The sequence below is a fragment of the Sminthopsis crassicaudata genome, chromosome 2, assembly GCF_048593235.1.
Source record: "Sminthopsis crassicaudata isolate SCR6 chromosome 2, ASM4859323v1, whole genome shotgun sequence".
NCBI classification, from domain to species: Eukaryota; Metazoa; Chordata; class Mammalia; order Dasyuromorphia; family Dasyuridae; genus Sminthopsis; species Sminthopsis crassicaudata.
The window spans coordinates 650,261,399-650,333,487 of record NC_133618.1 but is presented as its reverse complement, the minus strand read 5'-3'; the positions used below and the strand labels follow the sequence as shown (position 1 = coordinate 650,333,487).

The window sequence follows — 72,089 nt, the reverse complement described above, 5'->3', positions numbered from 1 at the left end:
CCCTGCCTTTCCTTCCCCAACACTCGCCCCCACCAAATGAGAACCCCATTTTGGACAACTCCTCCTGGAGTTGGGATATTTTTCTTATGACAAGCAAAATCCATCTCTCTACCATTATTCTAATTTTAACTTTCTTGGTCTAAGCAGAACCAATCTAAGCAATTCCCTTTCTAAAAAATAGTCCTTCAGATGCTTGAAAACAACCCTTCAGTTTTCTCTTCTCCAAACTAAACATTCCTAGTTCCTTCGACAGATAGTATAGCATGGTCTTCAAGTCTCTATTATATACTCTCTCTGGATACATTCCAATTTGTTTCTCTCCTTCCCAAAATACGGTTCCCAGAAATGAACATAATACTCCAGATCTAATCTGACTAGAGGACTCAGAAGTGATTACCTCCCTTGCTTAAGACACTCTATCTCTCAATGCAGTTTAGCATGCCATTAATTTTAGTAGTTGTTGCTCTGTCAAACTCCTGATTCATATTGAGTTTGAAGTTCTCTGAAATCCTAGATTAGAATTCTTTACCTGAAATACTGTCTAGCTGCATCTCCCTGTATCCTCCCCGTTGTACTTATGAAGAGGGGTTTTTTAATCCAAGTGTTAGACTTTGTATTTATTCATATTAAATTTAATTTTCTTATAATCAGTCCATTGTTCTAGCAAGTCAATATCTCTCTGGAGCCTGATTGTCATCCAAAAAACTCACTATCCCAGCAGCCCAGTTAGCAGCTGGAATGAAGGGTATTTTCCTGCCCTCTCAGGCCCAGGCAGGAAGGCCAGATCTTGGCATTGGTTCAGTCCAATCCCATTACAAGCAGACCTGCCTGGCCCATAAAAACCCACTGAGGGCCCCAAGCTGTTTCCTGGCCAGAGGGCACGCAAAGGTGGGGGTGGGCTTCCTGCTCTAAAAGGACTTTCTTTTCCAGGTGATGGAATTTGTCAGTTGCTTGGGAAAGGATGGGAGGAGAGAAATGGAGGTATGGAGCCAGGTAGAGGAAAAAACAGGAGAAAGGAAAGAGAAAACATGGAGAAGGGGAGACAGTAAGGAAAGCAACAGAGCAAAGAGAAAGGAATTGAATGTAGAGGAGGGGAGGAAAGGTTACTCCAGCCAGTTTGGTTTAGTTTTGTTCAGTTTAATTCAGGTTTTTCTTCTAGGGACTCCAGGATGTCTGGAGCTAGGCTCCCCAGGGGTCACCTCTACAGGGCCCTTGGGATAGATAATGACTGTTGGAAGAAGGGAAGGAGCCAGGACTAGAAGAGGCCAGTCTGTAGGGAAAACAGCAGGGAGCTGATACTGTCTCTAAGGCAACTGAGATAGCAGAAGGGAGTTGTAGAAGGCCCATGGAAATGCTGGCAAGAGAATTGAAGGCTTGGGAGCCCAAAGGAGGATTGGTTGATCCAAAAGGTCAAGGTAGGGCCTCAGCTGCCTTTCCTAAACTGTGAAAGCTCAGGACCCTCTGGCTCAGGGAAAATCCCTGGCAGGGTAAAGGGGAATTCCTGGGGGGCCCACTCCAGGTCTGCAAGCTGGTTCTGTAACAGGAGTTCGCTGAATAGAGCAGATTCCTCACCTCTGGACGAGGTGGCCAGCAGCCAGCCCTCCTTCCCCTCCAGTCCCAGGGCCTTTCTTCTTGTGTAAGCAACCCCCGACATCAAGGAATTCTTCAGCTGCCCCCAGCTTCCTCACGGAGCAGCAATCCATCTTTTCTGAATTTCAGCTCCAGATCCCCAGGGAAAGAAATCTTCTCCTGCTTTTTCAAGAAAGCACTGGACCACCCCCAGTGAGTGCCAAAAAATAGCTGCAGGTACACAGTTAGTCCTCCTTTTTTGTCTAACTTGAATCCCTCATGCTGCTGTTCTTTTAACATAAAAGTTTTTTTCTTTTATGACAGATCACATTCTGACTTGTCTTGTAGTCATTTCTAAGTACATCTATCTCTAATCATCTGTGATTCTAAATCCTATCTTCAAAACTCGATTGTAAACTGTTAAGGGCCAGCATCATTCATCTTTATTATCTCCCCCAGTGTCTACCACAGTGCTCCGTGAAGGATTGCTGATGAATGAATGAATGAATGAATGAATGAATGAATGAATGTACACTTGGAAAGCCATCACCTTTAATGCTCTCTAAAGGCTAATGTATTACAAACCTTTTGTGGACAGCAGGAGTTTGTCACAGATTCTGGTCCTAGAAGCTGTTGTCCTCGCCCCAAATCAGAACTCCTCCCATGCAAATAATCATCAAAATCATCCTTCCGAAGGGGCTTCGAATGTGGGCACAAAGCAACTGCAAAGCAAAAGAGTAGTGCCTCTGAAGTAGTTCTGAGTAAGTGGCTTAATCCCTCCATGGGCCAAGTAGCTTTCTAGAATCTAAGTCCAGGGTGTCGGCAAATTATAATGCTGGGCATAGTTGGAAAGACTTGAATTCAAATCCAGTCTCTGGGACCCTACATAAGTCTCTTGAGTGCTATCTGCTTTGGTTTTCTCATCTGTAAAATGGGGATAATAAGAGCAGCTAGGGGGCGCAGTGGATAGAGCACCAGCCCTGAAGTCAGGAGGACCTGAGTTCAAATCTGCCCTCAGACACTTAACACTTCCTAGCTGTGTGACCCTGGGCAAGTCACTTAACCCCAATTGCCTCAGCAAAAAAAAATTAAATTAAATTTAAAAAAAATGAGGATAATAATAGTCCCTATGTCCCGAGGTTGTAATAAGATTTCATTGCACTCTTGAGATGATATTTGTTAAGCACTTTGTAAACCTTAATATAATAGGTTCCCAAACAGTTACCAGTCAGCATTAGTAGAAAAAAAGCCTCTAATCCTCATTAGGGATTCCCTATATATCAGCAAAATTACAGATCTATATAAAAATTAATTTTTAAATTTAATTTTTAATTAATTTAATTTAATTTAAAAATTTTTTTAAATCTGGCATTTCTAGAGTATTTTAAGGTTTGCTAAATGTTTTATACACATCATCTCATTGAAACCTCACAAAAATTATGCAAAAGAAATACTGCTAGTATTATTCTCCCTGCCTTTGACCCAGAGGGAAACAGAAAGGCTAGCCAAAAAATAGCTCAAAGGGCAGAAAGGAAGCTGATGCTGGGCTGTGAAATAAAACTGACTGATTGTGTTCAGTGTTGCTTTCAGAGTCAATACTACTACTACCACGAGTGCTACTACTATTACTACTACTGCTAATATTATTATCACTACTATTTCAATTATTGCTGCTACTACTATTACCATTGCTACTACTATTACTATCAATACTACTACTATTGCTACTACTGTTACAACAACTACTACTGCTACTACATTACAATGAATACTACTATTATTTCTATTATTGCTATTACTATTTCTACTACTACTGTTACCCCTACTACTACTACTACTATCACTGCTCTATGACCATTACAACAATTACTACTATTACTATCACTATTATTCCTACTACCACTACTATTATCACTATCACTACTATTATTGTTATTCCTTCTATTCCCACTACTAGTACTATTACTATCAATTCTACTACTATTGCTATTATTACTATCACTAACTACTAGTAGTATTGCTACAACTACAACTACTACCACTGTTACTACTATTACAATCAATACTATTACTTTTGCCATTATTATTATCACCACTACAACTACTACTATTGCTATCACTATTATTACTACCACTATTACTATTACTATCACTACTGTTATTGCTATTTCTTCTATTACTACTACTACTATTACTATCAATATTACTATTATTGCTATTCCTAGCACTACTAGTACTACTAGTACCATTACCACCACTATTACTACTACTACTACTGTTAGTCTACTATTCTTACTACTACCATCACCACCACTACTACTGTTATGAGTGTTTTTATTATTACCAGGGGCAGCATGAGTTTAGGTGAAAAGAGGGAAGAAGGCTGGAAAAGAGTAGTTGTGCAGTAAGTGATAGAGTTAGTGGTGGTCAAAGGTTTTTTTTGTTGTTTTTTTTCCTCACTGAAAGGCAGGAATGTGGGTAAGTGAATTGAAAGCAGTAACTTGGCCATCTTAACTTAGATTTTCATTCTAAATCAATTTCATGAATAAGCCAATCAGAGAGCATTTTGGGAGCTAATAACTATAGTTTCCTCATAATTTCTATAAGGTTTGGGAGATATGTCTTTCCCCCAGGACACAAAACCCCAGTCAGGGAATAAATAGGAGTTATAAGGAATTTCCTAATCCTAAATCAGGGAGTGGTCTGTGTAGCATCAGACTCCAAAATTCAAAATAACAGAAAAATTTAGCTTGGAATATTGAGGCTGGATTTGTGTGTGTGTGCCTTTACCTAAATCCAGGGACTAAAAAGCCTTTAATCTGACCTTGTTAGGAAGAGGTTTTCTAGTCACTGTCCCTTATCAGATGAGAATGAGCCCAGAGGAAAGCCCTGAAAAGCTTAACCCTAAAGAACAGTAAGTAGCAAAAAAGAAACCCAATAACATTGAAACTGTTGGAAACACCCAGCAGAAACAAAACAGTGCCCAGTGAGAAATAGAAATGGAAAAAACCAGTAGGTGAAGCATGCCCATTGAGATACTTTGTCCAAAGAAGAGCAGGAACACAACAGCCAGCAGCATAACCACTCTGTTGTAGTACATAAGCAGCCCCTGTAGTGTCAAAGGTGGGTAATGTCCTGGTCTTACGTGAATCTTCCACATATACCCTGAAAGTGTTCCCTTACCATTTGTCTTTTTCACATGTGTGTCCTCCCTACTGGAAGTATGGGGAATTGTATTAGAGTATGGTCCCTGAGTACATCAAGAGACTTAAATTGTCACTTTATTTGCTAGACTGCTTGGCCTTTTTTGTTCATCTGTTTTGAACTAGTATAGCCTTTAACAAGTTAGCAAAAGAGTAGTAAAGTTTAACAAGTAGTAAAAGACAATCATGGAGCTTTATGAGCTATAATTTTGAGTAAGTTTGCAAAAATCTTTCATATTATTACACTTGGTCCTCCTAACAAACCCTTAGAAATTAATGTTGTTGTTATCTTCTCTTTAATGATGATAAAAATGAGATTTAAAGAGGATCACACAGCTAATAAGTATTTGAGGAACAAGTCAAACTCAGATCTTCCTGATTTCAGGTCTGGTGTTCTAGTTACTCTGGTACAATGCATCTCAAGTCTAACGTTGATGAGAGCAGTCTGAGCCTTGAAGCCATATGACTGGTAAAAGGTGAAGAGCAGATTTTTTAAATTAATTTTATAATTATAATTTTTTTGACAGTACATATGCATGGGTAATTTTTACAACATTATCCCTTATACTCACTTCTGTTCAAGCAGATTTTTTTAAAGGGATTGGGGAAGGAAAGATGGAGGAGAGAGGTATAAAGGCTTCGTGGAATTCTTAAGCAAACATGGCTCTGGAAGTTCTCTGGAAAGCTGGAGGGAGGGTCAGTATGACAATGAGATCAGCAGAAAGGTCCTTGGGGAGGATAAGGGAAAGCCCCATGATCTGGGATAAAAAGACCATCACTCCAACCATGTCCTTCAAGGAAAACTCTTAGCATGGCAAAGGGGGCTACACTTGGAGCCCCCCAATTTGGTCTTCTTCAGACCCAAGTGCTCCACCCACCAAAACAAGCTTCTGCCCCTCTTTGTCCACAGAAACCACAACATCTGTCTGACTGTTGGTTACAGAGACACGGAGAGACCAGCCAGAGGGAGGCAAGGAAGCAGCAGAACTGCCTTTTCCCTCTCCCATTCTTCACGCCAGCTCCACAGCCCCCACTGCTGGGGCCATAACTTGGATTTATGTTTGTGTTATAAATTAAATGACCCTCCACATATTCTCTTAAATGGGACTGTGGAAGAGATACCCTCCCCCTCCCATTGTTTATCCTGGGTGGGGAGGCTGGGGGGGGTGCTGGGGGGCTCTTGGGGGAGCTCTATCCATCACTAGCCTTTGTATCACAAGACAAGGGAGAGGGCTTTAAAGAGAAGGGGAAAGAGGGGGTCTGAGCGATTTTTTATGGTCATCCCTCGAAAGCCAAAGGAAACAAATGATTCTGGAACTCTGAAACAAGGGGGAAAAACACACATGTACCAAGTCCATCACGTAGAACTCAGCAGATCTACTCCCCCAGCCTTCCTCCCTCTTCCCACCCCCAAATACAAGTGTTGGCTGACTGCAAGGAGCAGCCTTACAAACGAACACAGTCAGCTTTGTTCCCCAGCCCAGTTTCAGACTCCTTTCTTCACCCAGATGAAGTGCTTTTCACTGAAAAATTACAGGCTATATTTCTCCAGTTCTAGAGAGCATCTATCCTACCCACCACCCATCCCAGGGGTACTCTGACTGGCTTTTATCTTCTGCCCATTTACAGATGGAGAAAACGGAGGTAGAGAAATGAATGTCTTACCCTGGGTCACATGGCTAGTTAGTGACAGAACCAGGTCTAAAACCCAGGTCCCTGGAGTCCCAATATCTCCCACCTTTCCTCCTGGGCACAGGTCGTCCATTCATCTTGTCTGAGATGCCCTCCTTTCTCACCTAGCCTCTTCTCAAGCACAGCCCAGGTACCACCTTCTCCATAAATCCTGTCCTGATCTCTGCAATCCTTAGCTTTCTGCCCCTCTTGAAATGACATCTTATTTACTTTATGTGTGTGTGTACATGTTGTATGCTCCATGGCAACATGCAAACTCCTTGACCCCAGGTAGCTTGGTATGCCTAAGGCAAAGCAGAATGCTTTGCATGTAGTAAGCACTTAACAAACACTTGCTTAATTGAATTGAATTATTATCTAGTCCAACTACCTAATTTTACAGATGAGGAAACTGAAGTCTGGAACTTAAAATGGTTTGCCAAAGGTCACGTAGTCAGTCATTTGGTGACAAAGAACAGATTTTTAATTGAAACCTTCAAATTCCTAAGCTCGGTGTAATGCCCACTCTACCACACTTCCTCCTTGTTACACCATGAAAAGCAGTTAGATGAGGGTGGGAGAGCCTTGGGGTCCCTCTCAGCTTCTCCTTTTCCTGATCTGAGCGTGAAATCTGGGTCTCTTTTTTTCCCCTTCTGAGAGGATCCCTGAGACATAGGGGGAGAACTCAGAGGTCCAGTGGGCCAATGGGAAGAATAATCAAGAAAACTCTGCTTCTTTTCTGCTTTCACTGGGCAGAGGCCAATCTGAGGGAATGGCCAGATTTTTAGGGAGGTCAAAAGGTGGATAGTGATACCCTGGCAAGGGTAGGTGATGAAGGAATTGGCATCGGGGTAGTGGAGCACACAGCTGCATGGTTGGGTAAGATAGGCTCTTTGAGAGAAGACATGCCAGTTCTTGCCACTGAGCTGGGCTGCTCCCCAGGATTAGCAGCTGGAGCAGATGCAGCCAGGGTGCCATTCCCAAGCAAGGGCACGGGCTGGGCTCAAGAAACTGCTTAGAGGTGAAGAGGTGGAGGCAGCAACTCAGGTTTCGAGTGGCTGGATTCCAAGTTAGCTCCAGGTATACTTGCACTGGCCCTGTGGGCTTTCATAGGTGTGGCTAAGAGACAGAAGTGCTACGTTTTACTTAGAACAGAGAAATCAAAGTTAGACAGAACTCCAGAGATCATCTAACACAACGTATGAGCAGAAATCCTCTCTTCAACATTCTCCAACAAGTGGTCATCTGGATTTGGCTTGAAGACCTCCAGTGACAAAGATTCGATTCAGTAAAGGACAGTTTTATTGAGCTCCTTCTACCAGATTGCAAGGCACTTGGCTAGGTTGGTGAATACAAAGAAATATAAAGCATGGTCACTGCTCTCAAAAGACTGACAATCTAGCTGGAAAGGCAAGACTTGCACACAGAGCTGGCGTATAATACTACAAACCAGCACATGTCAAAATGACTGGTGCGGTAAAAAAGTACGATCTGAAGTCAGGAGTGGAACAGTCATGGAAGACATTGTGGAAGAGGGAAAACATAACTTGGACCCTGAAGGATGGGAAAGATTCAAATAGATGGAAATGTCAAAGTAGGTATTCCAGCCGAGAGATCACTTCATAAGCAAAGACAAAAGCAGGAATGAGTGTGAGATGAGATGGGAGATGTTGTTCATAAATCTCTCATCAGTCTCCTGGCTCGGCCCTTTGATGTGTTGGCCCATTTAATTACCCCTACTAAAAAAGTCTTACCAGGTCTCTTCTCCCTTTCCCTCCCCATAGGTTACTGAAGGAACTCTGGGAGGATCCTACTCAGGAACAGTTCTCAAGCGCTGCTGTTTCTTTGTTTCTTGTGCCCCACGTTCAGGTGTCATATGTCATGATACCGGAGCTACCTGCCAGAGGGTACTGGAGAGTAGTCCAGAAAGGAGGGTATAGTGCATACCATATAGATTTAGAGGAGAAACACTAGAGATCATCTAGAACAACTTCCCCATCTTACAGATGAAGGGACTGGCCAAGAGGGAAATGCCTTATCCTAGGTCAGACAAAGCAGCAAAGCTATGATTCAAACTCCAAATCTACATATCCCATGTGTGTAGACATGTGAATTATCTCTGAAGACTACATTTTCATGAAGCTTTTTATCTTCAAAACACATGCATAGTCTTCAACATTCACACTTACAAAACTTTGTGTTCCAAATTTTTTTTCTCCCTCTCTTCCCCCCACCCTCTATCCTAGACAGCAAGTAGTCCATTATATGTTAAAATGTGCAATTCTTCTATACATATTTCCACAATTATCATGCTGCGCAAGATAAATCAGATCAGAAAAGGGAAAAAATAAGAAAGCAAATAACAACCAAAAAGTGAAAATACTATGTTGTGATCCATACTCAGTCCCCATAGTTTTCTTTCTGGATGCAAATGGCTCTCTCCATCACAAGATTATTGAAACTGGCCTGAACCACCTCACAATTAAAAAGGGCCTCATCCATCAGGACTGATCATCACAAAATCTTGTTGCTATGTACTGGTTCTACTCATTTCACTCAGCATCAGTTCCTATAAGTCTCTCCAGGCCTCTCTGAAATTATTCTACGGAGCGTTTCTTATATAACAAGAATATTTCATTACATTCATATACCATTAACTTATTCAGCCATTCCCCAGCTGATGGGCGTCCACTCAGTTTCCAGTTCCTTTCCACTACAAAAAGGGCTGCCACAAACATAGTTGCACATGTGGGTCCTTTTCCCTTTTTTAAGATCTCTTTGAGGTACAGACCCAATAGAGACACAGCTAGATTAAGGGTATGCACAGTTTGATAGACTTTTGAGCATAGTTCCATATTGCTCTCCCAAATGTTTGGATCAGTTCATAATTCCATCAACAATGTATTAGTGTCCCAGTTTTCCCACATCCCCTCCAACATTCATTATTATATTTTTCTGTCATCTTAGCCAAGCTGAGAGGTGTGTAGTTGTACCTCAGAGGTGTCCATATTAGCTTTTCTTTGGTCAATAGTCATTTCAAGCATTTTTTCATATGACCAGAAATGGTTTTAATTTCATCTGAAAAAAATTTGTTTGACCATTTGTCAACTGGAGAATGGCTTGCATTCTTATAAATTTGAGTTAGTAATCTATATATTTTAGAAATGAGACCTTTATCAAAATCTTTGGATGTAAACATTTATTCATAGTTTAATGTGAAGATTATATTTTAACAGCTCATTCCTGAAAAAGGACCCTAAGGTCTAGCCCAAGTGAGCATCCATAAGAGTTAAGTCTAATGAGATTAACTGCCCACCTCCAGACAATATCCTATTTTTAATGGATGCTTACATGAGTTACAGCTTGATCATGTTGCTTTGGGGACCTCTTTTGGGAATAAGTTGCTGAAAAGAAACACTCTTCAGAGAGTCTGGAATGAGGCTAATGAACTTTGGAGACTTCAATTGCATTTGGATTGAGAAAGACTATTTAAGTGGCATTTAAGCTAAATCCATGTGCTGTATCAGTTCTGGATATATATATATATATATATATATATATATATATATATATATATATATAATCACCAGATTTGAATGACTTGAAAAGTACAAAATGTAGAAGAGAACAGTATAGAACAGTTAAGCATGGAAGACTAGAGGAAGCTTGCAGCAACTCAGCTGGAGATCTTTCCCATTTTTCTCTGAATTTGTTATAGAATCTAATTGTTTTTATTTAATTATTTGTTTTTGCAGGGAGGAGGAAAGGAGAGCAGAAAAAGGGTGCAAAGTCAGGCTCTTTAGAATGCAGAACTAACCATTAAAGTGGGGGAGCAGGAAATCAAAGCAATGATGATGAGTTCTGAGGATCTGGAGTAAGAGCCACAGAGATAGTTGATCTTCTGAACTCAGGTCCAATTACTATCACCTGGAAAACATGACTAGGTGGCAATCATATGAAATGCTATATATCCATTATTAGGTCCTTAACAAATGTTTGCTGATTGATCCTTTGGTTGATTTGCAGCCAGAAACATACCACCTATCAAGTGTCCCCTCTACTCTCTGCAAAACATGACTGAAAAAATGGATCCAGTCTCTGTCTTGCCCTCAGAAAGCTTATAATTTGATTGGGAATAAAAGCAACAAGAATATAGACAAAAACTTGTCACACAAAAATAATTGTAGCAAAGTCAAATAGACCCATATTGTGTATCCCCAACACCAAGCACAGTGTTAGGCACAATGCTTCTTGATTAATTGACAGGTTCTAGATATATTCCTCTTCTTGATCCTTTCCAGTCAGGTGCTCTCTTTTCCCTAACCAGAGATTCTTGGATATTCAGAAATATGTCAATCAGATTTCTGATACTAGTCAGGGTTTGTTACCACTATTCCCAAAATATTGATCACGTAACTTACAGAATTGTTCAGTAATCAAATTCAACTAACTCATGACAGCTGGTATCTTCAGTGTGAATGTTTATACATTGAAAATTGGCAAATGCTACAAATCAAGGCTTGATTTATTGTTTGATTGTTTAGACTTAAGAGAGTAATAATGGAGAAAATGTTTAAAACACAGATTAAATTGAAAATTGTGCTGTATGTTTTGAGTTTTGATTTAGTTTTAAGGAGTGGGTTTTGAAGAGGATTTGGTTAGTAAAACCTTTATTGGTAAGGACTCTAGAGATGGAATAGATAGATCTGAGTTCAAATGTTTACTGAGACACTTATTGGATATATGAATCTAAAATCCTTACTAGATCTAATCTCAAGCTCTGATCCATGAGGATCAATATTAATACTGGAACCTACAATCAAACCACTACAGCTAGAATACATCTACTGCTCAGCAGCCCTAGAACCCACTCTCCTCACACCCTCACAAGTCGACTCACTTGACTCAAACAATCATTAAGCATTTATTAAGAATTTACACTGGGCTACCTCTGCCCCCACATTCCCTCCTTCCTAACAAGCATCAGTTTTGGATATCCTCATCTAAAACTTCACTCACCACATGGCTTCAAATTGCCTTCATCAATTTTGCTCTTCACTCATACCAATAATCACTAACATCTTGTCTCTGCCTCTGTGCCCTCAGAACTCTAATCACTCAGCCACCACAGTCACTCAAATCCAAACTCAAACTTGACTTTATACTTAGTCACAAAAATCCAGAGCCCAGCTTATTAATACACCTATTCCATCAATTACCAGCATCACAAGGATATCCTAATATTCTCTGAGCCCTTTTCACCTCAACGCATAATTGCCAACACTTCAAAATTAATGAGTAAACAGTGACTATTAAGTCCTGGAAAATTGAGAGGGAAAACAAGACTTAGAGTCCTTAGGCTTGATCTGAGAACTAATTGAAGCAGATGTGGTTTGGTAGAAAGGATCAGTAAGGAAGTTCCAAGTGCCCAATAGACACACAAGAAAAGAGGAAAGTATTATTTGGAGTTTTGATTGGGGGTGGGGGGCTTTTTTGAGAATCATAGAACAATTAAAAAAAAAACAGGTAGCACTAGACCCGGATTCAGGAAAACTTGAATTCTAATCTGGCCTCAGAAACTTAATAGTTTTGTAAGTCCACTTTTTTATTTGCCTCATTTTCTTCATCTGTGCATAGAGAAAAATAATAGCATCTAACTTGAAAGTGTTGTGAGGATCAAATGAAATAATATTTGTGAAGCACTTTACAAAGCTTAAGTATTTTATAAATGCTAGCTATAATTATTATTTATTATTATCATTAAACACAGCTGTTATAAAATACAAAAACTAGGGGCTTTAGAGAACAGCAGCAACATCACTTAGTTATTAAAGTTCTGGAGGCAATATCAAGAAAACCTGGGTCTGAATCCTATTCTGATGCTTAAATCCCTCACCAGTACACTTAACTTCTCAGAACTTTCTTTTTATCTATAAAATCTATAAAATGAGAACTACAGAAACACCTCCCTTTCAATTTGAGAGTGAATATTAAATAAGATGATGTTAGCCATTATTATTAAAGTCAGAAGACAGGAGCTAGAATTTAAGCTTTGCTACTTAGTAGCTGTGTAACTATGGGAAAATTCCTTGACTTCGATGGACCTCAGTTTCCTCATCCATAAAAGAAAGACAAGAATGCTTGGTGCTATCTCCCTCCCAGCATTGTTGCAAGAATCTACTGAGAATGAGAAATAGTGTGTAAAATGTTTTTACAAACCTTAATGCACTACTAAATTATAGCTATTTTCATTAAGATAATGAAAGTGATCTAAGATGCCATCTAGTCTAACAATATCTTTTGTTCCAAATGAAGCAACTGAGGCAAGAAAACTTGCTATCTTCAGTTATGGCTTTTGGAAGAGGCAACTAAAGGCTGACACTCAACTTATTGCCTCAAGATGGGCTGGGAGGGAGGAGACTTGTATCTCCTTCTTTCCATTAGCTAAGAACTATTTCAAGCCTGGACCATGCTGCTGCCAAATTCCACTGCTTTTGATAATTGGGGCCTGGGGCTGAGCCCAGCTCTGGTCCAACACCCCAAAACCACACCAGCTTAAGTAGGGGGGAAAATGGGGATCAGAAATCTTAGGGTCAGCAGCCAGGAGACAGACGGGTTTCTCTCCAGGGCTTTGGGAAACCAGGCCAACATCTGGAGCCAACACCAGCCAAAGCAATCAGGCGGATTACTGTGAGCTGAGGGTTCCGGAGAGAGAATGTTTGGAACAATGGAATGGGGACAATTACATTTATGTGAGAACATGTGGCATGGAAAAATTCAGCTGCTAATGTGCAGGGGCAACTTTATTTATTTATTTAGACTTTCTAACACACCCCTCCGTCTCCAACTGGCCGGCTGAGTTACATCTGTGAGTGCAATTTAGGAACACTCCTCGGGACCCTGCCAAATAAACAGCTGCAGCCCACGCTCCGAGGCCTGTTCACCAAACCCCAGAGCTACCCACAAGTCCAAAGCCACATCCCATCCCTCCCTCAGCGAGGGCCCTGCTGAGCCAGAGGGAGGGGAAACACTCATTAATCACAGGGAGAAAGCTTCCGGGCAGCCCTGAAGACAACCCAAGCTGGCCTTTTCTGGGAGGGAGGTCCCCAGTAGGAACCCGGGGGACAGACACAGCTTACATTCTGACCCAGAGTGTAGTGAACTGGCTGCTAGAGTTTCCTGACCTTAGAGAAATAACCAAAGGCCTAGAAGGCTCCCCCAATGGGGTAGAGATACCCTTTAAGATTCACTGTCTTTCATTCATTTTATAGATGAAGCTATTGGATCACAGAGAATTGAGTATTATAGGTCATGAAACAAATGACTATCAAAGATCAGCCTAGATCCCATGTCTCCTAACTTCTAAGATCAATGATTTCTTTATTTCCCACTGCCAAGGTCAGCTAAGGAAGGTATTTTCCATTAGCAGTGTCACACTCACACAAAAAAATGGAGGCCATTAAACTGTACATAAGAGTCCCTGCAACCACATGTTGACTTTTGATACCTTATATTAACATTATTTATGTTCTGACAGAAAAAAAAAAGAAAATAATAAATATTGATGGGGATGTGGAAAGTTCAAGACACTAAAGCGTGGTTAATGGAAGTATGAACTGGTCCAACCATTCTGAGGAACAATTTGGAGCTGTGCCCACAGGGCTACAAAACTCTGCATATTCTTTTACCCAGAAATGCCACTACCATGTCTATAACCCAAGAAGATCAAAGGAAAAGGACCAACATTTTCTGACAAAAATATTTATAGCAGTTCTTTTTGTAGTGACAAAGAATTAGAAATTGAGGAGATGCCCATCATTTGGGGAATAGCTGAACAAGTTGTCACGGAATACAATTGTGCTATAAGAGATGACAAGAAAAATCATTTCAGAAAATCCTAGAAAGATATATATGAATTGATGTAGAGTGAAATGTGTAGAACCAGGAGATCATTGTATATAATAAAAACAGTATTGTAATGATTAACTACACTGAACAATATGATGATCATGATAAAAAATAATTCTATCCAGCTCAAGAGAAAAAATAGATGAATTCTGAATGTAAATTGAAATATAATTTTTTTACTTTATTTTTCTTGGGTTTTTTGGCAATATGGTTAATGTAGAAATAGGTTTTGCATAATTTCACATGTATAAATTGATATGTTGCTTATCTTCTCAATAGTGGGGATGGGCTGCACAGAATTTAGAATTCAAAAAAATTTTAAAGAACATTAAAAAATAAATAATTTTTAAAAACATTGTGTTCAATTGTATTTTTATTTACTTTGTTAAAAACTTCCTAATTACATTTTAATCTGGTTCAGGCTGCAATAAAGAGTATGGACTGCTTGTTGTTTTCAGCTCTGTTCAAAAATATTGGCTGAATATACTCATGGATTATACCTTAGGTCTCCATCTTCAAAATAAGAAGATTGTTTTAGAGGATTATTGAAATCGAAGAGGAGTGTGATTAGCCAAACTACAGCACAAAACAGCAGAACCAAGGCTCAGACCTTCTAGTCCAGTGCCCTTCCCCATGATTTAGCACAACTCTCTGTCTTTATAGATTTATAGATCTGAGGATGTGCTCAAAAAAGAAAACACTCCAGTCCTAACCCAGGCTAGATTCCCTAGTGGATTGGAGGAGAGACAATTCTATAAGAAAGTACCATAACTGCCCCCCCCAGTTTTCTTGATGTTCACTGACAATGGAGATAACAATTAAAGCTGTCATTTATCTGATGTTTTAAAATTTATAAATTATTTTACTTCCATTATCCTATTTGATCCTCATGAAGTAGGTGTGATTACTTTCTCAGGCTTCATAAAAGGTGCCAAATGTTATCATAAGTCCTCCTTTGCCCTACATATATTATCAATTCAGCTCCTTAAGGGTAACAAAGGGCTCCTATCTTTACTGGCCTCCCCTATGGTGCTTGGCAAATAGTAAGCGATTGATAAATGCTTTTTCATTCATTCATTATACACTATCTTATAACTGGGGAAGCTAAGTTCAACAAAGTTGTAATTCCCCCAAAGTCATATAGCTAGTAACTATGGGTATTTCTCCCCAGATCTTCCTAGTTCCAAATCCTCCAAGCCCAGCAGACCCAAGCTGACATTTGATTAGCATCAAAGGATGATTTGTTGTTTTGCTGTTGTTTAAAGACAATTATCCGCAGGCTTGAATATATTAAATGTGACATTTGAGAATGTGTTTTAAAAAAAAAATAACTTGCCAGACAATTTCTGGCTGGAGGCAGGTATACCACTTGCTATGATTAAAGAAGATATCGTAAGATCCTTGTTTGAGTCCACACATATCTCCTTTGCTTTACTAGATTTTATTTAAAAGAACTGAAATAAAAGACATGCCATCAAAAGAGACAAAAAGCACAAGAGAGGAGAGGAGGTGAAAAGCCTATTTGATTTTTACTTTAGATTAATACCATTGCACATCTAGACTGTCAATTTTAATGAATCTACAAACATTTCCTAAATATCAATGCTGTACAAGCTATGGCTTAGACAAGATGATCTTTAAGGTCTCTTCTAGTTCTGTCTGAGTCCTATCAGTCAATTAATAACTATTTATTTTGCTGTTATTGCTGTTTTGTGAGGCATTTGGGGTTAAGTGATTTGCCCAGGGTCACACAGCTGATCCTTGTGGTAAGTGTCTGAGGCTAGTTTTGAACTCAGACCTTCCTCACTCCAGAGCTGATGCTCTATCCCCTGAGCCATCTAGCTGCCCCTCAATAACCACTTATTAAGCATCTTCCAAGTGCCAGGCACCAGGAATAGTCCTTGTCTTCAAGGGGCTTAGTAAATACTAGGTAATTTTTGTTAGGGAAAGGCCTTGGAAGGTGAGGGGAGCTGGAAACTCTTCATATAGGGGGTGGCCTATGAGCTCAGTAAAGGAACTGAAAGGATATGGAGGGTATTCCTGGAATTCAGGGTTATGATTACATATTGTTCCTAATGCATTGGGGCCTCCTTTGAACTGAGATTGAACATCTCTCATAGTTCAAGCTGAGGTTTCTTTTTAATTGCACTTTGTGAAATGGAGATACTAATACACTGTTGGTGAAATTATCCATTGGTCTCCAGCCATTATGGAAAACAATTTGCAACTATACTACAAAATCACTAAGTCACACATACTTTTTGATAAAATAATATCACTACTATGCTCAAAAAGTTATCAAACTGTGAATACCCTTTGATTGAACAGTGTCTCTACTGCATTATATCCCAAAGAAATACTAAAGAAAGGAAAGGGATCCTATATCCCAAAATGTTTGTGGCAGCCCTTTTTGTAGTGGCTAGAAACTGGAAAATGAATGGATGCCCAGCAGCTAGAGAATTATGATATATGAATTGTTCTATAAGATATTATTGTTCTTTAAGAAATGGTCAGCAGGATGATTTCAGAGAACTCTGGAGAGACTTACAGGAACTGATGCTGAGTGAAGTGAGTAGAACTAGGAGAACATTGTACATGGCAACAAAATTATGTGATGATCAACTGTGATGGACGTGGATCTTTTCAACAGTGAGCTGATTCAGGCCATTTCCAATGGTCTTGTGATAGAGAGAACCATCTTCCCCCAGAGAAAGGACTGTGGGTATTGAGTGTGAATCACAATATAGTATATTTCCTAATTGTAAAAATAAGAAAGGAAAAATATCCCCTTCTATAGGTCACTACAAGAGGAAGAGCTAAAGGTACCTTAACCAAAAACACAGAGTCTATGTTGGGGAACAGAATTCTCCCTAAAGGGAAAGGTCTAGTTTAGGAAATAAATGATTACACAGAAAGATATGAAGTTCCTAGGAGAAGAACTAGTTCCAATTCAATATCTACCAGTTTTTAAAATAATTTGTCTCCCTCAGTTTCCATTGGTCATCTGCTTATTGAGGAGGCCCTTGTGCTTTTTTATCTGGGAGGCCAGATCAGCCTTCTCATTTTCTCAGTTTTCCTAGCTATGCTTCTCAGGGCCACACAGACATCATCCTGAGCAGACCCAACTGTATTATAGACAAAGCAGTACATTTGGAATCAGCATCTGATTTCAGATTTTCTCTCTGCTACTGCTTGGTCATTAGTTAACCAAATTATGGCCAAATCTTGATCCCCACTTAGTTTTTTTTTCTTCCTGAAGAATATGTGACCTTTTTTCATCTCTACTTTCTGAGAGAAAAGACAATTTAAGAGACATTTCAGCATGTCTTCTTTCCTTCCTCCTCCATACCACTGGCTAATTAATTTTCCTATCAATGCTATCAATGAGTGACTACTACTCTGATCAAAAACTGTAATAGGACCACCTGCCTCCCTAGTGAATAAAGTGAATAAAATGAGATACATATTAAAGTGTTTTAAGAATGGCCCATTCGGGGCTGCATAAAATCACAAATTCATAGGATGTTAGATCTGTAAAGCACTTTGGAGACCAACTAATCCAAGTCCCTCCTTTTCTAAATGAAGAATTGGCGGTACAGAAAAGGATAGTAACTTATCCAAGTTCACAGACCTGTTTGAGAGAACAGCCAGGACTAAAATTCAGATGTCCTGACTGACTCCTAATTCCTACTAGGACCTGGTACCACCATCTCATTTATATAGATTAAGAGATATACGGTAAATCCCTTCCCAAGATAGACCAAGAGGAGCAGATCCAGACAGAAGCTGGATCTCCTGACCCCCAGGCAGGGCACTTCCCACTCACGACAATGTAGACACAAACTGGGCATGGAGTAGAGGCCCTCCAGAGTCATCTGCCCTCAAAGAGAAGGAGAGAACATGGCTACAAAAAGCTGGTATAGTGTGAAGTCATCCACTAGGAATCAAAGAAACTTTTAAAATTCCAGTTGTGACACACATCAGCTGTGTTCTGGTCACTTCTTTCCCGCAATAGTTTCATCTGTAAAGTGGGGATAATTATACTTTGATCACCCACAGCTTCACAGAGACTTTATGAAAAAAAAAAAAAGTGCAAAAGTGCTCAGATAAATACATGGAGTTAAGAGTCAAAAGCTTAAAATTGTACTAAGAGTTTTGGGATACCCTGTTCTATTATAATAATAATAGTAATAATAATACATTAATTAATGCTTATATGGTTCTTTAAGATTCACAAAGCACTTCACATGTTATCTCATTGCTCATTTGCAAAGGGGCCAAAAGAACCAGAGCCTCCAGTTCCCGGACCCCTCTCACACCCCCATTTCCCCTCTCAAGCCCTCACTGTCCATGCTATTCAGATATGAAACTGCAACCGCCATCCCCATCAGAGCCCTTAGCAAATTCCAACACCCCCACTCAGCAGCCCTCCTGAGCAACAATACACTCCAGAGAGCCAAGCCAGACCAAGCCTTGAAATAATTCTAAGCCACTTATTGGATGGGCTTGGGGGAGTGTTTAGGAAGTGAAGGGAACACATCCTGAATGGTTCCCCAGCCCTGCTGCCACAGCTGGAGAGGATTGTTCCTCCCTCGGGGATCAGAAATGATGATTGTTCCATCGTGAATCTGGCTTCATTCATCCAGTTATGCAAATTAGCCTATGAGCTCATGGCCAAAGCCTTAAAATGCCTGGCTGGGGGCCAGGGCCAAGAACTATTTAATAACACTCCCACCCCCAAACTTGATACCTCTGGACTTGTTCTCATTCCTTCTCCAGGCCTTGGCTCTCCCATTCTGGCCCTTTGCTTGCAGAATTACAGGATCCTAGCACGCTAGACCTGGAAGGGACCTTGGAGATTACCTCCTTCAGCTTCCTCATTTAACAGGTGAAGAAAATGAGCCTCGTGGAAATAGCTGGTGGCTTGCCTAAGTGACACAGTTCTAGGAGGTAAAGAGCCAGCCTGTGAATGCAAGGGTTCTGGCTCTTAGGTTCGCCCACCTTCCCTCTGCATCCTTTCCTCTCCTCCCTTTTCTGTCCATTTGTACTAAAGCATAAATACCTCCCTGAAATACATTCTTCCCTTCTATCTTTTTTGTTTCTTAATCCCCCCCACCTCATCCCACCAAACCCCAATCTCTGTTTCCTGTTAGAAATTTCCCAAGGGACTGAATAGACCTGTAGTTGACTTGATCATCTCTGAATGTACAATTCTATCTTTTCCCTCACTCTGGGATCCAAGGATCAGTGTCATGGGATTGGGGAGTGGGATGTGCTGACAGTCTTGAAGTGGGGTATGGGCGGTGGGAGAAGGGAGAATTTGGCAGCCAGGCTCAATTCTAAACACTAAATGGTCTTGTATCTCATCAGTCTCTCCAAAGCAAGCACCAAGCCCCAGCTGGCTGAGTCTGTGTTCCAAACAATACCAAAAGGAAGAAGGCAAAAATCCATTTTAAACCTTCCACTCTTTCCTAAACATCATTCTTTGTTGTCTGAGGAACATCAAGAAAGACTTTTAGTATTATTACTTTATTAAAGCATTTTATTTTCAAAACATATGCAAAGATAATTTTCAACATTCACCCTTGCAAAACCTTGTGTTCTAAAATTTTTCCCTCTTTTCCCCCCATTCTCTTCCTCAGATGGCAAGTAATTCAATATATGTTAAACACGTGCAATTCTTCTATACATATTTCCACAATTATCATACTGCACAAGAAAAATCAGATCAAAAAAAAGGAAAAAAGTGAGAAAACAAAATGCTAGCAAATAACAACAAAAAAAGTGAAAATATTATGTTGTGATCCACACATTTCCCACAGTCCTCTCTCTGGGTGCAGATGGCTGCCTTCATCATGTTTATCTGAAATGGCCTGAATCACCTCACTTTTGAAAAAGAGTCACAGCCATCAAAATTGATCATCATATAATCTTGTTGTTGTCTGTAATATTCTCTTGGTTCTCTCACTTCACTCAGCATCAGTTCATGTAACTCTCTCCTGGCCTCTCTGAAATCTTCCTGCTGGTTGTTTCTTATAGAACAATAGTATTCCATATTCATATACCATAACTTATTCAGCCATTCTCCAATTGATGGGTATCCATTCAGTTTCCAATTTCTAGAAGCTACAAAAAGGGCCGCCACAAACATTTGTGCACATGTAGGTCCCTTTCCTTCCTTCTCTTTGGGTTGTAAGCCCAGTAGAAACACTGCTGGATCAAAGAGTATGCACAGTTTGATAGCTCTTTGAGTATAGTTCCATATTACTCTCCAGAATGGCTGGATCAGTTCACAACTCCACCAACAATGTATCAGTGTCCCAGTTTTCCCACATCCCCTCCAACATTCAGCTTTATCTTATGCTTTCTCATTTCCTGCTCTCTGGTCTCACCTGAGAGAGGGGAGGGAAAGGAGGGAGAGAAGGAGAGAGGGAGGGGGAGAAATAAATAGATGAGGATGTAGTGAGGTTCAAATGAGACAATGACAATGATTCAAAGCACTTTGAGATCCTTAAAAATTTAAAAACTTTGAGATCCTTAAAAAACTAAATCAGTTAATATTGTTGTTGTTGTCATTGTTGTTGCTATTAACCTACAGTCACCAGAACTCAATTCCAGTGATGACTTCATTCCTAAGGCTTCTATTGTTTTTCTGCTGAGCCCAAGCCATGTCTATAGAATAATACAAGAACCTGCTGGTCAATATTTAACAACTGGCCTTTCTAGAAAAAAAAAGTGTGCATACACACTTTTAAATTTAATTTGCTTTATTAAATTTTCAAATGTAAACCCAACGACAAAAAAATCAATTTCTGATTTTTAAGTTGCTGGTTTCTATGTTGTATGTGCTATGCTGAAATTTTAACTATTGGCTCTTGCTATTTAGAACTATCTTGAGCCTATTGTATATTTTACAAATTTGTTGATATATCATCATTTAGTACATTATTTTTATTCAGCAATCAAAGAACTTGCAAGTTTCATAATATTATTAATAACAGCTATTATCCGTATAGTATTTTGGAATTTACAAAATATTTTATAGATCTCATTTTATCTTTATTTGACTTAAGGTATTTAAACTTAATTTTAATTAAAAAAGTTTTATTTTGATATACAAATTTAAAATATCTTTTTTTGAGATTTGGGTGTGTCTGGGCACAGCTGGCACACACTGGTCCCACATTCATGAACTTAATACTAGTCCACAAATTCCTGTACCCAGGTCCTGAACCTCTCAATTAAAAAAAAAAAAAAAAAAGAAAGAGCAGAGAGGTCAGAGCTCAAACAAAGAGGGTCAGAAAGCCAGCCTGCAAAGGAAAGATTAAAGAGTTGAAAATTACTGAATTCATAGGAGTGTCCAAGCCCATGAAGTTTTCTTAAACATTCCTTGTTAAGAACAGATCAGGGGAAAAAAAGACTGAAATTGTTCCTACATATGGACTTGTCTCCCCTTTGGAATGTAAGCCCATTGAAAGCAAGGATGATTTCATTATGTTTGCATCTCCAGTGCCTTGCACATAGTAGGCACTTAATAAATGTTTGTTGATTGATTGATTAAGGCTAGAGATGAAGCTGACTGGCCTGAGAAGGAAGGTTAAGGCCCTGGAATGAGTTTCTAAAGCTATCCTAAAGCGGTGGTGGTTGTTTTTAATAGTGCAAAAAGCTGATCAGATAATATCTGTAAATGCTTAATTCTATTCGAAGTTCTTTCTAATCAATCGTCCCACAACCCTTTCCCCATTGCAAGGGAGCACAGGCATTATTAATTTCATTTTCCAAAAGAAAATACTAAGGTCCAATTAGTTTAAGTGAAACATATGAGAACTTCCTCTTCTACCGCATCTCCCTGGCTAAAAACAGAGGGATGCCTGAGTTGAGCCCTCCATCGCCTCTTCAGTCACCTGTAGGCCTTCCAGTGGGCCACATCCACAACTGAACTATATATGACTGGAGGCTGGGAGGGAAGAAGAAACACAGTATGAAAGGGAATTTGGTATTTCACATCTTCATACCCCTCCTTTCTGCCTTTGTATACCCTGTCATGTTCCGGTCCCATCTGAGAGATCAGTCAGTCCACAAGCATGTATTAAGCACTTACTGTGTGCCAGGCACTATGCCTGTAAGAAGGCAAAAGCTCAGTCCGTCAAAGAACTCACATTCAGACTGGAAAGACAACAAACACAAAAGTATGCATCCAAGGAATGTCTGTGGGTGAATATGTGTGTCTGTATATGTATATGTCTGTCTGTGTGTCTATGTATGTCTGTCTATATGTCTGTCTGTGTATATATGTATTCATCTGTGTCTGTGCATTTCTGTTTGTCTGTGTGTGTGTCTCTGTGTGTGTGCATTTCTGTGTCTATCTGTGTCTATGTGTCTGTGTGTCTGTCTGTGTCTGTCTGTCTGTGTCTGTGTCGTATATCTGTGTACATTTCTGTATGTCTGTCTGTGTCTGTCTGTCTGTCTGTGTCATGTGTCTGTGTGCATTTCTGTGTGTCTATTTCTGTCTATGTCTGTCTGTCTGTCTGTGTCGTGTATCTGTGTACATTTCTGTGTGTCTGTCTGTCTGTGTCTGTGTCTGTGTGCATTTCTGTGTGTCTGTTTCTGTCTATGTGTCTCTGTGTTTGTGTGTCTGTGTCTGTGTGTCTGACTGTGTGTGTCTGTGTGTCTGCATGTATGTGAGAGCCAGGCAGCGGGCTCTCTTGTGGTATCGGGGACCAGGACGGCATCTCAGCAGAACCTTTTCCTGATTTGTTTCCTCAACCTTCAGGCTCCAGCTCACCTCCTGAATGCCTAGGGATTGGATCTGGGCCAACTCCTTTTAAAACTGAAACTTCAGCTGGCTTTCTCTTCTCCCTTTGCATAAAGAGAGGGAAAACCAGGAGCAATGACCTTGGAAAACCTTCCTCTGTGATGTTTTCCAATAGGCAAAACACGATAAATCACTTTAGCATGGTTTGGTGCACCGCTTTCTCATTTCCTGCTCTCTGGTCTCACCTGAGCATGCAGGTGTTTGTTTGCTCGATTGTTAGTCCTTCTGTTTGTCTAAAGTGGAGCCATGTTCCTTGGTGCAGTGAGATGGCTGGGGAGACAGCTGTGAAGTCCCCCTTGGGCATTGCTCTCTCATGTGCCCCAGATTTGTCCCCACTTCTATCAGCCCGGAGAGGTCCTATGGTGCTGTAAAAAAAGATGACAGACTGAGATGCCAAGTTAAAATTCAGGTGTCCATACTCTGTGACATATGTCACAACCTCTCTGGAGATAATAACACCTCCTTGGGCCTAACTTCCAGGGCTGCTGCTGTGGGGGAAAATGGAGGAGGAAGAGGAAGAAGAGGAAGAAAAAAGAAAGAAGAATACGAAGAAAGAAGAAGAGGAAGATGAGGATGAGGAGAAGAGAACATTAATGTGCAATTCAGAAATCTGCAAAAAGCTTTTGCACAAATGATCTTGTGGAGAAGTTCCTTTGTCGGTGTGCAGACATATAGAGTATCCCTGGAATACTGGAGTTCTAGATAAGCAAGAATCTTAAATCATTCAATCCAATAGTTCCTACCTTTTTTAAGTAGATGACACACTCTTGCATTATTTAAAAAAAACAAAAAACAATTTAACATCCTTATATGATACAGTTGCAATTTTAGTACTCATTGATTGAGGAAAAGACATAATAACAAAAGTCTACTATCATTATTTATTAAATTTATAATAAATCCTACTGTATGTAGATATTTATTTAGTCTCTAGATAAGACACTTGCTTGTTCATGTACTCTGTAATTGTCCCCACAGCCCCTCTATAGGTATCCAATAACATCAACTCATTTTGTAAAGTGACTCACTCAAGGTCACAAGGCTGCTAGTGAAAGAGCCAGGTCTAGGCTGGAGATCTCCGAATTTCCCACCTGGTACTCTCCACGAGATCCCTGTTTTCTTGGGGATAATATTTAATCTGTTTCCGTTTTCGTCTCTCTCCCACACCTGATCGTTTTTGGAATGACAAGACGGCTAGGACACAGGACAAAAGTCTTAGTGATTAGTGCTGGCTCCCCTGTCCCCAGAACCAGGGCTGTTCTGATGGGGAAACATGAAATGACTAAGCAGGACAAAACCACTACCTAGGAGCAGCAAGCAGCCCTCAGAAGGCCAGCAGGTAGGCACCCTCTTGTGCTTACAAAGAGCATCTTGTTGCTCCTGTCTGTCTGTCATCGGGTGTGGTGAGGAGGGTGTTTGGGGGTTGGTAGGGGAGGAGGAACAGAGAGAAAATCTTGTCTTAGCATGACTGGGAAGGGCACACAGACAGGAACAAGTCCCTGCTGCTAATGCTGGTGCAGCTTGAGTCACTGGCCTGGGCCCAGCTGGGGCAAAGGCTCACCAGTCCCTCCTTCCCTTGTCTCTCCAAAATAAGTGAAGATTCAGCACCGATTCTATAAGTTAGGGCAAAAACCTTCCTCACCACACCCCCCAAAAAAGAAATTTTGGTTTGCTCCCAAGATTTCTGGCTCTGCTCATTGTGTGTGTATGTGTGTGTGTTTGTGTGTATGCACATAAGTACATACACATACATGTGCCAATCAAGCCAGGTGTTATGAGGGGGCAGGCAGGGTCATCATCCAAGATGTTATGGCTGCAATCCCAAATATCAAATGGCAATCAAGACCACACTAGTTGTTAATTAAATTAGCTTAAATTCGCATTTTGGAGAGCAGCAAACAACCTGCTCTACAAAGCAATACCTGAGCAAAAAGGAAAATGTCTTGCCCAGGAAATCACTTAGTATAAGGAGCTTTTTGAACTCCTATTCCAATGATAAAGTAGAAATAGTGGTCACTTCCCTCTCTGAACTTCCAGCTTTCTCACCAATTAAAAAGAAAGGGAAAGAAAAACAAGTCAGACTGGATGATCCCTAAGGTCCTCCCCATCTTAAAATCTAATGAATCAAAATGTGGGAAATCTCCTGATCATACAGTTGAACTTCACTTCATTTAATAGAGGAAGAGATGGAAGCCCAATACTGGGCTGTGACTTGCCTAGTCACATAGTTAAATAATGGCAAAAGAAGGATTCAAACCCAGTTTTCTTAATTTCTATACAAGGATCTTTGACCACTTAATTGGTAAACCAATTAATTTCATTTCACTTCAACAAGCATTTAAAAATGCCTACTATGTGCCAGACCATCTAAGCAACTCTTGAAGATAAAATACAAAGATGTATTTTGTCCCCAAGGCATTGGAGTTAAGTAACTTTCCCAGGGCTACACAGCTACTAAGTATTAAGTGTCCAAGGCTAGTTTTAAACTGAGGTCCTTCTGATTACGGGGGTGGTGCTCTATCCACTGCACCATCTAACTGCCCCTCAAAGATGACTCTTACTTTAATAAAGGAGTTTTCTCTTCTATACCATTGAAATCTTAGGTCCAAGTCCACACTCACTCTCTTCCAATGGACTAGATACTGTGCTAGGCACTGGAGATACAGCGATAAAAGTGAAAACCTCTGCCTGCCTTTAAGGATCTAATGTTCTACTGACAAAAGCAAAATTTATAGGAGGAAAACATAACATACACATATATGTTTACATAAATATCCACAGAGTATACATACTATAAGAGATATAGGTGTGTAGATATGAGTGTGTGTGTGTGTGTGTGTGTGTGTGTGTAATATATGGGGAGAAAGAGTGAGAGAGAAGAAAGAGAAGAGAAGGAAGAAGTGAGACAGGAAGACAGAAACAAAGAAAGAGACAGAGTAAGAGTAAGAAAGACAGAGAAAGAAACAGACAGAAAGAAGAGAGAGGAAAAGAAAGAGGGAGAGAGGGCAGGAAACAGAGAGGGGGAAAGAAAGACAGACAGACAGAGGCCAAGAGAGAGAAGAAAAAGAAATAGATAGATACATAGAAAGATATATAGATAGATACATATAGATACATACATAGATAGATATATAGATAGATACATAGATATATACATAGATAGATAGATAGATAGATAGATAGATAGATAGATAGATAGATAGACAGATAGACCGACAAATAAATAGGAAAACAGATCAGTTATAGAAAAATAGATAGATGAGAGAGGAGAGAGAGGGAAAGGGAAAGGGAGAGGGAGAAGAAGAGAGAGAGGGAGAGGGAAAGAGAGAGGGAGAGGGAGAGAGAAAGGGAGAGGGAGAGGGAAATTTGAAGGCTCTATGATTGCTTTAGGATTAAGTAGAAAATTCCCAATGTGCTCTATAATTTAAAATCCTAAAGAGTTGCTTTGCTATTGAGATATTAAGTGATTTTCCTAAAGTCACACTGACAATAAGTGTCAGAAATGGACATTGATTCTCGGCCTTCCTGACTCCAAAACCAGCCTTCTATGCATTAGACCATAAAATGCACAAAACTGGTATTTATAAAGCACTTACTATGTGCCAGACACTTACTATGTGCCAGGCTTTATTTTTATTATTTCATCTGACTCTCACAATAACCCTGGGAGGTAAGTGCTATTATTACAGATGAAGAACCTGAGGTAGACTAAAGTTAAATGGCCTGTCAGGTCACACAGTTAGTAAGTGTTTGAGGGGACTTGAATCCAGGACTTCCTGACCTATCTGCTGTTCTCCCTAGCTTTATTGAAGTCAATTCGCGGAGGGATTGTAGAAGGAAAGATCTGGAGGACCGCAAAATTTGAAATGATCATTGAATGATACTAGGTTTCCAAGAGGCCTTGAGATGAGGAAGATGACTGTGCTAATTACCTCATCTCCTTTTGTTTTATTGATATTAGTTTTGTTTGTCCAATTATCTAGTTCCCTCTCTCAGGGTCCCCTCTTTTTTCTGTAAATCTTGGGGTTTAAATAGTCAGATGGTACAGTGAAAAAGGGATTTGACTTAGAGTCAGGAAGCCTTGAGTTTGTCCCACCTTAGACATTTACTGCCTATGTGACCCTATATACTCTCTGTCTCAGTTTCCTTACCTGTAAAATGGAAATTACAAGAGCAATAAAAATCACCTTCTTACCAGGTTGGTTGTGATGATTTAAATATATAATACATACAAAATATTTTGCAAACCTTAAAATGCTATATAAATTCTAGTTATTATAATAAAAACCAACGTATGCTCAGTGATGGATTTTGCCAATTCAAGAGTAGGACAAACATGAAACAGATTCCTCACCTAATGTTATTACTTCCACTAATTTCAATCATTAAAGGACTGACACACTGATCAGTCTCTTCCATTAGAAGAATATCTGTTAGATCTGCTGTGAACAACAACAAGAAAATTCATCACAGAATCCCCAGATTTAAACACCGGGTCATCTTCAACCTCAAGGAGTTTGTATTCTATTGAGGGAGGACAACACATAAAAATGAGTTGAAGGGAGTGAGAGGGAGAGGTGGTCCTACTAGGCAATTCATTCTACTTTTGGATATTATTAATCATAAGGAAGCTTCTCCTTGATATCAAGTGCCCATTGCATAGATGGGGAAAACAATAAGATTGTTCACAAAGTCATAAGCATAATAGATGCAGGTGACAATATGATTGGCTGGAAATTTAGAATTCAGGGCTAGCAACAACAACTCCTTCCATCTTGTCTCCATAGAAAGCTCATTAGTGTGTCTACCTTCGCATAAGAAAATTTCTTATATCAAATTTAAATTGCATAGATGCGAAAACAATATGATTGATTACAAAGTTAGATGTGGGGGACAATGTGATTAGATAGAAATTTGGAATTCTGGGTTAGTAACAAATTATCTATCCATCTTCTCTACGGAAAGCTCACTAATGGAAAACTTCTCCATAGAAAAATATGGTGTCCATGGATGGTATCCACCTCCATGGTGAGTTAATGTCACATTGATAACAGATCAAACTTTCTTGAAGGACAGTGAGGGTTGCAGAGATAACAGACCAAGTCCCTGGTATCCACCTGCATCTTTCAAGGATCATAGATTTCCTTGTCACAAGAAGAGAAAAGTGATTAGCAGGAAAGTGAACTTCTAAACTTAATTCAGAATAATTGACTTAGATAGTTACACAAAATGGTGATGATAACAAAAAGAAATCAATTACAGAATAGAATCAATTTGACTCTCTTGATTTCCACTTCCATATCATATTATCATATATCATATATGATAATAGACTATAATCTTTTTCATGATCAATAACTAACCTGTTAACGAATCTCTTTGAATATTTCTAGACTGGTCCTAGACTGGCCAAAAGAAATACTATTTAGACCAAGCCATTTTCACTTGGTAGGATCTGAAAGAGTTTGTCTTTGAGAATCACTGATGCCTCAGGGAATATTAGTGAAGATATCATAGCAGTTCACATGTATCTCTGTGTTCTAGGGTTTGCAAGGTACTTTTCTCACAACAATTCTGTGAGACAGAGGTTGTGGGTAGTATGAGTAGCACTATCTCGGGGAACAAGAGCTAACCTGGAAGCCGACATGGAGGAAACAACATGAAGCCACTGGATACTCCAAATGGGAGTAAATTTGCAGGAAGATTCCCTAAGTAGGAATCAGACTTCTGAGAAGGGAAGAAGAGCATAGCCAAAGCCCTAGCAGCTTTATAGCTTTGCTTCCAGCAAAACCTGGCCACTCAGTTTTGGTTTCCATGACATGAGCATCCTGGCAGAGATAAATGGATGTAAAAGATTTATTTATGGATAATAATGAGGTACATCAGAGTCTCAATATAAATTTCTAATGGTCAAACCAATGCTAGATAGTTTGATATTTCCCTAAAATTTTAGGAACCTAGTTATCTACATTTAAATTTCCAAGAAGTTGTTTGTTCTTTAATAAAAAGAGATCCTACAAAATATGATAGGTAGTTTCTCCCCATAACCCTCAGCTCACATAGCTCTTGATGGTGAAAGTCACCATTTGTATCCAGGCATGATGGAATGTCTTAGCATGGGACTCCAAAGTAACCATACAGTGCTAGACCAAAAAGGGACTGACAACTAGCCAAGATGGTCCCCAAATGTATAGCATTTTACAAGTCTTACTACATTTTCGATTGATAGCCTAGAACTTTGTCAGAACTGCCCTGGGTTCTGCAAGAGATACAAAGCTCTATAGGGTATAGCTGGAAAGAGCTTACAATCAAATTAAGAAGACAATGCTCAATGCATGAAATAACATAAATAAAAGAGTAGATAATGAAAAGTATGATTTTTAAATCTTAAAAATTATGTATTTATCAGTGCCTGGAGTCAATATTGTGAGTCAATATTGTTGTTTACATTTCTTCCAAAACTTAGCCCTTTTTAAAGCTTCTGTATTTCTGTCAAAGGCATCATCTTTATCCCATTTCCCCAGATTCATGATCTTTTTATTATTATCATCTCCTTAATCTTTGTCTCCCCAATATCTAATCAGTAGCCAAATCTTACTATTCTAATTCCACAATACTTGTTATGTGACAATCCAGATGTTTTGTCCACATTACTGAAGTGATCTCCGAGCTGGTGGTCCTTCCTCAGGTCTCTCCCCATTCCAGGCCATCTTTCACATAGCTGCCAGCTAGAGATTTCCAATGACTCTTTGTCGCCTCTAGGATAAAATATAAATTATTTTTAGTTTTTAAAGCCCTACACAGTCTGACGCCAACCTGTCTTCCCAGCCTTGGTGGACATTGTTCTAGGAGCCAGCCAATCTGTTCTTATCTCTGTTCCTTACACCCCAAATTCATTCCTTTGCAATGGATCTTCCTAAGCCTCCCAGAACCCTTCTCCTCCTTCAAGATGCAACTCAGGCACTACCTCTCAGAAGCTTTAACTGATCTCCTCAATAGCTAATACCCTCCCTCCCAAACTACCTGGTAATTAGCTCTTCCATCATTTTGTAGTCATCTTCTACTCTTTGTAACCCCAGGATTTCTTGGCAGAAATACTGGAATGTTCATTTTACAGATGAGGAAATTGAGGAAATAGGGTTAAGTGACTTGCCCAGAATCACACAGCTAGGAAGTGTCTGAGCCTAAATATGAACTTAGAAAGTCAGGCCTGCCACAGAAATCTATGTACCACCTACCTACCCTGTATTTTACTACCTTTTATATATATATATATATATATATATATATATATATATATATATATATATATATATATATATATATATATATATATATATATATATATATATATATATATACTTATTCTGTATATTATATATGTGTGTATAAGTCATTTCCCCCATTGGAATGTGAGTGCTTCAAAAGTAGTTATTATTTACTGTATCTGTAGCCCCAGAATTTAGCATGACTTAGCACACAGCAAGTGCTTAATAAATGCTTGTTGATATCTTCATTGTGAAAAGTAATTAGCAAATAAGAACCTTTATAATCAAAGTGACCAAATATATGGCATAGATCAGGGGTTCTCAAACTATGGCCCTCAGGCCACATGCAGCCCACCGAATTATGGCAAATGGGCTGAGGGGTGGAGACAGAATGTGAGTTTTTGTTTTTACTATAGTCCAGCCCTCCAACAGTCTGAGGGACAGTGAATTGGCTCCTATTTTAAAAGTTTGAGGATCGCTGGTAGATACTAAGGATTATAAAGGATTAGAGAATAGAATGATTAGTTATGCTAGACTAGGTAAGAAAAGCATCATGGAAGTCATCACTTCCCAATAATCATGTGAGCTGGACAAATCAAACATGCTGATCCCCATCAATGATGATGAAACTAAAGCTCTCAAAAAATTGACTGACCCGTCCCCAAGCCACAAAAGAAGGAAAACAGAACCTATAATCTCAGCCCAGAGATTATTCTCTACTATGACACTAAATAAAATACAAAAAGCTCAGGATTGAGAGGGACTTCAGAAATGAATTAGTCTAACCTACACCAGAATGGGAATTTTTTCCTTAACCTAGTACTCAGCCAGGCTGTGTTTGCAGAGGCCAGGAATGAGGAGTCACCTACTGCTCCCTGGGGCAACCCATTCCAACTATGAACAGTTCTAAGAATTATGATTTTTTTGTTACTATCACTTTTTATCATCGTTATTCAATAGATACCTTTTTTTCCCTTTTACACTGAATGAAATGGCACAGTAGATAGAGCCTAGATCTGGAGTCAGATTCAAATTTGGCCTCAGTTTCCCCTTTGTGAAATGGAGATAATAATAGTACAGGACTATTGTGAGGATCAGTTAAGATATTATTTGGTTAAATGCCTCACAAACTTTAAAATACCATATAAATGATCATTTATAAATGTTACCTATCTTTGCTACCCATAGATTCTAATTTTGCTTTCTGGCACCAAGCTGAAAAAGACCTTTCTACAATCCTTTCTTTTTAAACTAGATGTATAATTTTCCCAATGTTTGGAGCTTTCAATAAAGAATTCTCTCTCTTCCTCCCTCGTTCCCTCTACCTCTCCCTCCTTCCCTCCCTCCCTCTCTCTCTCTCCCTCCCCCCCCCCCGCCCCGTGTGTTTTTATGTGTGTATGTGTTTCTCTGTGTCTGTTTCTTTGTCTCTATCTTTCTGTGTGCCTTCCTGTCTCTGGCTCAGTTTCTCTCTTGGTCTCTCTTTGTTTGTCTCTATCTGTTTCTGTCTCTGTCTGTCTGTCTGCCTCTGTGTATGTGTGTGTATATGTGTGTTTCTCTTTCTCTGTTTCTTTGTCTCTGAATCTCTGTGTGTCTGTCTCTGAATCTGTTTCTCGGTCTTTCTATCTTTATGTGTCTCTATCTCTCTATCTCTGTCTGTGTATGTGTCTCCCTATCTCTCTTTCTTTCTCTCTCTCCCTGTGTCTTTCTTTGTCTCCTCTCTCTCCAGCTCTCTCTGTCTCTCTCTCTCTTTCTTCCTTTCCCCCTCACTCGCCCTTCTCCCCCCACACCCTGTAGATCAGCTCCTTTGCCACAACCTAAAGTCTTAAGAAGTTATCTAGGGCAGTAGCAATCAGAGGCAGATACTGAGTTGATGAGAGCAACCATTTCTTAGGTTTTGGTCCTCAGACTAGCATTTACAAGCAGCCAAGGAAGAGAAAAGGATATGCTCTCCTCTAGATACAGGGGCTGAGCAATAAATGGGCTACCAATTCTGGAATAAGACCTGAAATGAATTATTAGAAATTCTCTATGCAATTGCATATTAACTTTTCCATTTTCAAATCTCCCCTAAAATGACTTGTGACTAGGCTTGGGTCACAGAGGCTGGGTGTGCCAAGATTGGGATTTGGACCCAGTCCTTTCTGATTATTGGGTCATCTCTCTATTCACTATTAGTCTGCCTCTCAAGGGCCACATGGGGTTGCTCTATAAAAATGATGAACACACTGGTTTTAGAAAGTCCTGGAAAGACTTACATGAATTGATGCTGAGTGAAACAAGCAGAACCAGGAATACATTGTATGCAATAACAGCAAGAATATGGGACGATCAACTATGTCAGACTTGGTTCTTTTCAGCGGTTCAATGATCCAAGGCAATTCTAATAAACTTTGGATAGAAAACCTCATCTCCCTCCAGAGAGAGAACTATAGAGATTGAATGTAAATCAACATGTTATGTCCATTTTTTTTCTTTTTCTTCTGTTTTTTTTTTCTGTCATGGTTTTTCTCTTTTGTCTGATTTTTCTCTCTCAACATGATTCAAAAAGAAATATGTATTTTTTAAAAACTCAATATACATGTATAATTATAAAAAAGAGAATAATTTTTTTAAATCATCAACAATTAAAAGAAAAACATTGAGGCTGCTGGAAGGAGCAAAGGGAAGGGTAGCACAATAAGGAAGCAGACTATCTCCTAACTTTCTAACTGAACTAATTATTTTTTTGTTCTTTTAAGGCAATTGGCATTAAGTGACTTGCCCAAAGTCACACAACTAAGTAACTGTCTGAGGTCAAATTTGACCTCAGGTTTTCATGACTACAGGGCCTGTGCTTTATCCACTGAACCTAGCTGTCACTCTTTGAATTAGTTCTGCTTGATAAATAGAGGTAAACTCTGCACAAGCAGTTTCTTTGCTGAAGGACTGTAAATATTTTCTGTGCCCTCTATAACTCAGCACTCTAGGTCAGAGCTCCAGTAGCTCCTGTCCCAGTTCCATCATTCTTAGTGAAGTTCCTTGCACTTAGTTGTGTCCAATACAGCTTATGTCACATATATATAAATATATATATATACATATATATATAATATAAAATTTCTTTTTTCCCAGATTTCATGAAAGCAATGGCCTTCACTTTCTTCAATAAGTAACCATATTATGCAAACTAGCTTAGGGAAAGACAAATAGACTGAGTCAGACCAAGGATTCAACTCAGAGATTGTCAGTTGACAATATGCAGGCAAATTTAAAAGTCACAGAATGGAAAACTAGAAGTGACCTTAGAGATCATCTAATCCTAAGGCCAAAACACAGTGTGTCCCAACCTGATTAAAATGTAATAAGGAAATATTTAACAAAATAAAAATACAATGGAACATGTTGTTGCTGTTGAGTCATTTTTCAGTCATGTCTACCTCTTCATAATTCCATTGGAGTTTTCTTGGCAAAGATACTTCAGTAGTTTGCCATTTCCTTCTCCAGTTCAGTTAACAGATGAGGAAACTGAGGCAAATAGGGTTAAGTGACTTACAAAAAGTCACACAGCTAGTAAGTTCAAATCTCAGATTTTTCTGACTCCAGGCATGGTACTCTATGCACTGAGTCCCCTAGCTGGCCACAATAAAACATAAGTAATGTTAATATGTGGTTTTCTAAATCAATAGATCTCTCTCTCTCTCTCTCTCTCTCTCTCTCTCTCTCTCTCTCTCTCTCTCTCTCTCTCTCTCTCTCTCACACACACACACACACACACACACACACATCAGAGATCCTCATGTACAGTTTAGAGGCCCGATTTCTATTTGCACAGCTCCAAGCTGAACTTTTATAGATGAGGATAGCAGACAAAATTATAAAGCTAGTAAACAGCAGAGCCAGAATTTGAACACAGGTCTTTGGACTTCAAACTCTGCCATACTAAACTGCTTCCCATAGAAAATCAATCTAGATGGAAAGTCAAATATTCACTTTGTTCCACAATCCACATTATGTTTCAGGGAACTGAATGAGTCATTTACATTCCTGACCTTCATTTTCCTCATATGAAAAATGGTTACACAATTATGTTTACTACCCTCCCCTCCTTATAGGATCATTGTGAGGAATGTTTCACATAAATAGGAGTTCCTGTTTTTATATCTCCCATAGCTCCCAGCAGTATTCTACCTGTGGCCCTGGCAGAAATAGAGAACATCATAAGACACATTCAGAATATTATAGTAGACCCCCGCTCATGACTGGGAATATAATGGGTCTCAGTAAATGAATAGAGACAATAGAAATTTCGTATAAGGCAGGCGATGGATCAGGGTTTATGAAGGAGGAGGAGAAGGAGGAAGAAAAAAAAAAAAAAGAGGAGAAAGAGAAAGACCTAGTAGGAATTTTCCACTCAGCCTCTCCCATTGCTAGTACCTTTCCTCTGATAATACCTTTCATTTACCGTATGTGTGCACATACACGCATCTACATATGTATGTATACACATGTGTGTCTAGCATGCACATTACAGATGCGGTATTGTCATTAGAGTGTCAGCTCCTTGAGGGCAATGTTGTTTGAACTTTCTTTAATTCTCCAGGGCTTAGCATAGGGCCTGGCCCATCAAAAGTACTAAATAAATGCTTGTTTGCTGACTGCCATTAGTGCTCAGCACAGAGAGTGCAGTTCAATCCTAGGCATGCAAATTAAGAGTTTGGGAGGTCTGAGTTTACAACAGAAAGTTGTGCTCTTTTCTTCCAAGAAGTGAGGAGCTAGGTCTTTAAACCCCATCCCTGATCATCCTCCCAAGCTCCTATCTGGCCTTGGGAAGGACAATTGTCCTCTGCTGGCCACCGGTTAACCCAGGAAGCCGCTTTGGGGCCATGTGACTCCAGATGATGGCTTCTGACCATTGTTCCTGTGGCTCAGGGATGGGCCTGAATCCTCTGGCTACAAGTGACCCATCCCTCCCAGACCTCCATGATGAATCATGGTGCCCACAAATAAATCCCACCGAACACAAACTAAGCAGAAGAGATGTCCCTCTTGTACCAAGAGTTCTCTGCTAGGATCAGGAGTGACACAGAGCGTGGACCCACATATTATGCATGGGCCCTGCATTCGTGGACAAAACATCATAATTACAAACACCCAACACATGAACATGATACAGAACACATGTGTCTGTCAGCACATGTACACCCTTCACACCGCCCCTTCTCCTCAACTTATCCCAATTACATTCTGCAAACACCACACACAAATCACTCCACATTCTTATACATATTGTGCTTCTATACATAAATACTCGGCACATCCTACACACTCATCCCACACACACCACACACTTATTGTACACACACAGCATGCATAGCTATGCACCCCCTATTTTACAGACAGATCCCCCACATGACAGACGCATGTGTGCACCCCATACTGCAAACACCAGACACAAGCCACATCTCATTCATATATATATATATTGTGCTTCTACACAATAAGCTTCATAAATACTTTGCACATCCTACACACTCATCCCACACACTTATTGTACACACGCAGCATGTGTAGTCAAGCATCCCATATTTTACAGACAGATCCCCCACAGATGCATGTGCGCACCCCATACTGCAAACACCGCACACAAATCACACCTCATTCTTATATATATTGTGCTTCTATACATACTCTGCACATCCTACACACTCCTCCCACACACGCCCACACTTACTGTACACACGCAGCATGCAGAGCCAAGCGCCCCCCGTTTTAGACAGATCCCCACCTGACACAGACGCATGTGTGCGCCCCATACAGCGTGCTCCTAAACCAAGCATGTTTATGAGTACAATGAGACACAACACACAACTCAGATGAGGACGTTTCCAACGGGCGGCCCCGAGGGCAGATACATCGGCTGGGAAGGGGGATGCTTTGGGGAGGAGAGCAGCAGGAGCTGCGACACGCAGCCCTGGGCACCCCCAGGCTTCTTCCCTGCCGGCCGGGATGGCAGCAGCCCGGGAGGGAGAGCGCGGGCAGTCCGAGAATCTCCCGCCTGCCCGGGATCGCAGGGAAAGTCAAGGTCAGGGGCCCAGGGCGCGGCCATTCGGATGGCACCGTGTACAAGCCAGGGAGTGTGGATGCCTCCCTGGGAGGGAGGGCAGGAAGTCGGCCTGCGACTGACAGCTCCCCCCCCACCAATGTTTGTTTATTCATGAGTCATCCGTCTCCACAGACTGTCTTCGTGGGGGGAACGCGAGGGGGGTGAGGAGAGCAGAGTGAGGAAGGGCAGGGGAGGGGGAGAGGGAGAGAGCCCAGACTCCACAATAAACAATGAACAAGCCGGGGAGAGCACCGCAAACAAGCAGCTCTGATATTAGCCATCATGTCAGCTCGGGTGAAAGGCGCCTCCCAGCCTCCCAAGTAGCTGCCGCTGCCGCCGCCGCTGCTCTGGGCACGCCTCGCCTCCCCCCGCCCGCCCCCCCAACATTCTACCCGAATCCTGCCAGCCTCCGGGCCGGAGAGCTGTAATTGGATCTTCCCCCCCTCGCTCCCCCCCCCCAAGGAAAGGCAGCTAAATGCAGGGTACCTTTTCAAAACAGTGGGATCAAAACCTATTATTTGGCTAATGGGTTTCCCGAGCGCGGCTCCCAGCGCTTCCCGCAGACAACGGGCCCTCCTCGCTCTCCGGGCCAGAGCCTGCGCGGCCGGGCGGGTTCGAAGCCTGTTGTCCTTGGGCTCTAAGGGGACCAGAAAGACTCTTCCCAAAGCTCCAACAAGCGGATCAGCCGAGAACGGCCCGACCTCTGTTTCCCCGCTTTCCGGCTAATCAGAGGCGGAGGTTTCATCTCTCCAGGCTTGCTCTCTCCAGTCAGTCAGTCACCATCCGCTGAGCACCCGCCGTGCGGGAGGCTCCCCGGGCGACAGTGAGATGGCAGCGGTCCTCAAGGAGTTTACATTCTACTTAGGTGCCACTCGGGATGTAATAACAGCCGTGATGGCCATACTAGCTAACATAACCACGCTGTATAAAGCACTTAACAATTATTGTCTCATTTGATCTTCACAATAACCCTGAGAAGGAGGGACTTTATTATCCCCATTTTACAGATGAGGCAAGCGGAATGATATAGGCTAAGAGATTTGCCCAGGGTCACACAGGTGATAACAGCCTGAGGTGGGATTTAAGCTATAAATTGTATATTTATATTTTGTAAAATGAACCCTCATTTTGTGGGAGGGAGGGAACATCCAGAAAGGCTTCTAAAGGAAATAGAAATGGATTGAGCTGAAGCTAAAAGTTGGGGAAAGGGATGGCATTCTGGTCACTGAGAAACAATCTGTACAAAGGCATGGAGATGAGAGATGATGTATCTTTTGTAAGGCAGGAAGGCCCGGATGGCTGGAGCACAGAGTTTGTAAAGGGGCTTCATGTATAATAATGTCAAAAGATAGACTAGAGCTGGGCTGTGAAGTTCTTTAAATGCCCTAAAGAGGAGTTTGTATTTTATCAGAAGAGCAACACCTATGTGGAAAAAAAAAAAAAAAGTAAGGCGAATGGTATTACTCTGGAGAGAACTCTCAGGAAGCCAGAGACTTCCATAACTGGCATGTTCCCCTCCTCCTAAGATAAATCAGGACCGACCCTAGCTCATTTGCGTTGTGCTTGCTAGTCACAACATTACTCCCATTTTAGAGACGAGCAAACTGATGTTTAAAAAGGTTGAGTGGCTTACAGATAGACACATAGCTACTTAAACTCTGGGGGTACAGCAATGTAGATAGATGATGGAATGATGGGATTTGAAATCAAAAAACTCAGACTTGAGTTATTTTAGCGTATTTAAGATTTAAGATCAGACAGCTGGTTAATGACAGGTCAATTTTAACCAGAAATTTTCTTAAAGAAAAAAATCTAATAAGTCAAGGGAGATAAGTAATCTACAGAAGTTTTCTTTGGGGAAGACGAGCAAAATTGCAGCAATGGAAGGAATTTTGTTACTGGGTTTGGTTTTTTCCTATATTCCCTTCCCTCTTCTTAGCCTTGCCTGGCCAAAGAGGGATCTTCATGGTGGTAAGTAAATTGGAAATATGGTTGTTCATCTGCATAAATAAGGCAAGTAAATGGCAGGTCTAAATATAAAGTCTGATTCAGAGAAATTCAAAAGAATGAACAGGCGACAGGGTTGAAGCATCCAAGAAAATCACTTCCCAAGATGCCCTTCTGAGTCACATCTTGCTCCATGTGAAAAAGGGAAAAACAAAAAACCAATCTCCCCATGATATGTCACATGCTGGTACCCATCGAATCGTGCTGGTGCTGGCTGAAGTCAGAGGGTTTCATCATAAGAGCTGAGTCATATCCCATTCACTGGCACCACTTTCCTAATCTGAGGCCTTGTTTGGGGTCATTCCTAGCAAAAGGAAAACCTGTCATATCTTGGAGCTGGAAACAACTGAGTTTAAATCTGCTCCGGATACTTACTTGCTGGGTGATCCTGGATATGTCACTTAACCTCTGTGACCTGAGATTTCTTCTACAAAATGATATGGTTGACTTTGTTGGCTTTGGAGGTTCATTCCAGTCCTAAATCTTTAATCTTATGATCTATCCTGTCTAGAATAGAGCTTATGTATAATTGGGGTGATTTGAAGGTTGTGAGAAGCATCCACTGTCCTAAAATAACTCTCCCACTGGTGTATGAAATTCCACTCTTAATATTTCTTCTCTGATAAAGCAGTACTGGCCCCATGCTGAAATCCTCTTTATAAATGTTCCCACCCTTCCTAATTAAATCTTTTCAGGGCATCGAACCAGAAGTCAGATCAGGAGACCTAGACTGTGGTTCTGTCTCTCACATTTATTCAGTAACCTTGGGCAAGGTCAGGTCACTTCCCTGACCCTCAGAGATTATTCTCTAATCAATCAATCTGCTGTTCATAGTTGAGAAAACTAAGGTTTTTGTCTTGTTTCTGCCAGTCTCCTCTAACACCAGTAAAGATCCCTTTACTCCTTAATAAAAAGAGACCAGCCAGCCTAAGAATACAAAGAAAAGAGGTGAGTGGGAGGAAGGAATTACCACAGAGGGAAAAGTGAGAAAGGAGTGGAGTTGAAGGCACCAGTCACAAACTTCACCAATTTCTGAATTTTGCTGAGGATTGGGTTTATCATTCAGATGAATTTCTTCCATAAGCAATACTCTTACGAAGTAGAGTTTAGTAATGATTCACCTCTAGTCTCTACATAAGTATAAAATAATCCTTTTAGATTGTCCCTCTGCCTCCAAATGGAATAAGGCTGCCTCACTGGGTAGTAAGTTCCTCATCAAGAGAGATATTCCACCAGATACCATTCAATTACTTGGCAAGATTGTTCTAAAGAATGATTCATTCTTAGGATGAGGTTGGACTAGTTAACTCTGAGATGGCTTCCAACTCTGGGATTCTATGACTCAATGGCACTTTGTGCCTCCCTAGCATCCTTTGATTCTATAGAGATCTATTAAGTCAACAATTTCAACCACCTACAATGGGTTGATACAGTTTATTTCCCTTTTTAGGGCGTAACTTAAGAATTTTGGTTTGAGTTTCTCTATAATGTGAAGTGCCTCCAGAGACCAAACACAGCATCCACTTTCATGTAGCCAGTAGGCACTCCATCACAATATATTTGGCAACAAAGAATGGATGTCTAAGCTCCGAGAGAGGATTTTCATAAGGAGACTTTGTATATACCAAACCTTCCCCTTTTTGATTCACTGAGTCTCTGCTGACTCACAGCACTCTAAATTAGAGTTAGAATGGTCTTAAAATCATCTGGTCCAACCCCCTCATTTTACAGAGGAAGAGACTGAGACCCATTGAATTTAAATGATTTGGCCAAGGTCACACAAGTAGTAGATAGAGGTGCATTTAGGATATACACAGAATGAATGCACATTGTTGAAAGGCAGGATCATTAGCACCTGGAGGAACCAGAAAAACACTCTAGAAGGAGATGACATTTGGTTGAACTGAACTTCAAAGGGAGTTAGTGGTTGGAAAAGGCAGAATCAAGAAGGGATGGGATGGGACCGATGACCACAAATCCAAAGGCATAGAGATGGGAGATGGCCTGTTTGCAAGGCCAGTCAAACTTGAGTTTTTACTCTGATTCTCCATCTCTAAAACCCCTGAACCACAAAAGCCACAGCTAGGAAAGCACCAGATTGGGAGTTGAGAGAAACGGATTCTAGTTCTTACTCTAAAATTCACTGTGTGACTTTAGGTAAGTCATTTAACTGTTCTCAACTTCAGGTTCCTCCTCTGCCCAATGGGGAAATCCATACTCCCCCCATATTGTTGTAGGGATGTGGATGGATAATTCCCCGTGCATCTGTCAAGCATAATTTGCTGAGCAGAGCTTTGTTTTTAGCCACTGGTCAGGCCTTGGTTCCATTTTTCTGTTTCCTTCTCCACAGAAGAATGACCCTACACAACCCTAGCATCCTCCCTACTGCCTTTCTCCTCCTGCCTGGTATTTACCCCGTGCCTCCCTCCAGAACCCCAGGGAGCGCAACAGAGAAGGAGTTTGAAATTCTGCCATGGAAATTTTTTTTTGGCAAAACCTGAACAAAAGCAAGCCTGCTGGGTCTCTTTCAGCTCCAAGTCTGGAGGAATAGCAGCCTTCAGGCTCTATTTCTATCTCTCTCCCCCTCCTCACCCACCTGCCCCCCTCTCCTTTCCAGCCCCAAACCCAGACATCAAATTATCTGAGCGCTCCCTGACTCAGAGCCTGCCTGACTCATTCTGTGCATACAGCATCAGCACAATGTGATAGAAAGAGCCTTGGGGTTGCAGTCAGGAGGCCTGGGTGCAGGGCTTGCTCTGCCATGAACTTGCCAAGCTGTTGTAGGTTTTGGACTCCTGTGAAATGAGGGGTTCACTGAGGCAGGCTAGTTCCTGTCAACACACAGATCCTCCAAGCATCTTCCAAACTTCAGTCAGATGGATTTTTTTTTCATTCAAATTACTGGTCACAACTAGGAATAGCATCTGAGTGACTTCCACAGCCCTAGGAACCCATTCCAAAGCCCCGAGGAGGGCCAGTCCAGAGATCTATCCCCCAGTGCTGCCTGCTGTCGGTCACCTGTCCCCTCCCTCTGGTTTCCCCCTTCTCTTGGGAGCCATCTTTCTTATTCTTTTGGCTGCAGTGCAGAGACTGGCAGCCAGTACTAGTTGAAAATAAATACAGGGCAGGATTCATCATTGACAAAACAACCATTCAAAAATGCTGGGAGTTAGAGAAAGGGGCGGTGGTGGTCAGAAGGAGATGGAAGGGGGTAGGGGAGAGGGAGAATCCATTTCTGTTGATTTTTCCAGTGTCAGATCTATTCCAACATCTGGTGTCAAAATAGTTTATATTACCTTTTGGGACAAGTCTAAAGCATGTCCCAGAGATGTGGATTAAAATCTCTTAGATTGAAATTTGAACTCATTGAAAGTGCTCCCACTACTGACTTTTAACTCAAAGCAGCAAACATTTGTGAAGAACTAACTAAGCCCTGAAGTGACAAAGATGAAATAAGTCAAAAGTCCTACTCTCAAGGAGCCTACAGTCTAAGAGTGGAGAATGAAATACATACAGCTAAGTGCCTCCTAAGGGAGAATGTGATAAAGGCAAAGAAAACTTTGAGCAAGCTCTTTCTCACTCTCTGGGGCATAATCTCCTGTCTATAAAGTGAGCATGAGATTAGAGGATCTCAGAGGTCCCAGTCAACTCTAAATCTTATAAGATATCCACACAAAATGGACTAAAAAAAAACAGAGTTGAAGAAAATCACTTTCACCTGGAGGATCAGAGAAAGAGGGAGAATGTGGAACTGGGTCTTGAAAAAGAATATTTCGATGTCTGGATAAGAAGTGAGCTCACTGTAGGCATGCTGCCTGAAAATTAGAGATCTACCACTTGATTTAACAATACCTGTCGATTGCCTACAAGTGCTTCAGCATTGAGTAGGATCAAAGGGTTTACTAAAGTCGTCCAAGTTCTCTGAGCAAGTTTGATGCAAAAGGTTTGCACAGGACTGGAAAAGTTACAGTCTGACTTTAATATAAAGTGATACTGTTGCTTCCTTCTATCCTGGAGAATGTTCCAAGTCAGGGACTATTTTGCCAGCTTTTGAATGCCTTCTTTCTGGTAGTTGGTCGGAAATGCTTACCTCCCTCCTAGGACAGAATGAACTTAGATACCAGCCAGAGTAGCACCTTGGAAAGGGGTGGAGTGGAGAGAATGATGTTTTTGTTGGGATCTGTCCATCTCTCTTCACCATGGTGCCCTGTCCTCCCCTCTCTCCTGGGCACGGGCAGAAGAAAGCCCAAGAACTACTGTTCTGCTTCATGAAACATGGAGAATCAGGGGGAAATCCATAGGAAAGTCTAGAGGGTTAGGGAAGGATATGAGTCACTGCTCTCAAAGGTTACCCCCTTTGAGATGCCCACAAAGAAGGTGGTATTTTAGAGATTCTCCCTGCATGTATCAGCAGTTTTGAAAACTTATAGGATCATAGATTTAGAATGCATCAATCTTATCTTCTCATCATACAGATGAGGAAACTGAGGCTCAGAGAGGCTAAGGGATTTACCTAGTCACAGTGTCTGAGGCAGGAAATATCTGAACTCAGTCTTCCAGACTCCAAGTTCAGCTCTCTATCTATCATACTATCAAATTACTCATAAAACAGCCAGATCTGTCAAGATTGCAAGTTAGATTTTTCAAAAGATCACCAATACAGAAGGAAAAGACCATAAAATTAATTCCACAAAACATCAAAATGGCATGCTAATCTGAAGATCTCCTGTCCTCCGCAAGTCATCAACACCCTTCTACCTTCCTGGGTATCTTCCCTGCTCCCATCTATATAGCATAAGGATCTGATATATTAGGTCAACCACCATGTGGTCCCTTCTACAATATGGGGTCCACCACCATGTTGTCCCTACTACAATAGAGGGCCAACTACCATATTTTCACTACTACATTATAAGGCCAACTACCTATTGATTTTATTATGGTATAGGGCCAGCTATCATATTGTCTCTGCTACAATAAAAGACCAACCACCATGTTGTACCTCTCACAATATGGGATCAAGTATCATGCTATCTCTACTATAGTACAGGTCAGCTACCTTATTGGTCCTGTTACAGTACTGGGCCAACCACCATGTTGTCCTTACTATAGTACAAGGTTAACCACCATGCTCTTCCTGCAAGAGTCTATAATCTACCATACCTTCTCTGCTACAGCACACGGTCAATCACCATCTTGATCCCACAACAAATTCCTCCTCTCATCCTCTCATCTGTCCTTGGCCTTGATCCAACACAACATCAGGTTCCTCTTCCAGTTCAAAGATGACTGACCTCCTAGATTATCCTAGTGACTTCCAGAATCAGAGCTTTCCAAGCCACCTGACCACTTTCTCCAGATTCCAGTCAACAACTGAATATTAGATAATTTTGCTTACCAGTAAAGTGTCTACCTAGACATCTGTCACACATACACACACACACACACACACACACACACACACACATATATATGTAATGAATAGAGATTATTGTCTTTAGAAATCACAGTTGCAAGTAAAAGGAAAGTTATTTCTTCATCCAAACAGTTCTTAAATGCATCAGAATTTCTGTGGTTCCATCAATATGACTTTCCCTCCAGTGGTATTCTCCATGCCTTAGAAGACAACCCTCTATGAAATTCTTTGGGAGAAAATCATTTATAAGAGTCAGATTTCTAGTGATAAGTGTCTCTGGACTTTAGGCAATGGATGAAGGTCTTCCAGTCTAACAGAACAAAGTGGAATCAGAATAGAATGAAGAAAAGAATTTTAGACTTGGAATGAAAAAGATCAGAGTTCAGATTGATGGCACTCATTAGCAGTATAACCTTGGTCCAGTCTTTAAGCCTGTTCTGAATATCACTTTAATGATAGCTACCTTCATAGGGTTGTTATGAGAATTACAATGAAATCAAATGAAATGATGTGTGGAAGCTCTTTGGAAAACTTAATGTACATTAAACATTAAAGCAGTGAGGTGGCTCAGTGGATAGATCGCCAGGTTTGAAGTCAGGAAGACCTGAGTTCAAATCTGCTCCTGAATATTTACTAACTGAATGAACCTGGACAAGACACTTAAGCCTGTTTGCCTCAGTTTCCTCATCCATAAAATAAACTGAAGGAGGAAATGGCAAACTACATCAGTGCCTTTGCCAAGACAATCCCAAATGGAGTCACAAAGAGCAAAATGTGATTGAAAATGACTGAACAACAGCATTATACTTTGTTAGCATAGCCTTGGAGAACCCAAGTTCACCTGCATACCAGATTGAGATATTATAGCACTCTAGTAATGAACTATAATAATGGTAAGCAGTATATGATGATGTCATCTTTACCTGTGTGTCCATCTTTTCTCTCTTTATCAAGTATAAGCTCTTAGAGGCCAAGGATTATGTTCTCTTCTCTTTTCCCCAGCACAGAGAACAAAGGTTGGGCTTTTGGTAGGTGATCAATAAAAGCATACTGAATCGTGAAAAGAATGAATGGATCAGATGCTTGTCTATTCAGATCAGAGACAAAGCAACTAATAGTCTCTTTCCATAGACACTCATTAGCTAGCAGTTTCTAAGCAATCCCAGAGGGCCCCTATCACCCTTTCCTGACTTTGGATCAAAAACCAAATAATTCAGCACAGGGATTAAAAGAAGTGATTTATTTATGAGAAGCTGAAACTCTGGAGACACCACTCAGATACAACAATGAAGTGTATAGGGCAAGCTTTCCACCCAGGAAGGTAAGGTAGGATAAGTTCCCCAACTCTGATCACACTCTAACCAGTCAGTCAATCATTAAATATTTACAAAGTGCCTTCCATGTGCCAGGCACTGTGACAAGCCCTGAAGATACAGAAAAAGGTCAAAGACAGTCCCTGTCTTCAAGGATTGCTAAAAGGTAAGCCATTTAACTCTGTTTACCTCAGTTTCCTCATCATAAAATGAGCAAGAGAAAGAAATGACAAGCCATTCCAGTATCTTTGCCAAAAAAAAAAAAAAAAAGGGGGGGGGGGTGTCACAAAGAGCCATACACCGTATTTAACATATATTGGATTACTTGCTGTCAAGGGGGGGAAGGAGGAAGGGAGGAAGAAAAATTTGGAACACAAGGTTTTACAAGGATGAATTTTAAAAACTATCTTTGCACATGTTTTGAAAATAAAAAGCTATTATTAAAAAAAAAAAACAAAGAAAACACAACTGAAAACTACTGAATAACACAAAATCTTCAAGGAGCTAACAATCTAATGAGAAAGACAACAACAAACAAGCTCTAGGCAGGATAAATGAGGATTAATCAGAGGGAAGGCACTAGGATTCAGAAGGATGTAAAAGTCTTCCTGAAGAAGGCAAGATTTTAGCTGGGATTTGGAGGAAGCCAAAGAGATAGAGACCAAGCCCTTCACTACCCTACCAATTAAATTCAACATAATCCTTTCCAAGCTTACATTTTTAAAAAATACCCTGGTGGGAAGGAGAAGAAGGTGGTGGAAAGGAAGGAAGGAAGGAAGGAAGGAAGGAAGGAAGGAAGGAAGGAAGGAAGGAAGGAAGGAAGGAAGGAAGGAAGGAAGGAAGGAAGGAAGGAAGGAAGGAAGGAAGGAAGGAAGGAAGGAAGAGAAAGAAAGAAAGAAAGAAAGAAAGAAAGAAAGAAAGAAAGAAAGAAAGAAAGAAAGAAAGAAAGAAAGAAAGAAAGAAAGAAAGAAAGAAAGAAAGAAAGAAAGAAAGAAAGAAAAGAAAAGAAAAGAAAAGAAAAGAAAAGAAAAGAAAAGAAAAGAAAAGAAAAGAAAAGAAAAGAAAAGGAAAGGAAAAGAAAAGAAAAGAAAAGAAAAGAAAAGAAAAGAAAAGAAAAGAAAAGAAAAGAAAAGAAAAGGAAAGGAAAGGAAAGGAAAGGAAAAGAAAAGAAAAGAAAAGAAAAGAAAAGAAAGAGACTTACAGTGCGCAAAAGAAGGGGTGCAACTCATTCCAGATGAGGAAGTATTGGGAAGGAAGTCAATGGACTTTTAAATTTAATTTAGTCCAGATCTATGATTTCTTCATTTATGGGGAATTCTCAGCATTGAAACTCCCTCTCCCTTGCTGATCAGCTCCCTCTCCCTCTCTGGTGCTGATCAAAAGCTCTTCTGGAATGAATAATCTTATGGAGTTGCTGGGGGCACTTCAAGATTTAGTAATTTGCCAATGGTCATTCAGTTAGTGTATCTTGCTGACAAGACTTTTCCTGCCTTCCTTTCACATTCTACTTGACTCATGGAGTGGTACTTTGTCCACAAATTCACACTTTCATATAGAGAAATGCACAACCAATGCTTAGAACAGCACCTGATGTAAGTAGATACTTAATCAATTTTATTAACTGATTAGTTGAATGACCAGAGCAATGAGAAAGATTGTCCATTTAGTCTGGTCACAAGATCAAGACAATTCAAGGAATTGGGCATATTGGGAGGAGGCCCTGCCAAATTTGTTTGAGAAGAGCCCAGGATGAACAGACATGAATAAAGTATAATCTGTATGGTTCTGGAGAAGTCACAAATCCTTTGACCTTGTGGTTATTGGAGCAGGAAAAAATTAAAACTTCAGAAGTAAAATACTTGGTCATGGTTAGCAGCTACCATACGATATAAGCCCAGATTTCCTTGCTCCACATCCAATGCCCTTACCAACAGATTGTGACCCCAGGTAGAAGATCAGAGGAAGAAAGAATCAGACTAATGCTGAGTAAAATTAAGGGGTTTGGACTTAAGTAAACTTTAAGGTGCCTTCTAATCTAATGTACTTGAGTGCCTCCTTTCTTTCTATTCATCAGTCTAGGAAAGAGACCTGTCACACAAGGAATTCCTCTCTAAGATACCTATACATCCCCCTGGTGCCTGTGGCATCATGCAATGACTGTGTTCCTGACAGACCAAGTCCCATTTTATAAAATGGAATCCCTTTTTGCCCACAGCCTTTCATAGTCTATGAGTGCTTTATCCCTGTCTAAAGATCATTAGATGTCTGAGAGAGGTTAGAAAATAGATCCGAAACCTGTTGCCATGGAAGATCCACCCAAAAGAAATACTAAAATACTCTGAGAGACACAACTGTTTACAAAAAGACTCAATCCAAGCTTCCTGTAATGAACTCAAGGCTCTTCTACCAATAACACATTGTACCATGCACAATCCTAGGACTGGGAAGAGGAAACAATAATTGAACAAAGAAACGGAAAGATATGAATCCTTACTCTCAAAGAGCTTACATTCTACTCTATAAAACAGCACTCAGAAACATCAATGCAGAGGGATACAAATCATTTCAAGTTCAAAGCAGATACCAGAGCTGTGTATTCTGAAGGAAGCTAGAGGTTTCAGGAGTCTTAAGTTAAAAAAGAAAACTCAGTGGGCAGAGAAGAGATATGAACCTATACAAATAGCTTCTGATACTGGAAAGTAGGAGATGGCATGTTGTGTATGAAGAACAACAAGTAGGACAATAAGAGTGGGAAGACAAAGAATGTGACATGATACTGAAAATGGAGATAGGAACCAAATTGTTCATGAGCCTAATTATCTGTTTTGAACTTGGGAGATTTTCATGTGTCGGATTTTTTTTTTCCCTAATGAGACCACCTCATTAGATCACCTTCACCAGTAGAGACAATGTCTTCTTCATCTTTGTATCTCCTCAAGTTCCTAGGACACATGGTAAGTGCTCAAGCTGGTTAAATATCTAAAAGGCGGGGCAGCTAGATGGCGCAGTGGATAGAGCACCAGTCTTGAATTCAGGAGGACCAGAGTTCAAATGTGATCTCAGACACTTAACACTTCCTAGCTGTGTGACCCTGGGCAAGTCACTTAACCCCAGCCTGGGGGGGGGGGGGGGATCTAAAAGACTAAATCTTAAAACCAGCAGGTATGATCTATTCATCATACCCATGAGTACAGTCAATCTGCTACTGTAGAGAAAGAGTTGGAGAAAGGGATGAGAAGTGGGGAAGTGGAAAATGAGCACAGCAATAATGATAAGTGATGGCTACAAAAGATCAGGAATCAATATGGAATAGTGGATTCTGAATTAGGGGGAACCATGAAGACCTGTGATCCTATCTTTCTGGCTTTGCGACTCTGAGCAGGTCACATAATCTCTCCATGTCCTAGCCTAAGTAACTCTCTAAGACAATAATACACAGAGAAGGCCATGACACGATGTCAGCACCAGTGAAATCACATGTCCAGTGGCTATTTATTATAACAATGCAAGATTTACACTGTGATTTTTATATATGTATAGACATATAGACATATGCTATATATGGTGTCCCAGAAGTCTCAGTGCAGTTTTATGCTTCTATTGCTTAAATAAATATGTAATATATATTGCATATGATTTATATATTTATGGTATTGCTCAGGCACTTTAGTCATGTCCAATTTTTTGTGGTTTTCTTGGCAAAAATACTGGAGTGATTTGTCATTTCCTTCTCCAGTTTTATTTTATAGATGAGGAAATTGAGGCAAATAGAGTTAAGTGACTTGCCCAGAGTCACACAGTTTGTAAGTGTCTGAGGCCAGATGTTAACTCAGGAAGATGAATCTTCCAGACTCCAAGCCTAATATTCTATCCACTGCATCACCTAGACAACTGATTTACATTATATGTACATATTACATGTTGTTCAGGTGATCATCTCTGACTCAATATAATCCCATGTGAGGTTTGCTTGGCAAAGATATTAGAGTGATTTGCCATTTTCTTCTAAGGCAGAGCTTAAGGGACTGGCTCAGGTGTCACACAATTAACAAATATCTGAGACCATATTTGAACCTGGGTTTTCCAACTCCAGGCCCAATGTTCTATCCACTGAGGCACCTATCTGTCTCTCCAATATATATACGATTCAACATACAATGTTACATGTTGTATAAATATGTATTATATTTATTTAAATTGTTAAATATATTAAATGGTACATATATATTATATGGTATAAATTCTATAAAATATCAACAGTATAACTTTGTTTTTTGACTCTCATAACAACTTTATTAATAGGTGTACAGGTATTATTATTCCCATTTTACTGCTGAAAAAACTGGGACTATGAGAGATTAAGAGATCTGCCCAGAATTCCACAGCAGAGATAGAAATGGCAGGATTCCAGGTCTATCCTGACTCCACATGTCTCACAGTTCAAAATCTGAAGTCCTCCACTCTTTTCACATTATAAGGCCTCAACTCCAGCAGAAAAAAGGCCTTTTCAGAAATCTTCGGTCCTTTTTAACCAGGATAGAGATGAGGGAGCCCAGAAAGTGAAAACGATTGAATCTTACATGCTCGCTTAAAGCTGCTATATATCAAGACAAAAGACCAAGTTGGTGTCATGATTCCTTGAAAGAAGGGTGCCAGAAATAAGGGCTCTAATCTCTAGAGGCACACCCCTGGTAGGGCTGGCCACCTTGGAAAGAATGAGAGAGACTGCTACATTCATCCAAGTCACCAAGTTTTGACAGAGCAGGTTATACATGCGCTTCTGTGCTAACTGTGAAAACAGATCATGGAGTCATAGAATGTGAGACAGAAGGGAGCTTAAAGATGATCTTATCTACCCAGCAAAATCTCCAAGAAGGCCTGATGAAAATATAATTGAGGAATGTCTACAAAAATAAATAAAAATACAGGACAACATAGATGATGTTATTGTGGTTTTCTAAGTCAATACACAGCCTGAAAGAATCTTTTTTTCTTTGCCTTTGACACCAATGAATTATTCTAATCTAACTCCCTTATTTTACAAATGAGGACTGAGACTCAGCGGGATAGCCAAAGCCATATTGCAAATTTGCTTAGTCTAGTCTCAGAAACTAGACTAACACTAAAGAGTGATTCCCAGGTCTAAATTTCCTTCTCCTACTTGGCCTTCTCTTGTACACGTGTGTGTGTGTGTGTGTGTGTGTGTGTGTGTGTGTGTGTAGTAGGTGCTATACAGAAAAGAACTGGGTCACTCTCTTCCCTTTAAACATGTCTGACTAAGGCACCTCTCCTTTCTTCTTATATTTCATCTCTTCCCTTTCTCTCTATTCATCTCCCCTTTTCTCTCTCTTATCTCTCTCTCTGTTTCTGTGCATATCTCTCTCTCCCCCCGGCTCTCCTTTTTCCTTCTCTTCTTCCTTCACTATCCCTTCATATATCTTTCTCTCCCTCCCACCTTCCATCTCTCTGTCTCATCTCTATCTCTGTCTATATGTCTCTCTTTCCCCTTTCCTCCCACTTACCCTCCATCTTTCCCTCCCCCATCTTTTTCTCTGTGTATGTCTCTGTCTGTCTGTCTGTCTCACACTCTTCAATACTTACTATCTGTCTCTCCTTATTCTCCAGCAGTAGCGTTTCTAAGATTCAAAGCAGAATTTCCAACATATTTTTGTACATCTTCACTTATACATATCACTAGCACCTCACACTCAGTAGAGTAAAATTGAAATTCATTTTCCCCAGTCAAATCGATTCTTTCTGCTGACTTTCTTATTTCTATTAAATAAGTTGTCCTAGACATTCAAGTTTCAGACTTCTATCTTTAATTGGGAGATGGGATGGGGTAGGGAAGATTCAATCTGTCACTGAGTCCTGTAAAGATGTACCTCTTTCAACTCTATCACAAATCTTTTTTCCCTCAGCCTCCTCATCCCTGCTGCAACTGTCCTCAATACCTGGATCATTATAATAGCCTCCTAATTTGATCTTCTGGCTTTTACTTTCATCCCCCCTGTTTATTCATTTAATTTTAAACATTATTAATGCCTGTTGTTTTATATCACACTTCCAAATATATCCCTTCCCCTTTTAACAAAGATTTCAAAAGAAAACAGAAAACAAAACAGTCCAACAAAACCAACATGTAGCAATTCTAACAGTATCTGAAATATCCTATACTCATAGTCCTTCATTCCATAGTGAAGGACAAGAGATTTCATTTTCTTAACTCTTAGCCAGGACCACATTTGACCTTTATAGTGCGACAACTTCAGTTCAATTTTCTTGTTCTGCATACTTTGGCAGAGTCATTGTTTGTATTGTTTTCTTGGTTCTGCTTATTTAACTTTGCATTAGTTCAACTCAGTCTTCCCATGTTCCTCTGAATTATTCATATTTGTTGTTTCCCGTAGCATAGTAACATCTCACAATGTATCACAATTCGTTGAACCATTCTCCAATCATTGAACACCCCTTTGTTTCCAGTACTTTGGTGCAAAAAAAGTGCTGCAATGAATGTTTTGGCACAAATGAGATCTTCCTTTCACTCTTGGCCTTCCTTGGGGCGGAAGCTTAGCCATTCTCCAGCCCACTCTTAGCACTGACATCAGATTGATCTATCTTATTCTCAGTTCCAAAAAAAAATCTCCCTTGATTTCCACTGGCTAGAGGATAAAATCCAAACTCCATTAAACAGCATTCAAAGACTGTCTCTCTCTTACCATTCACCTGTATATGTGCCTTAGCCCTGCTCTTCCTCCACAAAGTCTTCTCCAAACCTTCCAGCCAAATTGGACTATTTACCATATTTCCCAGAGTGCTACCCGTATTTACTCCACACCTTTGTTCATATTGTCCCTTTCTTTTTGGAATGCCCTGCTTCTGATCTCTGCCTATCAAAATCTCATTTATCTGGAGCAGGGCCCAGCTCAAAGGCCATTTCTGTTATACATTCCCTGACCACATTCGTTTGGGATGTCTCTTCCTCTCTCCCTAACCATGACAGTATTTCATTTATATTTATGACTTCTAACTCACATTATTACTCTGACGTATTCTGGTCTTCTCCCTCCTAGTGGACTGCATGCTCTTTAAGAGCAGCTATCTATCCTTATTCGTCTTTTGTATACTCGTAGGCACCCAGAAATGTTCCTACCCAGGGTAGGCATCCAATAAATAGTTGCTGAATGAATCACCTAGCCTCATGAAACAGAGAACAATAGAGAAGAATTCGTAAGTAAGAGCCCAGTTGGGCAGCATCAGAGAAGAGAGGGATGATTGTGAGATCCAGGGAAGACTCAAGCTGGACTTTGAAGAAAACAGAACTACTCATTTCTCTGTCTGCTTACATCTTTGTCCATATCCATTCATTCATCTGGAAAAATCCTCCAGAAAGGAACAAAAAGGTTACCCATACATAAATATATTTTCTCTCCAACTAAGTTTCCCCAGAGGATGCTGGTTCCTTGAAACCATGTAATCACAAAGTGAATAACTTAATTGTTCTGTTGCCTCAATTTCCTCATCTGTTAAATGATGACTTTAAAAAAGTCATAGATAGAGATTGGGTCTTAGAGAAGCTCTGCCTCTGCCTTAAACAGGTCATGTGAATATGGACAAGTTCCCAAGCAACTTTTTTAAATCTAAAACCTTCTGATGAGATGCCCATTGGCAGAGGTGGAGTCTCTAAACTGAGAGCTCCCCACACTCATTAAATAAAATACTTAACATGCTTATCAACCAGAAATTATTTATTAAGTAGCTACAGTGTAGCAGTCATCATGCTACACTAGGAATAGAAATATAAAGAACTAGATTCATGATTTCAGGGAGCAATCCCTCTGCCATACTGATAGTACCTCTTCTACAGCTGACAATCTTAGAAGAAGAATATATTTAACCTTTTTGTGTCATGGATTCCTTTGGGAACCTATAGACCTCTTATCAGACTAATGTTGGGAAGTTTTAATTAGAAGAAAATCCCCGCAAAATCCTTTAATTAAAGGGCTGTAGAAATAATGATGTCTTTTTTTCCCCAACCAAATTCACAAACTCCTGAAATAATCTATGGACCCAGTTAAGAAACCTTGCTTAGGCCTAAAAGACAGTTTCTGAAGTGTAATGGCCTATGTAAATATAATCTTTTATCAAGTTTATATTATATGACACCTCAGGGGTAGCCCAGATGAGGCCATATTGTATAAGACTCAATGTCTGCCCTCCAGGAGTTTACAATTTTCATGGGTAGATGAGATTAACACTTGATCCCAGGTGCACATACACAGAGTAACTAGTTATTTAGCATTTGATTTTATTTTTCCTATATTTCATGCTACCAAAAATAGACACAGAAGGAACTCAGATGAGAAGAACATCATTGTAAACTTGGGAGAGTCAGCAAAAGCTTCCCAGAGAACGCAGGCTTTGAGCTGGACCTTGAAGAATGAGGAAGATATGGCTCAACTGAGGGGTAACAACATTAGTTCATGATATTAACTTAAGAGTGGTCCTAGCTCAAGTAAAATCAGGAAAAAGTGGGCCCAAAGAACTAGAATTTTAAAAAAAAAGTGTTCAGCCTGACAGAAACTGCATCAAATCTAAGCTAAAATTGTTTTCTGGAATCCACAGAGTGACTAGGAAGACAGTACTAAAGGACTCTGCTCTTAGAAGTCTAAGAAAGACATCAATGGCTCAATTCAAGTTGTCAAATCTATATGAAGTACCTTTTGTATACAAAGAAAGAAAGAAAGGCATCGAGCTTTTACTATGCACCTTACTATGTACCAGGCATTTTATAAATATTATCCTGTGTGATCCTAACTGCATCCCTAGGAGTTTTGGTGATCCTGTTATCCGATTTTACAATTAAAAGAACCAAAGCCGATTGGTGACTTGTCCAGTTCTGAACTCAGATCTTCTGACTCCAGGCCCATCCCCTGGCTACATCACCTGCCCCACCTAGTTAGTACATAGTTCTGTGCTAGGCACTGGAGAAGATACAAATTTAGAAAAGGCTTAATCTTATCTAAATTTAGATAAAACCCTTGGAAAGCAAACAGTGTGGTTGGGGGGTGGAAGGAATATGGCAAATACATAGCAAAGAAGCACAGATCTTAAGCCAAGGTTTTTAAATTTTTCTGTGTCATGAACCATAATGAACCCCTTCTAAGAATAATGTTTTTAAATGCATAAAATAAAATATACAGTATTACAAAGAAAATCAATTATATTGAACTACAATTATCTCTCTCTCCATACCTATATACATACATACATACATTTATTTATATATCTAGCTACATTTATAATATAGATGATTGATAGACAGAAAGACAGATATTTTAATTTGCAGATACTCCTGCTTTAGAGATGATGCAGCAGCTACATGACTCAGTGAATAGAGTACTAAGCCTGAAGTCCCGAGTTCAAAACCACCTTTGAACAATTACTAGCTGTGTGACCCTGGAAAAGTCCTTTAACTCTGCTTGCCTTAGTTTCCTTATCTGTAAAATGAGCCAAAGAGGGAAACAGCCTTTTTCTGCCAAGAAAATCCCACATGGGGTCATGAAGTATTGGACAGGACTAAAAAACACCTCAATAACAACACAATCCTGTTATTTTACAGATGAGGAAAATGAGTCTCCTAGAGGTGAAATCACCTGCTTCAGGTAATATTGTGAGGAGTGGGAGCAGGCTGTCAAGTAGGGAATTGGGGATGAGGAGGAAAGGAAGGAGATGGCCCTTTAGACAAGTGGGTTGTGCTCAGCAAGAAATTCATGTCAGCACATCCATGCCTTCAGCTGCTGCCCGTCAGTTACTCCTCCAACCTGTCTGGGGCTTTGCTCTCTTAACTACAAGAAAACAAACAGACCTGACCTCGTGTGACTCATAAGTATTGTCGCCCGTCCTGCACTGTGCTCCAGATGGACAAAGAACACCCCGTACTCTTTGGGACGGACAGTCACAGACCACCCACCAGGTGCCAGGACATGGCAGGCGGCTCAGCGGGAGGGAGGGCAGGACAAGACCAGGAGGAGCTGCCCAAAGGGGCATTAGTATGCAGAAGGGCACATAGGAGAGTCAAGGGCAGGCACAGCATGGGGGCAGACTTGGTCAGAGCAGGGCTCTGTCTGCTTCTGATAAAATTCTCCCCTTGCAACCGGGGAGGGCACTTTCCTAAAGGACTCAGGACAGACCTCAATAAAGACGAATGTGTCCTAGTACCAGAGAGGGCTTAGACAACCTGGAAAACATCCAGTCCAAACCCTTTATGGAATCAATGAGGAAATTAAGTCCCAGAGGGACAGCATGACTTTGTCCAATGTCATTCACCTAGTAAGTTCTGACTCCAAATCTTGACTCATCACAAAGGATAAAGAGATTTCCTGACATTAAAAAACATTTTAATTTCTTTTAAAAGTAAAATTAGTATGGAGGTTCTTAAAAAAAAAAAAACTCTTGTGGGTCCAAAAACTAGTTTTTCAATATTTTGACAACTGTTTTCAATAATGATGTTGTTATTAATAAATTGTGTTATATGTTATTACATGATAACATTATTATTTAAAACACTAACAATAGTTTCAATAATGACAATATTTCATTTGCAATGCTTGTTTTATTTTATGCATTTAAAAACATTGTTCTGAAAAGGTGTCTGCAAGAGATTCATAACACAAAGAGAAGGTTCAGAATCTCTGGATGAAAGTGTCATTTGATTCCTCCCTTCCTCCCTCCCCACAAACACAAATACACACAAACACAAAAATATATACAAACACACATACATATATACATATATACACATATGCACATAATCACACATTATGCACATAAACATACATACACACAAATATATACATACAAACACTCACATATAAACACATATGCATAATATGCACATAAGCACACACTTACAGATGTATATACACAAACATTCACATATCCACATACACACAAACGCAAACGCTTCATGTTGTATCTTAGGTAACTGCGTATTTGTCCTTCTACTTCCCTCACTCATTCCCGGAATCTTTATTATTATTATTATTATTATTATTATTATTATTATTAGTGCTAGCTGAACCTCATTGCCCCTCAGAGGTGAAGGAGCACCAGCCACCAAAATGGCGAAGGACTTCCTAGCCTTATTTTTCCTCCTCTTCCCCCACATCAAAACTAGGAGAATTGCTTAGATGAAGCAGGAATTCTCTGTGATCCTGCACCCCCTATCCCTCCCCAAATTCCTGGTAGTGTGGAATCCTACTGATGGGAAAGCAATAAGATTTAGTATCACAAAAGATGGAGAACACCTCATTTGCCATATTGTATCTCATCTGAGTCCTGACTCTGACATAAACTAACTAAGAAACCTCAAGCAAATGCTTTTATCCCTTCTTCTGTGTCTTCATTTATCATATGAGGAGGGCTTGATTTCTAAAGTCCTCCATATATATGATGTTGAACAGCCTTCATTTCCCCCCATTCCAAGCCTAGCAGAATGTGTTTCCTGGTCTCTATTTTCTTCTAATTATATACTGTCTTGCGCCCAGATACTGGGTTCCCCTTACCTTTCCTCTGTCATTCAAGCTGGAACCTCATTCTCCACCCTTTCTCTTTCCTGTCTGCCTCACAAGTGTTTATTAACTCTTCCCAATTAACTCTTCTTACAAATAACCTGAGTCTGCTACAGAAAAAACTGTGCAGGGTTTCTGTACACAGATTCTGCACAAGGCTCCATCAAATCCACACTGCAGTCATCACCAAGCAATGGAACCTTTTCTCACTCACCTTAAACCACAGCACCCCGCTTCTTCATGGGGGTCCTAAAGCTCTTGAAAGAAACAGAAGGAATCCTAAAGTGAAAATGGGAATGAGGAAGGAAATGTCAAATTCAATCTGCTCGATTTTAATTCCATATGCCCACTGGATGAGAAAATTAATAGTGCAGCCAACGGTAATGTCCAATGTTATCAGGTCGCAAAGGGAAGATTCATAATCTCTTTCTTTCTCTCCTGTTACTGTCACTGAGTCTCTAATCATGGCTCTCATCACCTCCCACTTGGGATCCTGGAAAAAAAAAAACAAAACAAAAAAAAAACACCCTCCTGGACTCTACTACTGTCTTACACTATTGGTTGCCTAGATATTAGCAAGATAATATCTTCCTCAAGTGTCGCTTTCATCCCCACTCCAGAACTGATAATGATACTGAATAAAGTTCCTAGTCCATCATAGAGAGAATTCTTCCCTGATAGCCAGCTACATACAAAGGTGAAATCACAAGTCCAAACAACAGAATAAATATCTACCCTCCAGGATTGTTGTAACACTGAAACAAAATGGTCCATAAGCTTTTATAGAATGCCTACTGTATACTCAGCATTTCATATCTTAATTTAAGGACTGGCAATTCATATCATGTTACCAAAGGAAGCACATAATTTTCTGACAATCTAAAACTACTACCTTAATGACAGTGATTATTACTATTGTTTTTTCTTCTCAGCCTACATCCTTTCTCCACACCTTCCTTCTTTTCTTTCTCTTTCTCCTTTCTTTCTCTCTTTCTCTCTTACTTTGTTCCTTCCTTTTTCCCTTTTCTCCTTCCTTTCTTTCTTCTTGTTTCTTTCTTCCTCCTCTACTTCCCTCTCTTTCTCTCTCCCCCCTTTTCCTTCTTTTCTTTCCTCCTTAACCTCCATTCTTCCCAGAAACCCATGACTCTTTTTATTCATTTGGATTCTGTTAAAGATACATGTACCCTAAAGAGATAATACCTAAGTCTTAAATTCTTTTGTGATTAATTGTAAGGTAATAATAATAATAAGCTAACATTTATATTCTGCTTACTATGTACCAGGCACTGCTGTGCTGAGCACTTGTTATTGCATTTGATCCTTACAACAAATCTAAAGAGGTAAGTACAATTATTATCTTCATTTACAGATGAAGACACTGAACAAAAATTAAGGATTTGCCCAGGTCGCACTGCTAATAAATATCTAAGGCCAGATTTGAATCTGAAATTTCCTGACCCCAGGCCCAAGGTTCTATCCACTACAACATTTACCAGTTTACTTCCAGAAAACAAGCTTTTTCAGAAGAGGTAAAAGGCAAATGTGGAGCTCACTGAGCATTGAGGGGGAAAGGAGGGCCTCTGAAAACAAATTACAATTCAATGAAGGGAGGCCATGAATGATGAGAACCAGCTTCACTGACTTTCCAAGTCTTCCCAAGCACCAGCAGTAGCCCCTGATACCAAGTCTAACCCAGGACTCCTGGAGGCCAAATTGAGAATTCTCCAACTCCCTGATGAGCCAAAGGTTAGCTCCATAAAGGGACCACCCTCTGAGTCTGACAGTTCTTTCTCCACACCATCATCCCCTACCTGGGAGTCAGATGTTGGACTGGGTTCAGAAACCAAGCAGTTTTCCTCCAGGTATTTTTTTTTTCATTCTGAATTCCCAACCAGTCTGAACTTTAATGCCTGCCTGGCATCAGATAAATTGCTGATTCACCATTGGAAACCAAAACTGCCTTTTCCAAGAGAAAAAATACCCATGGAGCAAAGGAGCTGTGGTTTCTTTGAACCCATCAGGGGAACCAACAGTGAACCTTCCCAAGCTTCAGCAAGGTATATGAGTGAGAGCTTGTGTTCTAGGGGAGAAGTGCTTATGAGAGTTTGGAAACTTAATTCAATGAGCTGTTATGACATGTCTACTATAGACTCAGCAGCTCATACCCTAATGGAGGCAATTCATGGCAGTACACAGACCTAATGTGTCTGATATTTGGATGCCCTAGATAATTCCACTATGCCATCATTTTGAAAATGAAGGCTGCTTCCCTACCTCAGTCCCAGAAGCTCAGTCTCCCCCAATATGTTTAATAATAAAGGTTACATTCAGATGAGCTGACTACTTACTCACTCAGCTTTATTGAGAAGCCTTTAGTACCAAGAATCTAATGGAAAATAGTTCCAGCTAAGTGAGTTTTACTTCTTTTAAGGTAGAGAAGATATCTTATAATAGCAGAGATCAGTCCAAGAGGTACAGAAAAGAAAGTGATCACCAGTCATAGAGATGAAAGAGATTTTAGAGGTCCTCAAATCCAATTGTAAATGAGGAAACTGAGGCAGAGAGATGAGATAATTCACTCAGGGACACAAAGCTGGGAAATAACTGAAATATCTGATATTGATTTGAATCCAATACCTTCCTCACTTCCTACAGAATCTTAAAGCTGGAAGAAACATTGGAGATCACAGGATAATTGCTCTAGAGTCTTAGCAACCAGGGCTATAGCAACTCCAGTTCAATGCACCAAATCATGCTGCCTTTCAGTGAAAGTAAACTTGAGGGTTATGGGATTAAGTTAAACTATTGCACTTCAATAACTCTTGTCACCCAAAATTGGGCTAATGCCAAAAATGACAGGATTGTCGTTCAAATGAGGTAAAGATAAAGTTTACAAAGGCTTTGGTCTCATTAAAAATAACATTAGCTAACATTTATAAAGTGCCGACTATGTACCAGACAGTGTGCTAAGTGCTTTACAAACATTATTTTATTTTACAACACTAGGAGATAGATTCCCTTATACTTTGTTCTATTATCCCCTTTTGTGACTTTAGGATTGTCCCCATTTATACTCCTTTCTTTATCTCTGGGGGGACCACTACTTAGCCAAAGTTGGGGGCAGGAAAAGAGGGGATCCTTCTGGGAAGACAATCAAAGTTCTTGATTATGAATTGTTTCTGACTTCCTCAGCAGAGCATTGTTTCTCTTTGACACACATATGAGAAACAAAGTCACTGGACTGAGATGGTTTGGAGGCCAGACCTGTTTGCTGGGAATAGTATTGATGTGTGCTTCCCAGTCTCTGATGGTTCCCAGTCCTGCTGACATGCAAATCTCAGGGCCAGGTGCCTAGACTGCAGAAGGTTGCCTGGTGAAGAGACTGGGGAACAGCGGGGATTATCACAAGGAAACACCAAGCAGTATCTCTGCAATTTAAGAGCAACCAGGAAGCTGGGAGCATTTCTCTTCCCAGATAAGATATAAACTGGCAGACTGTAGGCTGGGCTGCTGGTAACATCTAGCCTCTTTGTAATTCAGTAATGAAGGGGTTGCCATGAACAAAGATCCTTTCTACCCTATCTAACACCAAATAATTACTCCTTTTCTCATTTTTCTTTCCCTCTTTCTCTCTCTCTCTTCTTTTTCCCTTCACTCCTTTCTTTCTTTCTCTTATTTATCCCTTTCTTCCTTCTCTCCCTTTCTTCCTTCTTTGTTTTTTCTTTCTTCCTTCCTTCCTTCCTTTCTTTTTTCCATCTTCCTTTATTTCTACATTCAGAATCCAAGGAGGAGGCTGATTTGGGGAATAGCAGGCAAGGCAAGGATAGGAAGAATGGATCCTTGCTCTGAAATATTAACATCCTTCCAAATGTTCGATGTAGGTCATCCACCAGTATGCTGGTTCTTCCTTGGGTTCTTTTCATGGGATGTGGACATCAATGGTGCATACAGACTGACTACCCATTTTCCATGCTTTCCTCTCATATAACTGGCCATTCTTTTTTCCAGTCATGTATTTCTTATATGTCACCCTTGGCTCTCCCTCTCCTGCCTCACACCATCCATGCCAAGAGTGTGCTTCTCCATGGCCTTGTAGTGGATTATCAGCTTCAGTTCCTTACAAAAGGTAGACTTGCCACTATACAATATCACCAGAATAGTGGAGCTATTACAAATGGACAATGAGTATGACCCCAGATTAAACAGGATTTCAATTTTAGAGCCAGCTAGATCACTTTGGGGAAATAATAAATTTGTTGGTTTAATGAATTTTTTACCTCATACTTCTTCCTGAAAAGAAAGCCCATTTTTTTAACACCAATACTCTATCAATGATAGAAGTACTACAAATATTAATTATTAACATACCCATTTTACAGATGAAGAAATAGATCCAAAGAGTTCAAATGATTTCTGCAGAATTATGCAGCTAGTAAAAGTCAGAGAAACAGGTTTGACTTCATTTCATTCTTTTAGGTTCCAAATTCAGTGCTCTAAGCAAGATGCCATACTGCCTTTCATGACTTTTCAACCTTCCTTGCTTCAGGCTTCAGTTTTTTTGCTCCTAGTCAGAAGCCCAGTAGAGTGAGATTAAAAAAAAAAAAAAAAAAAAAAAGAGGATCCTTATCTGTAAAATATCTCTAGGAGACATTGCCACTCCAATAGTGTGGGGTAATTGTCAAAGAAAACTTCAGTACTCTGCATTTGGGGAAAAGCCTGTCATTTTAAAAGTAAATTATTTTTATACTAAACATTTTTGTTTGGGAAAAGTCCAAAGGGCAAAGTTTTCCAATGTCTTTGAAAATTTGCTTTCTGATCATGGCATTTTAAGGTTATAATTCCCAAATGATAAGAAAAATTCTGCTATAAGAGAAATATATAATAACATTTTTGATAAATTCACATTCAGGTTGGGTAAATTATGGTATATGAAGCTTATGGAATATTATTGCTCTGTAAGAAATGACCAGCAGGAGGAATACAGAGAGGCTTGGAAAGACTTACATCAACTGATGCTAAGTGAAATGAGCAGAACCAGAAGATCACTATACACTTCAACAACAATACTGTATGAGGATGTATTCTGATGGAAGTGGAAATCTTCAACATAAAGAAGATCCAACTCACTTCCAGTTGATCAATGATGAACAGAAATAACTACACCCAGAGAAGGAATACTGGGAAATGAATGTAAATTGTTAGCACTGATGTCTGTCTGCCCAGGTTACATGTACCTTCGGAATCTAATGCTTATTGTGCAACAAGAAAATGGTATTTACACACATGTATTGTATCTAGGTTATATTGTAACACATGTAAAATGTATGGGATTGCCTGTCATCGGGGGGAGGGAGTAGAGGGGGGGGATAATTTGGAAAAATGAATACAAGGGATAATATTATAAAAAATATATATATAATAAAAATAATAAAAAAATGTGAGCTATAAAAAAATGTGAGCTATAAATTCACATTCACCAAACAAAATAAGTCTTTTAAAATATATTAACACCTTTGAGAATTACTTTTAATTATTTTTTCAATTAATAAGCTTTTTATTTTTCCACCTTCTGTTCTCTATCACAAGAAAAACAAAAATCAAAACATAATGAAACAAAAATTAAAACCTTGTAAAAAATATAGGCATAGTCAAGCAAAACAAATTTCTATATTGTTCATATCCAAAAATGTCTTTTTCTCATTCTGTATATTTAGAACCTCACTTCTCTGTCAGGAAATGGGTATGATTCATCATCTCTCCTTTTAGAATTGTGATGTTTTTGTTCATTGAAGAGAGTTCTTAAATGGTTATTGTTCATTTTTACACCATTGTTAAGTGGGATTCGAACCCAGGTTTTCTTCATTCCAATCCCAGAATCTTAACCATTGTGCCATCCTGCTTTCAAGTCACATATCTTATAACAAAGGCTTAAGGCCATTTAAGAGTGAATAGCAACAACCAAGATTGTGATTTTTAAACCTTGCCAAGAGTATATGTATTCTTCCAATGTCCCCTTCTTCTACAAAGTTCTTCCCCTGACTTTGACAGGAAGACCATGGGGAACAACCTACCCTGTGAAACAGAGCACAGGCTTTGTTGTTGTCCATAAGTAATTGCTATGAGGTTCCTGTGCCACGTGCCTGATCACCAAAGTACAGTTAGAATATCCTGGTAGAACAACGCTAACAACGTTAATTCTAGCTTCAGGAAAAAAAAAAAAAAAAAAAAAAGGTAAATTCCAACTAGGTCTCATGGACCACTCTGCTGCAAGAGATCAGCAGAAGATTGGGATTGGAGATTGAGGAAGCCAGTAAAAGTTCTCAAAGGAGGGCCTGGAAGAGTAGTAGAGATGAAATGAATAGCACTTCAGGCAGGGGACACAGAAAAGGGTCAGAATCAGGAATGTATCTGGTCAGTTTGAAGGGAAAATGCAGGAGTATTTCACTAGATGACTTAGAGGAGGGCTCTTAAAATCCATTATCCCATTAGATTTAATGATCTGGAACAACCTAAGGAAATTTAGTTCTCTTTCTGTTTATAGAATCAGACTTTGGTTTCCCCTCAGGCCATACAAAAGGCTTCCTCCTGCAGTCAGTAAATCCCATTTATCCCACATATAGATAAAAACTGAACTTTATACTTTTGTACCTTGAATCTACCAATACATCACCAGAGTTGCTTAGTAATGTCTTTGGATTCCTATGTTGTATCATATATCTAGAGTGGGAAGGTATCTTAGAGCCTAGTTGGCTCATTTTACAGACAAGGTCACTGAGATGACTTGCCCAAGATCACACAACTTTTTTTGGTCTTCTTGGATAATGAAGGACAACAAACAAACAACCAAATGTCTGGAGCAGAATTTGAATCCAGAATTATCTGTCTCTTAAGCCTAGCATTATACTCACTACACTATGGTGCTTCACCATATAACAATCTTATTCTTCCATTGGGGTTTCTAGTATCAATTCTGCCATTCATTAGCTACATGATCTTAAATGTGTCATTTCCCTTTTTGTAACCTTCCATAGGAAATTGGGAAATAAGCAAGTGACTAGATTAGGGTTCTGTGGATAGAGTTCAGAAAATCTATAAATTTGGATGAGGAGAGAAAGGGAATTACATATTTGTTTTCACTAACTTCTGGTTGAATTCAATATTTCCTCCAATTATAATGTTTTAAAATTTTAACAACCTTTGTGTATATTTTGTATGGTTATTTACATGTTATCTCCCACATTGTGAGCTCCTTGAGAGCAAGGTCTATATTTTTCTCTCTCTTTTTATCCTACTATTTATTTAGTACAGTGTCTGGCACTTAATAGGTACTTAATAAATGCTTCTTGTTTCTTTTGGTTATTGTTAAAAAACCCAATTATAAAAAGGGATCCCTGGGCTTTACCAGCCCCAGTAAAGCAATCTATGAACCCCTGAGCTAGATGGTCTCTGAGGTCTCTTGGAGGCATTTGCCAAGGATGTGGGGATAACTGAGACATGACTTGCAGTGTTATCTCTGAAAGAGTTTAGGCTCATTTCCAAATGAAGCATGGTCATTTATGTGGGGTAAGAGGTGATGCACCTCCTCCGCAAGGGATAGGGGCAACCCGTCAGAGTAAGTCCAGGCTTTATACAGGAGAAGTAAGAAAAAAAAAAAAAAAAAACACAGGAGAATTGAGAAAAGCAGAAAAAAAATTTCAAAGACTTTGAATATATTTGGACAATCTTAGAAAAGACCCAGTGATTGGAATAAGGTATGCTTGGGAAAAGGTAAATAGCCTCTTTGTTGTAATGAGATCCATGAGAGAAAGTAACAGGATTATTGAGGCTGGAGCAGCAGCCAGATATGCATGGAAAAGGTGAAACATCCTCTTGTTCCAATGAAGTCTGAGAAAGGGAGAAGAAGAAGAAGAAGAAGAAGAAGAAGAAGAAGAAGAAGAAGAAGAAGAAGAAGAAGAAGAAGAAGAAGAAGAAGAAGGAGGAGGAGGAGGAGGAGGAGGAGGAGGAGGAGGAGGAGGAGGAGGAGGAGGAGGAGGAGGAGGAGGAGGAGGAGGAGGAGGAGGAGGAGGAGGAGGAGGAGGAGGAGGAGGAGGAGGAGGAGGAGGAGGAGGAGGAGGAGGAGGAGGAGGAGGAGGAGGAGGAGGAGGAGGAGGAGGAGGAGGAGGAGGAGGAGGAGGAGGAGGAGGAGGAGGAGGAGGAGGAGGATATTGGATTACTTGCCATCCAAGGGAGGGGGTGGGGGAAGGGGAAAATTTAAAACACAAGGTTTTGCAAGGGTCAATGTTGAAAAATTATTCATCCATATATTTTCAAAATAAAAAGTTTTAATTTAAAAAAAATCTTATTCACTAGACTATAAACTCCTTGAGGACAGGGACTGTCCTTTGCCTCTTTTTTCATCCCCTGCACTTATCTCACCACCTGGAATGTTTTTGTCACTGGCAAGTAGTAGGTACAAAAAATAAATAAATATTGATTGTTGATTAGCTGTAATTTGACTATATTTATTTATTATGCTTTTCCTAATTGGCTCTTTCATATGCTCCTATTTAGTCCCAAAAATCATTATCCTTAAAGCCATTTTTCCTTGAAAATGGCTTTATTCATATGACACACCTTCCTGCTTCAATCTTTCTAAATTCACTAGAAAGAAGTATGCCCAGAGACCCTTCCTCGATCTAGCTTCACTTCCTGTGCAGGTCAGCTTTCCAAAGTCTTTAACCACAGATCAGGTTGGTGGAGGAAGGGAGAAGAATAAACCAGCTTTTCCTTGGCACTAAGGGAACATAATACTCATGTCACCTTGTGGGAAAGGGGGGAAAAGGGGGAGCACAGGGCAGGAAAGCAGTACTGTTTTACAGGCAAGGAACCTGTCTTCATAAAGTGAGGTACGTGCATATGGCCCAACCCCAGCAGTTCCTTCAAAAGAATTGAGAAACACACAAACAAAATCTTTTATTCAAGGATGATGTAATCAAGTATGAATATTGTGAACCCAGTCCTGGAACTAGGCTAGAGTATGCATTCTTCAAAAAGGAGGCTAAGAGAAGGGTTATGAGCAATATAATAATTTATTTTATTTTCCAATAAAGCACTTATTAAGTTCTTCATGTGTACCAGGTTATGATGCTAAGCACTGGGAGTAGAAATACAAACAAGATAATTTGTTCAGTCATTTTCAGTCGTGTCTGTCTCTTTGTTACCCCATTTGGGATTTTCTTGGCAGAGATACTGAAGTATCTCCTTCTCCGGCTCATTTTATAGAGGAAGAAATTGAGGCAAATAGGATTAAGTGACTTGCCCAGGGTCACATAAATGTCAGAGGACAGGCATGAAGTCAGGAATATGAGTCTTCCTGATTCCAGGCCCAGTGTTCTATCCACTGAGCAACCTGAGCTGCGTTCAAGGGACTTATGTTACAATCAAATTGAATAGAATATAGAATTCTATAAAATAGAATATAGTCTATTGAATAGAATATATAAAGAATAGAACATATTCTATTCTATAATAATATAAAATATTCTATCATAGAATATAGAATAGTAAAATAATAGAATATAGTTTAGAGCAGGGGTTCTCAAACTATGGCCCGAAGGCTAGATGTGCTGCTGAGGATGTTTATGTGCCCACGGGTTTATGGCAAATGGGCTGAGGGGCAGAGACAGAGTGTGAGCTTTTGTTTTTACTATAGTCCAGTCCTCCCACAGTCTGAGGGACAGTGAACTGGACCCTGTTTAAAAAGTTTGAGGACCACTGATTTAGAGAATAGAATAGAAAGAATATAGAATAGAATGTATTCTATTCTAAAATGGAATATTCTATTAGAATATAATATAGAGAGTAGAATATGTTCTCTTCTAGAATAGAATATTCTATTATAACAATATAGAATAATAGTACAATAGGATAATCTAGAATATATATAATAAAATACAGTCTTGTAGAAAGGGCAGGGCAATTTGAGAACGATGTTATGGAAATATCCTAGAGGCTTGGTTCCAATCAAGATAAAAGAATAATTTTGATTCCTAGAGGCTGAATCTAAAGTTGTGGGGAAGAGTGGGATGAAAGTGATAGTCAGAAGGCAGTTAGCATAGTTTTGTGGAATTGGATCTAGTCCTGTCATTTCATCTGGAATGGGAAACTCCACTTATAAAAAGTCCTTCCACTGATACAGATGAGTGACTCACCTAAAACTTGTCATCTTGGAGAATTTCCTTCATCATAATGAAACCTGCCTATCGCCACACTGACAGTATGTGTCCGAGATGGGTTTTGGACCCAGATGTTCTGACTCCACAATTAGCCTTCTCTTTACTCTACACTCTTGCCTTTTAGCAAGGAGAAGGGCTCCATGGAGGAGATAGAACATATAGAGGATCACAGAATTACAGCTAGAAGGGACCTTAAAGACCAAAGTCCAGGCAGCCAGGTGGCACAGTGGATAGAGCACCAGCCCTGAAGTCAGGAGGACCTGAGTTTAAATCTGGCCTCAGTCACTTAACACTTCCTAGCTGTGTGACCCTGGGCAAGTCACTTAACCCCAGCCTCAGGGGGGAAAAAAAAAAGATCAAAGTACAAACCTTTCCCTTTGCAGATGACAAAAATGAGAAATGGGTCATAAATGACAGAGCTGGAATTTGAATCCACATCCATTTCTCATTCTACTTTATCACACACTGTCTTGAGTGGTTTTAAAGGAAGGGCATGAATTGATAGCAATGAGCAGTTAATAACTAATCTATTGGGCACTGGAAAGAGGCATAGATTGTAAATAAAGCACAATACTGGCCCTCAGAAAGTTTATGGTCTAGTATGGCAAGAACAAAGAAGAAGGGGAAGGGAGAGTCCATACAGCATAAGCAAAGATGCAGAGGTATAGTCTGGAAGGCTTGTTCAGTGAGCCTTCTGAAAATCAGAATATATCTAGTTCATTCAATTAAGCATTAGACTATGTATTAGACTAGATAATAGACTAATCATTAGACTATGAGCTCATGAAAAGAAAGCACTGTCTTTGGCCTTTCTAGTATCCTCAGTGATAAGCATAAGAACATATTAGATGCTCAATATATGTTTACTGATTACTGACAGACTAACTGAGGTTCATGAATTTATTATAAACACACATATATAAATCTATAGCTATGTAGATAAAGAGGCATCATACACCCATATACATAATTAAATTTATTTCAATATAGTTGGTTTCCTTTGTGATTCTTTTAAAAAAAAAAACTTATGCATGCAAAAAAATTTTAATGTTTAAAAATAACAATCTTATGTACTTAAATATATTGTTCAGTGAAAGGGCAAGAGACCAAAGTGATCCCATGATGCACATACATAAAAATAACTATGAATCCCAACTATAAAAAGAGTTCCCAAACTCTAGTGACCAACAGCTCTCCCAAATGGGAACATCATCTGTCAAATAAGAGATCAGATCACATACTCACTAAGGTTGTCTTCCAGCTCTAATATTCCATGATCAGTTGAATTCAATTGGCCACCGAGGCCATGGTCCTCTTCAAGAACTAAGGACAAACAACAACGATAGCAAGCAAAGCTGACATTAAGATATTTTTATTCTATAGCAATTCCAAAGAGCTTTATCAAAGTACAGTTTTCCAAAGCTCAATTTCAAGCAATTATAAATGAAATTACACAGGAAAAAAGAGTTAATAGTCACAGTTGTTGTTTTTTTAATGATACCAAAAATAAGTAAGGAAAATTTTTAAAAATCTGACCTCCAAACCACAAGATATATTGGGAGGTTTCTGCAATCAAAAGTGATATTGCTTTGATTAGAGCACCCACATGTGAGGGTATGATTCCCCATGTGGAGCAAGAGCTGTCTCCTTGCACCTGGCTGTCATATGGTAAGTACTTAATAAATATTCTCCTTCTATCTCACTCTGACTCTGTGTCACTCTTTCTTTCTCTGTACAAATATTCTAATATCATCGAACTGGTAGTAGGATCAATCCAGTCAGTGGGTAAAAAAAAAAAAAAAAAAAAAAAAAAAAAACTTTATATGGCCCTTTCCAAATAAAATAATAATAATAGTAGTGCCTTAATCTTCTAATATGAAAAAGTAAACTATCTATGCTATAACAATCAATACTTAATTTGTAGGTACTAAAATTTAATTTCAAAAAATTTACCATACAAGTGTAGACAGAGAAAGGAGAAGCTAAAATAGTTTGTTGAACAAGTATATGGTACAATGGGCCTTGGGCCTGGAGTCAGGAAAACTCATCCTCATGAATTCAAATTCAGCCACAAACACTGATTATAGCTATGTGATCCTGGGCAAATCCCTTAACCCTATCTGTATCATTTTCCTCATCTGTAAAATGAGCTGGAGAAGAAAATGGCAAACTACTCCAATATCTCTGTGAAGAAAATCCCCAATGGGGTTATGAAAAATCAGACATCACTGAACAAAAAAGCTTCTGGAGTGAGAGATAGTGAGAGAAAAAGAGAAATGTGTTAGGTCTTCAATGAATGTATTGACTGGGCAATTAACATGGTTCTCTGGTCTTCATTCAGAAAGTCAGAATCTCCAGAAAGAGGACAGGGTGAGAGATGCCCTCCTGTCTCTGTGTTCTAGTCTGGGCAGACCACATCTAGAGTATTATGTCTAGTTTTGAGTACCACATTTTAGATTGACAAGCTGACATATCAGCAAAGGAGAGCAATCAGGATGATGTGAGGTCTGGAGATTATGTCATATAAGCATCAAAGGATCTAGGGGTGTTTAGCTTTCAGGAAAGAAGAGAGAGGGGAACTGATATCTGTGTTTAAATATTTCAATAATTGTCATGGGAGATTGAAGAAAAGTCTGTTTAATCCTAAGGACAGATGTAGAGGCAATAGATAGACATCAAAGAGAGGCAGATTTAGGCTCAAAATACAAGTAAACTTCCTAATAATTAGAACTATACCGAAGTTCAATGTACTGTATCAGGATCAAGTAGATTCTCCCAATGAGATACTTTCAACCATTTTAAGATACTCTAGTGTGGCTATTCAGGCAATTCAAGGCTGTCTGGATGGCTTCTTAAGTTTTTATTATTCTAAGATTCTATAATATGTTATAGATCATAAGGAATGACCTATTCTGGCCATAGAAAAAGCCTGTGACAAGATATAAATTAAAAATCAAACATTCAACCTTAGGTGCCTCTAATGGGCAGAGTTATCAAAAGCATGGAACATTAAATTAGACCTAAAAAATGGTCCATTCTAAGGTTTTATGGGGAAGCATTAAAATTATAAAATAAAATGTGAATACCTGAATTGAAGACTATTAAATAAATAATTTGATCACCCAATCTCCGAGTTTCCAATTTCATAATCAATCAATGAACAAAGCTTATTGAACAGATAGCTATGTGATTGTAGTGGATAGGGCCCCCAAAGTCATCAAATTGTGGTTTCCTCTTGATAAAAGGCAACTAGAGAGTACAATATAGAGAGCACTGGACCTTGAGTCCAGAAAATCTGAGTTCAAATGCACCCTTAGTATTCTGGGTAAACAATCGATAAATGTGTGGATTCTGACTATTCCACCAACCACCCCTATTCCCTGAAACACAACAATGTTGAAATCAGGCCAATTACTAGCCCTACAATGATGTCTAAGTGTTCAAGTTAAAGGAAAAGTCATCTATGTGGCACACTTTATTTATTGTTGTGTTATTTTAAGAAATTGCCACGGCCACCCCAACCTTCAGCAATCATCAGTTCTGATGAGGTACAGCTACATCAAGGTAAGACCTTCCACCAGCAAAAAAGATTCTGATTCACTGAAGATTCAACTGTTGGTTAAAACTTCTTAGCAATAAAGTATTTTTAATTAAGGTATGCACATTATTTTGGTTAAAAATGATATTATTGAGCACTTAATAGACTACAGCAAATATAAACATAACTTTCACATGAAAATTTGTGTAACTCGCTTTATTGCAATATTCACTTTAATACAGTGGTCTGGAACTGAACCTGCAATATCTCTGAGGTATGTCTGTATATAAATGTCAGCTATTATTATTATTATTATTATTATTATTATTATTATTATTAAACACCTCCCTTGTGCAAACTACTATGTGAAATTCAGTAAAACAATAAAATCATGTAAATTCAAAAGATCCTTCTTCATTGATCATTTGTCTTTGTACCCCTGCAAACTCTGCCCCTTTTCTCACGATGTTTCCTGGAATGTCCTTCCTCTTTACCTTTTCAATTCCTTTCCACTCTTTAAAGCTCCACTCAAATGCTACTTCTCCATGAAGCCTTCCTTGATTTTTCCAATTGGTAATAATGCATCCCCTTAGACTTCACATTTTTCTTTTTTTTTTCCTCTCAAATTAATTTATCATCTGAAATTATGTATTATAGTTACTTTTTTATATTTTAGCTACAACTGCAAGCTCTCTGAAGGCCATAACTATGACTTATCTAAACAGCACACCTCCTTCGACATCCAGCCCGGTGCTCTCCATAAAGTAGTATGCAATTGTTGTTTGTTCTTCATTACTGAAGAGGAACAATGACATCATAGAGTGATGTCTTGACTAATGTGTGATTTGGATTTAAACAAACCTGAGTTACACAAAGTTATCAGCTTCATGTTCTTTTACAGAATCATCAAAGTCTAATAGCGAGCAAAAGTTAAGAAATGGCTGGGATGTAGTGGATGACCTTGGCCTCTCCTGTTTCTGACAAGCTCTAAGTGCTCTACAGCACCTACTTCAGCCATCTTCGTGGCTGTTGGAACAAATTGTTCCCATATATCCATTTTACTAAAGGAAGTCTTCACATACTTAGAGTAGACATTTCCCCAGTTCACCATCGGGTTTGAGTCAGTTACCCCCAATCTGGTTTAATTTAGCTGTCTACTGAGATGGCTGTACCAGGGTCTGGCCTCTGCAAATGATATAGTTTCTTGGAGCCACAGGTGAGAGACAGGACCACAGGCTGATACTAAAGGTAGATGAACAGACCTGAAAAGGGCTCAGAGGTTTTGGTCCTCCTAAATACCCCATCCCCTCCATAATACACATCCACTGAACTTATCTAACCATCCTGAATATATGAGAATCTTTTTTTGCCTTAGGAGATTCAAGTCCCAAAAGGCTAAATAATCTAATTGTATGGACCTGACAAAAATGGCAAGCCCTAAAGCCAATGACTGGACCCATTGGTGACATGGAGACTGTAAAAGGCCTCTTTCTGAAGCAGGTGCCACAGTGT

At 39.7% G+C, this 72,089-nt stretch overlaps 2 long non-coding RNA genes across 5 annotated transcripts in view; both read right to left on the bottom strand.

Moving 5' to 3' along the window:
- The window catches only part of LOC141558892 (uncharacterized), an 11,134-nt gene extending 4,151 nt beyond the window's left edge, over nucleotides 1–6,983 (bottom strand). The window contains exons 1-2 of one of the 2 annotated variants that reach the window (XR_012487173.1): nucleotides 6,438–6,983; nucleotides 2,155–2,291 (exon numbers count right to left, since the gene is read on the bottom strand). This is a non-coding gene — a long non-coding RNA (uncharacterized LOC141558892). The remainder of the gene's footprint in view (nucleotides 1–2,154; nucleotides 2,292–6,437) is intronic. The other variant, XR_012487174.1, reaches the window with a different exon arrangement.
- A 12,975-nt stretch (nucleotides 6,984–19,958) lies between these two features.
- LOC141558891 (uncharacterized) lies at nucleotides 19,959–37,253 on the bottom strand. Of its 3 annotated transcripts, none has more exons than XR_012487170.1 (4): nucleotides 37,003–37,253; nucleotides 29,784–29,924; nucleotides 23,352–23,531; nucleotides 19,959–20,743 (listed from the first exon to the last, which is right to left on the bottom strand). It is a non-coding gene; the product is annotated as an uncharacterized LOC141558891 (long non-coding RNA). The 3 variants fall into 3 exon arrangements; XR_012487171.1 differs by lacking the exon at nucleotides 37,003–37,253 and adding an exon at nucleotides 36,199–36,302; XR_012487172.1 differs by lacking the exon at nucleotides 29,784–29,924.
- Between the last annotated feature and the right edge of the window lie 34,836 nt (nucleotides 37,254–72,089).